This window comes from Asterias amurensis, chromosome 17 (genome assembly GCF_032118995.1).
Source record: "Asterias amurensis chromosome 17, ASM3211899v1".
Lineage (NCBI taxonomy): Eukaryota > Metazoa > Echinodermata > Asteroidea > Forcipulatida > Asteriidae > Asterias > Asterias amurensis.
The window spans coordinates 10,170,790-10,242,878 of record NC_092664.1 but is presented as its reverse complement, the minus strand read 5'-3'; the positions used below and the strand labels follow the sequence as shown (position 1 = coordinate 10,242,878).

Genomic DNA, 72,089 nt, shown 5'->3' with positions numbered 1-72,089 from the left:
CTTAAATAAGCACAAGGCTATAGCCTTGTGAACTTATCAAATTTTGTCCTAAAACGCAACAAATTTGCTCTAAAATAAGCACAAGGCTATGGCCTTGTGAACTTATCCAATTTTGTCCTAAAGCGCAACAAATTTGCTCTAAAATAAGCACAAGGCTATGGCCTTGTGAACTTATCCAATTTTGTCCTAAAGCGCTACAAATTTGCTCTAAAATAAGTACAAGGCTATATATAGCCTTGTGAACTTATCCAATTTTGTCCTAAAACGCAACAAATTTGCTCTAAAATAAGCACAAGGCTATAGCCTTGTGAACCTATCCAATTTTGTCCTAAAACGCAACAAATGTGCTCTAAAATAAGCACAAGGCTATAGCCTTGTGAACTTATCCAATTTTGCCCTAAAACGCAACAAATTTGCTCTAAAATAAGCACAAGGCTATAGCCTTGTGAACTTATCCAATTTTGTCCTAAAACGCAACAAATTTGCTCTAAAATAAGCACAAGGCTATAGCCTTGTGAACTTATCAAATTTTGCCTTAAAACGCAACAAATTTGCTCTAAAATAAGCACAAGGCTATAGCCTTGTGAACTTATCCAATTTGTCCCTAAAACACAACAAATTTGCTCTAAAATAAGCACAAGGCTATAGCCTTGTGAACTTATCCAATTTTGCCCTAAAACGCAACAAATTTGCTCTAAAACAAGCACAAGGCTATAGCCTCTATAGCCTTGTGAACTTATCAAATGTTGTCCTAAAACGCAACAAATTTGCTCTAAAATAAGCACAAGGCTATAGCCTTGTGAACTTATCAAATTTTGTCCTAAAAAGCAACAAATTTGCTCTAAAATAAGCACAAGGCTATAGCCTTGTGAACTTATCCAATTTGTCCCTAAAACACAACAAATTTGCTCTAAAATAAGCACAAGGCTATAGCCTTGTGAACTTATCCAATTTTGCCCTAAAACGCAACAAATTTGCTCTAAAATAAGCACAAGGCTATAGCCTTGTGAACTTATCCAATTTTGTCCTAAAACGCAACAAATTTGCTCTAAAATAAGCACAAGGCTATACCCCTTGTGAACTTATCCAATTTTGTCCTAAAACGCAACAAATGTGCTCTAAAATAAGCACAAGGCTATAGCCTTGTGAACCTATCCAATTTTGCCCTAAAACGCAACAAATTTGCTCTAAAATAAGCACAAGGCTATAGCCTTGTGAACTTATCAAATTTTGCCCTAAAACGCAACGAATTTGCTCTAAAATAAGCACAAGGCTATAGCCTTGTGAACTTATCCAATTTGTCCCTAAAACGCAACAAATTTGCTCTAAAATAAGCACAAGGCTATAGCCTTGTGAACTTATCAAATTTTGTCCTAAAATGCAACAAATTTGCTCTAAAATAAGCACAAGGCTATAGCCTTGTGAACCTATCCAATTTTGTCCTAAAAGGCAACAAATTTGCTCTAAAATAAGCACAAGCCTTGTGAACCTATCCAATTTTGTCCTAAAACGCAACAAATGTGCTCTAAAATAAGCACAAGGCTATAGCCTTGTGAACCTATCCAATTTTGCCCTAAAACGCAACAAATTTGCTCTAAAATAAGCACAAGGCTATAGCCTTGTGAACCTATCAAATTTTGTCCTAAAACGCAACAAATTTGCTCTAAAATAAGCACAAGGCTATAGCCTTGTGAACTTATCAAATTTTGCCCTAAAACGCAACAAATTTGCTCTAAAATAAGCACAAGGCTATAGCCTTGTGAACTTATCCAATTTTGTCCTAAAACGCAACAAATTTGCTCTAAAATAAGCACAAGGCTATAGCCTTGTGAACTTATCAAATTTTGTCCTAAAACGCAACAAATTTGCTCTAAAATAAGCACAAGGCTATAGCCTTGTGAACCTATCCAATTTTGTCCTAAAACGCAACAAATGTGCTCTAAAATAAGCACAAGGCTATAGCCTTGTGAACTTATCAAATTTTGTCCTAAAACGCAACAAATTTGCTCTAAAATAAGCACAAGGCTATAGCCTTGTGAACTTATCCAATTTTGTCCTAAAACGCAACAAATTTGCTCTAAAATAAGCACAAGGCTATAGCCTTGTGAACTTATCAAATTTTGCCCTAAAACGCAACAAATTTGCTCTAAAATAAGCACAAGGCCTTGTGAACTTATCAAATTTTGTCCTAAAACGCAACAAATTTGCTCTAAAATAAGCACAAGGCTATAGCCTTGTGAACCTATCCAATTTCGTCCTAAAAGGCAACAAATTTGCTCTAAAATAAGCACAAGGCTATAGCCTTGTGAACCTATCCAATTTTGTCCTAAAACGCAACAAATGTGCTCTTAAATAAGCACAAGGCTATAGCCTTGTGAACCTATCCAATTTTGCCCTAAAACGCAACAAATTTGCTCTAAAATAAGCACAAGGCTATAGCCTTGTGAACTTATCAAATTTTGCCCTAAAACGCAACAAATTTGCTCTAAAATAAGCACAAGGCTATAGCCTTGTGAACTTATCAAATTTTGTCCTAAAACGCAACAAATTTGCTCTAAAATAAGCACAAGGCTATAGCCTTGTGAACTTATCCAATTTTGCCCTAAAACGCAACAAATTTGCTCTAAAATAAGCACAAGGCTATAGCCTTGTGAACTTATCCAATTTTGTCCTAAAACGCAACAAATTTGCTCTAAAATAAGCACAAGGCTATAGCCTTGTGAACTTATCCAATTTGTCCCTAAAACACAACAAATTTGCTCTAAAATAAGCACAAGGCTATAGCCTTGTGAACTTATCCAATTTTGCCCTAAAACGCAACAAATTTGCTCTAAAACAAGCACAAGGCTATAGCCTCTATAGCCTTGTGAACTTATCAAATGTTGTCCTAAAACGCAACAAATTTGCTCTAAAATAAGCACAAGGCTATAGCCTTGTGAACTTATCAAATTTTGTCCTAAAAAGCAACAAATTTGCTCTAAAATAAGCACAAGGCTATAGCCTTGTGAACTTATCCAATTTGTCCCTAAAACACAACAAATTTGCTCTAAAATAAGCACAAGGCTATAGCCTTGTGAACTTATCCAATTTTGCCCTAAAACGCAACATATTTGCTCTAAAATAAGCACAAGGCTATAGCCTTGTGAACTTATCCAATTTTGTCCTAAAACGCAACAAATTTGCTCTAAAATAAGCACAAGGCTATACCCCTTGTGAACTTATCCAATTTTGTCCTAAAACGCAACAAATGTGCTCTAAAATAAGCACAAGGCTATAGCCTTGTGAACCTATCCAATTTTGCCCTAAAACGCAACAAATTTGCTCTAAAATAAGCACAAGGCTATAGCCTTGTGAACTTATCAAATTTTGCCCTAAAACGCAACGAATTTGCTCTAAAATAAGCACAAGGCTATAGCCTTGTGAACTTATCCAATTTGTCCCTAAAACGCAACAAATTTGCTCTAAAATAAGCACAAGGCTATAGCCTTGTGAACTTATCAAATTTTGTCCTAAAATGCAACAAATTTGCTCTAAAATAAGCACAAGGCTATAGCCTTGTGAACCTATCCAATTTTGTCCTAAAAGGCAACAAATTTGCTCTAAAATAAGCACAAGCCTTGTGAACCTATCCAATTTTGTCCTAAAACGCAACAAATGTGCTCTAAAATAAGCACAAGGCTATAGCCTTGTGAACCTATCCAATTTTGCCCTAAAACGCAACAAATTTGCTCTAAAATAAGCACAAGGCTATAGCCTTGTGAACCTATCAAATTTTGTCCTAAAACGCAACAAATTTGCTCTAAAATAAGCACAAGGCTATAGCCTTGTGAACTTATCAAATTTTGCCCTAAAACGCAACAAATTTGCTCTAAAATAAGCACAAGGCTATAGCCTTGTGAACTTATCCAATTTTGTCCTAAAACGCAACAAATTTGCTCTAAAATAAGCACAAGGCTATAGCCTTGTGAACTTATCAAATTTTGTCCTAAAACGCAACAAATTTGCTCTAAAATAAGCACAAGGCTATAGCCTTGTGAACCTATCCAATTTTGTCCTAAAACGCAACAAATGTGCTCTAAAATAAGCACAAGGCTATAGCCTTGTGAACTTATCAAATTTTGTCCTAAAACGCAACAAATTTGCTCTAAAATAAGCACAAGGCTATAGCCTTGTGAACTTATCCAATTTTGTCCTAAAACGCAACAAATTTGCTCTAAAATAAGCACAAGGCTATAGCCTTGTGAACTTATCAAATTTTGCCCTAAAACGCAACAAATTTGCTCTAAAATAAGCACAAGGCCTTGTGAACTTATCAAATTTTGTCCTAAAACGCAACAAATTTGCTCTAAAATAAGCACAAGGCTATAGCCTTGTGAACCTATCCAATTTCGTCCTAAAAGGCAACAAATTTGCTCTAAAATAAGCACAAGGCTATAGCCTTGTGAACCTATCCAATTTTGTCCTAAAACGCAACAAATGTGCTCTTAAATAAGCACAAGGCTATAGCCTTGTGAACCTATCCAATTTTGCCCTAAAACGCAACAAATTTGCTCTAAAATAAGCACAAGGCTATAGCCTTGTGAACTTATCAAATTTTGCCCTAAAACGCAACAAATTTGCTCTAAAATAAGCACAAGGCTATAGCCTTGTGAACTTATCAAATTTTGTCCTAAAACGCAACAAATTTGCTCTAAAATAAGCACAAGGCTATAGCCTTGTGAACTTATCCAATTTTGCCCTAAAACGCAACAAATTTGCTCTAAAATAAGCACAAGGCTATAGCCTTGTGAACTTATCCAATTTTGTCCTAAAACGCAACAAATTTGCTCTAAAATAAGCACAAGGCTATAGCCTTGTGAACTTATCAAATTTTGTCCTAAAATGCAACAAATTTGCTCTAAAATAAGCACAAGGCTATAGCCTTGTGAACTTATCCAATTTTGCCCTAAAACGCAACAAATTTGCTCTAAAAAACTTATCAAATTTTGTCCTAAAACGCAACAAATTTGCATTAAAATAAGCACAAGGCTATAGCCTTGTGAACTTATCAAATTTTGCCCTAAAACACAACAAATTTGCTCTAAAATAAGCACAAGGCTATAGCCTTGTGAACTTATCCAATTTTGCCCTAAAATGCAACAAATTTGCTCTAAAATAAGCACAATAGCCTTGTAAACTTATCCAATTTTGTCCTAAAACGCAACATATTTGCTCTAAAACAAGCACAAGGCTATTATAGCACAAATTTTCTCTAACATTTTCTCTAAAATAAGCACAAGGCTATAGCCTTGTCAATTTATCAAATTTTGCCCTAAAATGCAACAAATTTGCTCTAAAATAAACACAAGGCTATAGCCTTGTGAACTTATCAAATTTTGTCCTAAAACGTAACAAATTTGGTCTAAAATAAGCTAGCCTCGTGAACTTATCCAATTTTGTCCTAAAATGCAACAAAATTGCTCTAAAATAAGCACAAGGCTATAGCCTTGTGAACTTATCAAATTTTGCCCTAAAATGCAACAAATTTGCTCTAAATGCAACAAATTTGTTCTGAAATAAGCACAAGGTCATACCCTTGTGAACTTATCAAATTTTGCCATAAAAGGCAACAAATTTGCTCTAAATGCAACACATTTGCTCTAAAATAAGCACAAGGCCATAGCCTTGTAAACTTACCAAGGTTTGCCCTAAAATGCATCAAATTTGCTCTAAAATAAGCACAAGGCTATAGCTTTGTAAACTTACCAAGGTTTGCCCTAAAATGCAACAAATTTGCTCTAAAATAAGCACAAGGCTAGAGTCTTGTGAACTTATAAATTTTTCCCTAAAACGCAACCAATTTGCTCTTAAATAAGCACAAGGCTATAGCCTTGTGCACATTTTAGAGCAAGTTCATTGCATATCACAAGCAAGGGGTCCAGCATTTTCATCAAAACTTTGAAACAAACAAACACAAATACACAATGTAATTTTAAAACAGACACAGGTAAATAGCCATTTATAATTGCCTGTTTATTACGTAAAGAGTATCATCAAGTTTTAGATCCAGTACTAAAGGGACATAAAAGTTTGGACTAATGGCTGACCAGCAACACTTGTAACCAAGTTTTGTAACACAGCACAACATTTTTGAAATGCAAACTGTTTTTGGAAATGCTAAGCAAGAAATTTCTTGCTTAGCAAATGTTTGTGCTTAGCAGCTCTATGAAATTGGGCCCAGGGCAACAGAGTCCATGACCTCCGTGAAGTTCCACTCCTGTGAGAAATGTTGATGTTATCCAATGATCTCGGCACATTTTTAACATTGGGCCTATTTAAGTGGTTTTTTTTTCTTTTGGCTCATAGAAACTCCAATCAGGTTTCTGAAAGGTTCAAAGGAACTGGAATTTTCAACAAGACTTTTACAGCCAATTACAAGTATGTCAACTATACTATGATTAATTAATTACACACAGCTACATGTAAATAGCATTAAACTCCTAACATGTGTTGTTTTTGTTGACATCCTACCAAATATTTTTTTTGTAGAAAATGAAGGAAGAACACTTATTTTTACACGTTACAAAACCAGACTAGCTTCAAGAGTTTTTTTTCAGAATTTACATTCATTATTTACATTACAGTTTGTAAAACTGGTAATATTGTGCACTCAGTGCTTCATATAGGTTTGACGGCACTGGACACTAGTGGTAATTACTCAAAATAATTGTTAGCACACAAAAAAACTTACTTGGTATCGAGCAATGGAAAGCAGTTGATAGTTTAAAACATGGTGAAAAATGGCTCCCTCTATTAAAGTAACGTAGTTTTTGAGAAAGAAGTATTTTCTCACTCAGATAATGACATACTTCAGTTGAAGCCTTTTATTATGTATCTGAAATCACACAAAGTAATTTTTGTTATTTTATGCATATATGTTGGGATACACCAAGTGAGAACACTGGTCTTTGACAATTACCAATTGTGTCCAGTGCATTTAATATGCATACACAACTTTTTTGTACAATACATACTCACCCTTTAAAAGCAGTGGACACTATTGGTAGTTACTCAAAATAATTATTAGCACAAAACCTTTCTTGGTGACGAGTAATTGGGAGAGGTTGATGGTATAACACATTGTGAGAAACGGCTCCCTCTGAAGTGCCATAGTTTTCGAGAAAGAAGTAATTATCCACAAATTTGATTTCGAGACCTCAAGTTTAGAACTTAAAGTCTCGAAATCACCCATCTAAACGCACACAACTTTGTGTGACAAGGGTGTTTTCTTCTTTCATTATTATCTCGCAACTTTGATGACCGATTGAGCTCAAATTCTCACAGGTTAGTTATTTTATGCACATGTTGAAATACACCAACTGTTGTAGGCTAGTCTTTGAAAATTACCAATAGTGTCCACTGCCTTTAAGGTACAAATTTTCTCATCTATGTAAATGTATACATGAATTACAGCTATTTATTTTACATCAGTGCTCTGTACAGGACAACACGTCTATCGCGGTGTCTCACACAGCTATGTTTTCGAACTACACGTTTCTGCTCAAGTCTCACACAGTTTAATAATAATTTGGGGGGCTAATCGTTCTTACTCACAGCTAAGAGCTGAATTGCGAAGGACGCGGCTACAACGTGTTCGAGAAGCAGGCATGCAAGGGCGCATTCAGCTGCCAGCCACATCAACCCATTATGACCACGGAGCACAGCCAAGATCGAAAGTGTTTGATTTTTTCCTGAGGGAGGAAAACCGGATAGTCTGGAAAACCCTCGTGGCACAGCAGAGAACCAACGCACAACTCAACTCACATATGGCCCCGACCGGGAATTGAGCCGGGGTCACCTTGGTGAGAGGCGAGCGCTTTACGCACAAGCCAACTGTACATACTTGGGTAACACTGGGCTCCAAAAAGGATGCGGAAACTACCAAAGTGTTGTAAGTGTTTTCCCACCGCAAAAAGAATTAAACTCAGACTCCCGCTCTTAGAGGGAAGACAAAGTCAAATTCAAAGGAACAATATACAGAACTTTTTGCTAACAAAACAGTTGATGGCAGTGTATAAACACTTCATGTAATCCACCTTATGGGTAATTCCAAGCAAACATGGAAATGAAACCAAAAAATAAAATTTGTGTCACAACTTTTTTTCCACTTAGAAGTTATAGCTAACGTATAAAATAAGATTATTTATTAAAGTTGTTGACAAGATATGAACCAGATTTTGCAATATAAGAAATCAGCTTTAGCTCCATGTACAAGCACATATGTAGGCTTGGCTAAATCGACTGGAAAAAATGTAATGCGACCGACCATAATGCGACTGACCATGGTTTTGCCATGTATACCAGTTTACCTTAAATTTCAAGCTGCTGACCATTTATAAGTATCCTCTTGGAGACTCATGTATAAGAGTTGTGTGATACATGTAGTAAAACTTTCGCAAGATTTTTAGTTAGAGGAAACTTAGAATTGAGTATTGTGTATTTTTTACCGTGCGACTGAACGCTTTTTACAATAATTATAACATCCTAAGCACAAAGCCCACAACATTTTTATATAAAATACAAGTTAATTTACATTTGTTATATACATCATTCCAAATTGAAATGAACACAATACTTACAGTGGACAAAACTCAACCATTCTCAGGGACAGATACACCTATACATGGGCTGGTTATCGGTGCCTTCTATTAGCTTCCTTGTGTCAACCCCGTGGTGCTCATTCGGGTGAGCCCCTGACAAGAGCTAATCGAACGATCACTCACCCTCTCGTGGTGAAGTCATGCACCTCGGGCCAGCCCCAAGTGACCCGTTCCACAAGCAGGGCACTTGGGGCTGACCCGAGTGAGCCCCTAGAATGCATCAAAGCTATTAGAACGTACCGGGGGGGCAGACTTGGGTCGACACATCATACAATATAAATACAATATTGGATGCTTACGAGCAGTGTTGTAACTAGACCAACTCTAGTGGTGGGCTCTTAATCCAATTCAGTGCACCAAGGGGGAGCGGTTCAACAAAATTATCTGTGTTTAGATATGAGGCCATCTTTGCTGAAGTGCAATCTGGGAGAAATCTGTGCTTAGTAGCACAGTGTATTTTGCTCAGAGTGCTGGTTGAGATTTTGTTAGTTCTGGGCAGACTAGCCTGGCCCCACCCACTGTGCTGCTACAACAGTGCTTATGACGCAAGCCTTGTGAAAGGGAACAGTCCAGATTTCCAGGAGTGATTATATTCTGCTATTATGTATGAGTGAAGTGCATCGTATAGTACTTATTTTGTTTATACCTCACAAATAGGTCCTTGTTGTCATTTGTTAATTGTGATTTTAAAATAAAGCATGACAAGGATATGTAAGTGCGGTTATAAAACAGTTTATATACATTTTGAGTTAGTCTCCAAGTATTAGTGCAATATACTTAGCCTTGTGCCTGCTTTACTGTACAATTATTTATAAAGTTAGTCACACAGAAAAAAATATCTTCATGGCTACAGTTTGTTGGACCATTTCATTGTTGTTATAAAGTACACTTTTCTGTATGGAGCAACTTGTAATCTTCATCGGTTGGTGGTGGGGGTGGGGGGGGGTGGCAAGCAGGACAAAAACGCACTATGCCGACTCTCATCATTTGTTCTCCGGTGGTACATTTAATAAAATGCAAAATATGTTTAAATTTGGGTGAGCAAAATAAAAAAATTGGTCTAAACAGATTGAAAGAGACCCACTAGAGCCCAGGAAACATATTCAGTAAAAAAAAAAAAAGGGTGGACATAGAATGTGCCACTTATTAGTGTGTTTTTATTCTTATTTGGTGGGAAGAGAAGAGGGGGTAGGGTTGGGGAGCAATGTTTTGAGGTCCTTGTTCATCTGGGACCAAAACATTGCCTATGCAAAAAGGGCACTTAAAAAAAAAAAAAAAAAAAAAAAAACAGACCTCTCCGAAACCAAGCAACAATCTGTTTGTGCGTTCAAAGTGCAGAGATGAGATCAAGAACTTATCTCTCTGTTTGTCTGCTACTGGAAAGTTGAGCTCAAGGTGTCTTGGATAGCCAGGTTGATGAATTCAATGAAATCGTGTCGTCATCGTCAAATGAGCCAAAATCTGCACTACACAATCCTGCCATCCTGGTGGGGAGACACAGTCCTAATGATCCACATGGGATATGATCTGGAACACAGGCTAGGGGGAAAATACATTTATACAGAAATAGTTAATTTATTTATTGATTTCCTTTATTTACCCAGGTTGAGCCAAATCAGTAAAAAACTGGTTTCCATTTGGGCCCTGCGCACAAACTAACATGTTAAAAGTAAACATAAAACTACATGATAAAATTATGATACAAACATTTCTTAAATATTTAAGAATGTTACGGAAAATTAAAAGCAATATAAGCCGTTGGTCCCATGTGTTGTGTAAACGCATGTAAAAGAACCCAGTGCACTTATCGAAAAGAGAAGGGGTTCGCCCCGGTGTTTCTGGCAGAATTGGCAGCATATTGCGCCACAGCACCTTGTAAACCATTACATGGTGCTTAAGTATTAGGTCTTATATATCTCAAAATTCGCCCCACTCCTTGCAGTTATAACAATACCTGGCGCTTTGTATCCTTTGGCAAAAGGCGCAATATAAATACAGTTATTATTATTATTATTATTATTATTTGATATCAAAACATCAAGCAGAACTTACTGCAGTTTGCCTCATCTTTGAAGTTTCCACAGTCATCCATAGTATCACATAAGAGATTTTTAGGAACGCAGCGTGAGTTTCCACAATCGATCTGATCAGTTGTACACGCTACAATTAAAAAACAGGAAATGTTCCTTCAAAATAAAAACACCAGAAAATTCTCTCATTATACTCTCACAGTTAAGACTGGAGTCCTGTGACTCGTGGCGGGTATACTTTGGTCAAGTTCGCCCAAGAGTGTTAGCATAAAAACTTACTTGGTAACAAGTGATGGAGAGCTGTTGATAGTATAAAAAAGTTGTGAGAAAAGGCTCCCTCTGAAGTATACGTAAAATGTAGTTTCCAAGAAAGAATTAATTTTCCACGAAATTTGATTTTGAGACCAAGCATCCGAAATCAAGCATCTAAAAGCACACAACTTTGTGTGACACAGTGTGTTTTTTCTTTAATTTTTATTTGCAACTTTGACGACCAAGTTTAAATTTTCACAGGTTTGTTATTTTGTGAACATATTGAGATACAGGTTGTGGTTACCCTCCTCTGATGGCCCATTGTTATTGTTTTTAAATGGTGTTATTGTTATTGTTTGATTAGCATTTACTGGATATGTACATGTATTGTTTTGTTACTTGTGTCTGCTGCGCCTTGAACATCTGTAAAGATTGATTTGGCGCATTACAAATACCTACTATCATTTTTTATTATTGTACACCAAGTGAGAAGACTGGTGTATCCAGTGTCTTTAACTAGTAGTTGTTCAGTGTCATACATAGGGAGTGCGTACAGAGGTTGAAGTACACCAAGTGAGAAGACTGGTGTATCCAGTGTCTTTAACTAGTAGTTGTTCAGTGTCGTACATAGGGAGTGCGTACAGAGGTTGAAGTACACCAAGTGAGAAGACTGGTGTATCCAGTGTCTTTAACTAGTAGTTGTTCAGTGTCGTACATAGGGAGTGCGTACAGAGGTTGAAGTACACCAAGTGAGAAGACTGGTGTATCCAGTGTCTTTAACTAGTAGTTGTTCAGTGTCGTACATAGGGAGTGCGTACAGAGGTTGAAGTACACCAAGTGAGAAGACTGGTGTATCCAGTGTCTTTAACTAGTAGTTGTTCAGTGTCGTACATAGGGAGTGCGTACAGAGGTTGAAGTACATCAAGTGAGAAGACTGGTGTATCCAGTGTCTTTAACTAGTAGTTGTTCAGTGTCGTACATAGGGAGTGCGTACAGAGGTTGAAGTACACCAAGTGAGAAGACTGGTGTATCCAGTGTCTTTAACTAGTAGTTGTTCAGTGTCGTACATAGGGAGTGCGTACAGAGGTTGAAGTACACCAAGTGAGAAGACTGGTGTATCCAGTGTCTTTAACTAGTAGTTGTTCAGTGTCGTACAAAGGGAGTGCGTACAGAGGTTGAAGTGCAAACATAAAACATATTTTTCCCTTGTTTAATTACAGAAGTACAAAAAAAGTGTAAAGAGGTGAGCATCTTGAAAAGGGGTCTTCCTAAATTTGATGAAATTTTAAAACAATTTAGGGTTGTATAAAAAAATACAAAGAAAAATTAATGGGTGGGATAGCTGATTCCCCAAACAAAGTTGTTTCATACCTGTAGTATGCCATATAAATTTGTTTATGATTACTAAATAAAAATTGGTCTTAGAAAAGAGATTTTTGTTACTTACGAGTGCAGTTGATTTCATCACTAGCGTCTAAGCAGTCGTCTATTCCATTACATCTCCAGAAACCCGGCATACAGAGAGAGTTTGCACAAAGGAACTGTGTTGAGCTGCAATCTGCACATCAAATAACAAAAAAGTAGCATTCAAAAATGTTCATTCTCATGAGGTTCCTGAAACTAAAAGATTCGTCTTCTCCAGAAACGTCGAGTTGAAACCTACGGTTCTCTTTAGAACCACCCCAACTCAATTAGAGATTATCATTACATGGTGTTACCGCAAACTTTACTTTATCGTCTTTCCACCATGCAAAGTTTCAAATCCTACTTAAAAGAAATAGAAATGTTAGAGTTTGTTTTTTGGATGAGCCAGTTACACAAATATCATCAAACCTCGATTATCTTTACTGTCTTAGAAGTTCACAAGACCACACACTTCTCCAGATATAAATGTTAGCATTTGATATTCAATGAGCAGTCATAAAAAAACCAAATATCATTACTTCAAATGCTCTTACTCTCTTGAAAGTATGCAAGATACACCTCTGCAAAATACAAGTGTTAGAGTTTTTTTATTTGGGATGAGCCAGGTACACAGAGCCCACATTTCTTAAAGGAGCACGTTGCCTTGGATCGGTCGAGTTGGTCTTTGAAAAGTGTTTTGTAACCGTTTGTTATAAACTGCATATGGGTGGAAAGATGTTGTAAAAGTAGAATCTAATAATCCACACAAGTATCAGTCAATTTCTACTTTTAAAACATCTTTCTAACCATATGCATTTTCTAAAACAATCTAACCTTACTTAGGAGTTAAGTCAATACACTTCTCCAAATAACTTGTTTTTGGGTATTTTTTTTTTCCATTATGAGCCAGTTCTCAAACCTCAAACATCTGTGGAAAATGACACTTAATGTGTTTTTCTCTGTGGATTTTGTATGGGTGGATAAAAGTAATTTGTGTATTGTGATTACTGAATTTTTACTTTCTTAATTGAAAATGTTCTTTCCAGTAGAACATTTTTGGTGTTGAACTTTATTGCAAATCAACCCCAATCAATTGCTAGCATTACCTTCAAACAAGGGAAATAAATTTCTAAGATATTAAGAGATAAGAGTTTGGTGTTTACCACATCCGATTTCATCTCTCATGTCTAAACAGTCGATCTCTCTGTCACACACCATCTGAAGGGAGATTTTCTTGCCATCACCACAATCAAAATAACCTAGAAGCGGCAAGAAAACGGTTTGATAAACTCATAAAGCATAATTATATCTATATACCTCATATATAGAATCCTCTAAACTGATTGGTTAAAAATGGAGTCATGGAAATACCTACGGTTTTGACATCACCTTGGGCCTACAATTGTAACTGTGCCTACAATTGTAACTGTGCCCCGCATAGCAGTCAATATTTCCATACTGTACATTTGTTTTGTGTTTGCTTGGTTACTTTTCCATAATTAATCTTTTTACTGTAGTCTGTTTTTGTATTTCCACTTCTTTTTGCTGTTTTATTTCTGAAAGACTCCAAGTTACTTGCTTTTTGGGGGTCTACCTTATGAATATTTGGTGCAGCTTTTCTTTCTTGTGTTCTACTTTTTTTTTTTTTTTTTTTTTTACTTCACACCAATTTACATCCAATCAGGAGGACAACACAAAATTGTTAAGTGTCCGCTCAAGGAACAAGTACGTGTGAATCCATTGTAAAATGCGAATACAAGTTTTGTTTCACTGAGACAAAAACTATTTATGTGACATTGCTTTACTCATTTATCAAAAACTACAGCACCTCAGCAAATTATATTTAAAGGGGTACTTTCTACCATCATTATCTTCAAACCGTGCAAGTTCAATGTAAAACTCTTAACTGAAAGCTTACTGTTACTTTAAGACACTGGCATTATTGGTAATTGTCAAAGACCAGTTTTCTCACTGGCTGTATCTATGAACAATATGTATAAAATAACAAACCTGTGAAAATTTGAGCTCAATCAGTCGTCGAAGTTGTGAGATAATAATGAAAAAAAAAACACCCTTGTCACACGAAGTTACTTCTTTCTCGAAAACTACTTCACTTCGGGGGAGCCGTTTCTCACAATGTTTTATACTATCAACCTCTCCCCATTACTCATTACCAAGTAAGGTTTTGTGCTAATAATTATTTTGAGTAATTACCAGTGTCCACTGCCTTTAAGGTTATTTTTGCTTTACTCCATAGTAGCTAGGCCTACTTGTAGTTGTCAGTATTTTTTGTAAAAGTATTGAAACAAAAGTGTATTTGAATTGAAAAGTTGAAAACTTACTGCAGTTTCTTTCATCGCTCCCGTCCCCACAATCATCATTGCCATCACATCGATAGTAAAAGTCCATCTTACAAAGTCCATTGTCACATCGAAACTGCCTCTCGGAACATTCTGTAACCAATCAAATCATTGCGTGTCTTACAATAATAAACGGTTGTATGGCTTCTGACTGGCACCCCGAACAAAGATATTGACAAAATAGGGACACTGCCAACATAGGGCAAGATAGCTCAGTTGGTAGAGCACCGGCACGTTAATCCGGAGGTCGTTGGTTCAAATCCCACTCCAGTCAGTTCTTTGTTCAACCCCAAAAATCATTTCAAACTTTACCCAGTCAGTTTCTCTTGTGGTTTATATTGATTACAATCAATAAAAACAGACATAATCATTTGATACCATTCACTGGTGTTCAAGAAACATGAACATTTCCATTTTGATCATTGTACATTTGAAAGTTATTGTTTGGTAATGGTAAAAAAAAACATGATTTTCACTTGGTGACTCCCAACATATGCATGAAATAAAAAACCTGTAAAAAACATGGGCTCAATTGGTCGCTGAAGTTGCTAGAAATGATGAAAGAAGACACTCTCTTGTTGCCCAACTAATTTGCGTGTTTTCGGGTGCCTGAGAAAGACTTCTCAAATATTTTAGTGAGAAGTTACTTCTTTCTCAGGCATTGTTTCTGAATAAGTCATTTCTCACAATGGTTTATACTATCAACAGTTGCTCTTTACCAAGTAAGTTTTTCAGGATAAAAATATTTTAAGTAAATACTAATATTGTCCAGTGCCTTTGAGAGAGCACAACTATCAACTCATTTCGTAAGAATTGCGATTCTTATTTATAAGTAAATAGATGTCAGCATTGGTAAAATACAGATTCAGTCTGATTAATTAAATGAATTGCAGCATTTGGTGACACAATACCCCCTTTAAAGCCTAAATTAAAATATGATTTATATAAATGAAAGTTGAAGTCAATTTAAGCTTACCACAATTGTGTTCATCACTGCGATCAAAACAGTCAAACAGTCCGTCACAAACCTGGTTGGACCAAATTGTTGTCATCCCACCATCGCAGTCAAAATGTTCTGCAATCGAAAATGAGAAGAGAAATTTTCAATGTGTACGGTAAATTTATAGAGGTCAATTGTAAACTCAATAGTGCAATCATTTATTCTAATGTATTTTCTATGCTTACTAGTATTGCCTGATAAAATTTTTAAAAATAATTCGTCATTAAAAACTTTTACTCTCCGTGCATGAGATGCAATTCTTATTTCACAGAACTCGGGATAGTGCAGAGTACATGTAGTGCTTACACACCGCGATGTAAGGGTGGAACCAAAACTGATATCTTTTTCCCGATTTCCAAATCGGGAAAATTTCCATCTTCCATTTCCAAATTTCCATCTATTAATTCTTATTTGCTAAGTAAACTTGCCACTTAAAGGTACCTTCCAAGGTACACGTTTGGTAAATACTCAAAACAAATATTAACTTACAAACGTATTTGGTAACAAGCACTGAAGAGCTGTTGTAGTATAAAACATTGTGGGAAATGACTCCCTCTGAAGTAACGCAGTTTTTGAGAAAGAGGTAATTTCTCACTAAAATTAGAAGTCTTTTATTTCTATCTGAAAGCACACAAATTCGTCCAACAAGGGTGTTTTTTTCTTTCAGCATTTTCTTGCAACTTCGATGACCGATTGAGCCCAAATTTTTACAGACTTGTTATTTTATGCTTATGATGGGATACACCAAGTGGTCTTTGACAATTACCAAACGTGTACAGTGCCTTTAAATCTGAATCACTACTGGAAAAATTACTTGCTTAGCTACAAGCGACTGCTTTAGTTTAAATTATTCAGACTAGAGAAAGTTGCTGTGTCGAATGTTTCGGAGTAAACACCCAATTGATATGAATTGAAGCAACGATGAGAGGCCATGACATCACCAACAACTCTTTTCAGAGCTAAAACTCTTCCTCGAAAAAGATCTAAAGTGGTTGTGACTGAGTAACAATGGAAGAAAAATGTTAAATGAAGACAAGGAAGAAAGTTTCAGTTTTAGATTGACTATTCATAAGTACCTCAGACAGTTTCTCTACTCCTATTGGTGGAGAGCGCGTCCTGTGGGGGTGTTTTAACGGTTGATAATGACCAGCAGGAGCTGTTTATAACCGGCTGGCTTTCGCGTGTCGGGCGCGCAGATTATCGCGAGATGCAATTCATAGCTATTAGTAGCAGCGCGTAATCTATTTCTAAGCGCGCGCATACACACAACCCACGCGCATCAAACAGATTCTTCACAAAGTTTTTGAAAAAAATATTTCAAACCTGGAATTTTCATGTATTTTTTTTAAACGTTTTTCAACAAAAGGGCATTTATCAATAGGAATAAAAGAGTAGTGACCCATTCTTAAACGTCCGTTTAAAACATTGCAGGTTTGTTGCCGTGCAATAAAGGCCCTCGCCTTTATCCCACAGCAACGACCCTGCCGGTTTAAAACTGCCGTTTAAGAACTCGTCGCTACCCTTTTATTCCCTTATTCATAACTGTTACATAAAAGCAGATTGAGCATGGTATCTTACGTGGTGGTAGCTGACCCTTGAGGAGTGGTGTGATAAACTTCATCATGGTGGTCACATTGGTGTAGTAGTTTACTTCTCCGCAGTTCTTGCCTCCGCTGACCAACCCTACAGCAAACCACCTCCCCTGGGTGCCACCGGTAGCATCATTGCTCTGGCAAACTAGTCCACTTCCACTGTCACCCTGTAATCAAATGTATGATATGGATTCAAATAAACTAGTTATTTACTAAATCCTTTTTCTTTGAAACTTTTGAATTGGGTGCCATTTCTCAAAGTGTTCTAATACTATCAACAGCTCCCCATTGCTCAGTTTTGATGCTACAATTATTTTGAGTAATTACCAATAGTGTCCAGTGCCTTTAAGGAAATCAAAGCCATGAGAACATTCCTGAGTTCTGTGAAAAAAATCACAGGCATATTACTCGGGCATGTCGGGTGGGAATCAAACCCACAACCTTTGCAATTCTAGAGCAGTGTCTTACCTAGACCACCGAAACCGCCCTGTAGCTAGAGGCAGTTCAAATCCTATGTTTTAACACACCAATGACATATCATGTATGATTCGAACTGCCTCTAGCTACCGGCTAATCTCGGTGGTCTAGTTGGCATTGATACTGCTCTAGAATTGCAAAGATCATAGGGTTTGAATCCTATCCGAGTAATATGCAGATGATTTTGTTCACAAACTCAGGAATGTACTGAGTATACAGTGCACATATCGATGTACATTATGGGTAAAAACAAAATTAATATAACCCGATACAAATTTAACATCTACTAAGTTTTTATGCTAACATTTTTTTGGCAGCAATTACCAACAGTGTTCGGTGCCTTTAAGCAAAAAAAGTAGCCACCTAGCACAAAAACACTATGCTTACCAGATAAAGGTTACCAGCCAAAATATCAAGTCACATTTTTATTGGTATCATGCTCAGTTCTGCTAAGCAGAACCTTCTTAAGCAAAATCTTCAGCTTAAAGCACCTCTGTTGATTTTACAAAGAGTCATGACTAGTCTTATCTCGAGCTTAGACTTGTTACTCGTCCTATAACTAAGGACTAGCCTTAAGTTATTTATATCTCCTAGGACTAGTCCCACCTACATATGTAAGTTAGGTCTAGTCATAACTCTTTGTGAAATCGACCCCTGGACATGACAAAGATTCAAGGTATAATAAACCTACTGTACACGCTCCTTCCCTGCGTCCGCTGACTGTAGGCACTATACCAGCGCAGAACTTCTGCTCATTGACCTGTAGGATGTGTCTTGGGGAAATAGTAGAGGCAAACTCTAGACAAGCGTCTTGGGAGAGTAGAGGCATGGCGATGTACATCTGCTCTTTCTGGAGGGAAACTGAAAAAAAAACGGACAAGATTGTAACAATAAGTTTTTAGGAATTTGTCAATCGTATTGTAGTTTTTAAATTTTTTAAATTTAAAACTTAAAAGTTGTGTAGCAATTTAGCGCATGGGCTCTATCACAAGTACATCATTTTGGTAAAGAAATTTGTCAAGCATTTTTTTCTGAATTTTTGAGAATTTGGCAATCGTATTGTAAGTTTTTTAATTTTTTAAAATTTAAAACTTAAAAGTTGTGTAGCAATTTAGCCCATGGGCTCTATCACAAGTACATCATTTTGGTAAAGAAATTTGTCAAGCATTTTTTTCTGAATTTTTGAGAATTTGGCAATCGTATTGTAAGTTTTTTAATTTTTTAAAATTTAAAACTTAAAAGTTTTGTAGCAATTTAGCCCATGGGCTCTATCACAAGTACATCATTTTGGTAAAGAAATTTGTCAAGCATTTTTTTCTGCTTAAAGGCACTGGACACGTTTGGAAACTGTCAACGACCAGTATTGTAACTTTGGTGTATCCCAACATTATGCGTCTGTGAATTCTTTTTACTCTATTGGTCATTGAATTTGCAAGAAACACCCTTGTTGCATTACTTTGTGTGCTTTCAGATGCCTAATAAAAGGCTTCAGCCATTTTATTGATTGGGTGAGAAATTACCTCCTTGTCAAAAACTATGTTACTTTAGAGGGAGTCCTTTCTCACAATGTTTTATACTATAAACACCTCTCCATTGCTCATTACCAAAAAAGGTTTTTGGGCTTTGGCTTACAATTATTTTCAGTAATTACCAAAATTTTACAAAAAATACTATCAACAGCTCTCCATTGCTCGTTACCAAAAAGGTTTTTTGGCCAACAATTATTTTGAGTAATGACCAAAATTTGTTATACTATCAACAGCTCTCCATTGCTTGTTACCAAGTAAGTTCTTATGCTAACAATTATTTTGAGTAAAGACCAATAGTGTCCAGGGCCTTCATCAGCTTTATAAAATTGGGCCTTTATAGATGAATTCATCCAAACTCACATCTTGGCTTGACGCTTCCCCAGCTCGCCAAGAAGCAATTATCTCCCGGTCCAAACACCATTCCTTCTTCTGGCAGACAAGCCGGCATGACAAACCCATTCCACTCCAACGGCTGGGACAATCTCAACAGAGCAATGTCAAAATTATAGATCCGTCTCTCGGACAGGTATTTTGGGTGGATGTAGGACGTCTGGACTTGTATGAGCTGTACGTTGCTGTTGTCTGCTGTGGTGTGGTTTCTATCGGTGCTCCCTGCCCGGATCGTGTAATGGCTGATGTTGCGCCTTTTCCATTGCAGTTGCCTGCTGTACCTGCTCCCACAAGAGAAAGAAAACCCCTCAATTTAAAGACAATGGGAAGGATTTCACGAAGAGTTTACTAGTCTCATCTCAAATTAGGATCAGTCTTAAAGGCAGTGGACACTATTGGTAATTACCAAAATAATAATTAGCATAAAACCTTACTTGGTAAAGAGTAATGGGGGGAGGTTGATGGTATAAAACATTGTTAGAAATGGCTTCCTCTGAAGTGCCATAGTTTTTGAGAAAGAAGTAATTTTTCACGAATTTGATTTCGAGACCTCAGATTTAGAACTTGAGGTCTCGAAATCAACCATCTAAACGCACACAACTTCGTGTGACAAGGGTGTTTTTGTCTTTCATTATTATCTCGCAAGTTGGATGGCCGATTGAGCTCAAATTTTCAAAGGTTTGTTATTTTGTGCATATGTTGAGAATCTCAGAGATACACCAACTGTGAAGGCTAGTCTTTGACAATTACAAATAGTGTCCACTGCCTTTAACTTTTTAATATCTACAAGGACTAGTCCGAAGTTCTTTGTGAAGTCAACCCCTTGACACCTTTGGTAATCGTCAAAGACCAGTATTTTAGACTCGGTGTATCCCAACATTATGTATAAAATAACATGTCTGTGAAAATTTTGACACAATTGGTCATCGAAGTTGCGAGAAAACAAAGAAAGAAAAGCCTGTATTGCACAAATTTGTGTGCTTTCAGATGCCTGATGAGAAAGGCTTTAGACCTGAAGTCTTTGTCAGATTCAAAGTTTAAACATTTGAGTGAGAAATTACCCCTTTCTCAAGAACTGCGTTACTTCAGTGGGAGTTGTTTCTCAATGTTTTGTACTATCTATAGCTCTCCGTTGCTCGTTACCAAGTTTTTATGCTAATATATATTTTGATTAATTACCTAACTCATATTGCAAACAATAGTTAATGACCTGACATTTTTGCCCAAGAGTCTTTCATGAAGGCTGAGACTCTAAAACAAAAGGTTGTTTGAAAACAACCTTTTGAATATATAGTAGAATATGTGTCCCCCTCCCCTACCTTAAAACAAGAAAGAGCAGCGTATAGCTATAATATTGTCACTATGCTGTCAAAACCAAGTAAGCAACAGTTAAAGAGAACTCTTAGCTCGGTATTTATAACTGATTAGTTCTTATAATATAAAAAAACTGGAAGTGTCAATTTGTTCAAAGCTATTGGCAGCCATCTTTCAAAATGACTGTAGAGGCCATCTCATGCAGGGCAATTTTTACAAACAACTTGGAGGCAACCAAATGGTGCCAACTTGATGTCAAACTTACATACAATGTGCAGCCGTCATGACCCACTCTGAATCCACCACCAATCCTCCACAAATGTAGTGACCCTTGAACTCAACAGCGACCTGCCACGGCCACTGCCCATCCGTGGAGACCTTCCCGTTGACTATCCGCCGTCTCCGCGTTGGGAATACCGGTCTAGTGCCGCACGTTGCAAGAAGAGGACCATTCTCAAAGGTGAGTGGGGTTCGTTGATCTGAGCAAAGAAAAAGAGTACATCCTAACTTGTTGTTATTTTGTAGGGGCCTATTTCAAAAAATAGTTAATGGCTTGACGTTTCGACCCTAGCAAAGTATTTCTTGATGCTATGCCTAATAAAATAAATATTATTTTTCTAATTTATTTATAGTAAAAGCAGCACATTTATCATGATATTGTAATCTTTGAAAAAAATTAAGAATATTTTATCGCGTACGGGGGTTGACCTTTGTACACAAGGCGACGACTTTGATGAACCTTTCAGCCTATTTAATGGCAATTTTGTCTGATTTTTTGCTTATGACTAGTATTTAGCTGTTGTTTACTTAGCATAACAATTGAGTGGAGTCTTTTGGCTGGTAATCTGATTTTACTAAGCAATGAATTTTTTGCTTAAGCAAAATTTTGTGCTTAAGCAGCTCTATGAAATTGGGCCCAGTCTTCCCACTTGGTGTATCTCAACAATGCATCTATGTAATATATAGGCTAAAACAACAAATCTGTGAAAATATTCAAACATTTTGATTCGAATTAGTTATACAACTTGCGAGCGAATAAATAAGGAAACAACCATTATTGCTAGAACCAATTACTTGAGCGCTGTATATACTCCTTTTTCAAAATGTTTTCATTAGACATAATGGTCGTGGCCGATAATGACAAAAAATTCGAAAAAAATTTCAGCACCCCAGTTACTGGTTGTTGCAAAAATTTGGGTGCTTCCTATACTAAAAAGGCGTTGGCAGGCCCGAGTTCTTTTAATTGAGTGAACAAACCTGTTTCTCAAAAACTACATTACCTCAGAGGGAGCCGTTTCTCACATTGCTCGTTCAATTAATTTGAGTAATTTTACCAATAACGTCCAATGCTTTTCCATAAGAAACGGTGCTTCTGACACCTCCGCAGTAAATATCTATGGAGAGAGCGCCCTCTTGTTTGAAATGGAAATGCATGGTCTACTTCTAGACAACTTTTCACGTGCAAACAAATAAATTGGGAATTTAGAAGGTGCATGTTTAGATTGAACCACATGTTTAGATTGAACCACAACGCATCCAGCTCAGGGAAGGTATGGACCCTACGCCAAGAAATTGAAACTTTCAAGCCTCTTATTTATCAAATAAATGTAAGTTTTAATAAAATTAGAAACCGAATTAAGATAAACTTAAAATACTTCATAATAAATAATAACTTTAACAGTGCTCTTTCCGTATCAAAGGCATGGTGGACACTATTGGTAATTACTAAAAAAAATTATTAGCATAAAACCTTTCTTGGTGACAAGTTATAGGGAGAGGTTGATGGTATCAAACATTGTGAGAAACGGCACCCTCTGAAGTGCCATAGTTTCCGAGAAAGAAGTAATTTTCAACGAATTTAATTTCAAGACCTCAGATTTAGAACTTGAGGTCTCGAAATCAACCATCTAAACGCACACACCTTCGTGTGACAAGGGTGTTTTTTTCTTTCATTAATATCTCGCAAGTTCGATGACCGATTGAGCTCAAATTTTCATAGGTTTATTATCTTATGTATATGTTGGAATACACCAGTTATGAAGGCTAGTCTTTGACAATTACCAATAGTGTGCACTGCCTTTAAAGCCATTGGACCCTTTTGGTACAGAAAAAAAGAAAAAAGTTCACAGATTTACAAATAACTTACAGGGTTTACAGAAGGTAGTGGTGAAATACTTCTCTTGAAATATTATTCCATGAAATGCTTTACTTTATGAGAAAACAGTAAAACAATATCAATTCTCGTTAACGAGAATTCCGGATTTATATTAAACACATGTCACGACACGGCGAAACGCGCGGATACAAGAGTGGGTTTTCCCGTTATTATCTCCCGACTCAATTTAGATTCTTTAAAATCTTGCTCCATGGCTATTCTAACCCAAAACGATGCACAAAACTACACTTGAGTCTGAGTTCTCCGTGTTTGTATTCCTTCGCAGTGTAAAATATACGTGTGCCGTTTTTCAGGGCCCAACTCCTAATTGATGCTTAAAAACCTTAGCAAAAACAAGCAGGACAAGTAAAATATGTAGCAGGACAAGTAAATATTTTTTTGGCTATTGACCCGTTATTTCCATAAGAATTTTTGTATGCATAGCTACTCTTTTTCTGCACAGGACATTATTGGTAATTACTCAAAATAATTGTTTAGCATACTCGTTAACGAGTACAGGAGAGCTATTATTAGTATAAAACATTGTGAGAAACGGCTCCCTCTGAAGTGACGTAGTTTTCGAGAAAGAAGTAATCTTTCACGAATTTGATTTCGAGACCTCAAATTAAGAATTTGAGGTCTTGAAATCAAGCATCTGAAAGCACACAACTTAGTGTGACAAGGGTGTTTTTTCTTTCATATTTATCCGACGACCAATCGAGCTCAAATTTTCACAGGTTTGTTATTTTATGCATATCTTGAGATACACCAAGTGAGAAGACTGGTCAGAAACGGCTCCCTCTGAAGAAACGTAGCTTCGAATTTGATTTCGTGAACTCAGAATTAGATTTTGGTGTCTCAAAATCTAAGCAGATCTATGAAATTGGACCATATCAGGTGGTATCAACCAGTTGCTATAGAAACAAAAACTTCCTAGTCAATATAGGCCGAAAATACTCAAAAATAATATTGTATCATCCAGTCAATGAAGCTCAATTGCATAATCTAAATATCTCCTAAAACACCGTACTCTATTTTAGCCTAGCATGCTCTTCGAAAATCTTAAATATACTTATTATGTATTTCAGTATTGCGTAAACATTTATTTTATAAACATTTATTTTATAAACATTTATTATATAAATATGTTAACAAAACAAAACAGCTATGCACTGCGACCCAGTGGTGTTTTGCAAGGCCAGTGCACGTTGTAAAATAACAATACATCTCGTACACTACAAATAATACACATCACAAATTGATTTTGCACTCGCAGCAACCCTGCTGTCATGTTTACAAAAATTTTACCGGCATCGTCTATGTACGAATACAGTCTTGAAATCAAGTCGGTAATTGTTGAGCGGTCTTATTCGCCGCCCGCCCGCCGCTCTGTGTATCCCCACTGTCGTTTCAGGGACGGTACACATATCATCGATCCTAGCATGTGTTTCAGGACGGACCTTGCCCTTTTCGAATGCACGGCTTCGGCTTTGGATTCGGCTTCAGGCCGTGTCCGAAACGGTGGCTTCGGCTACAGCTACGGCGGCTAGATCAGTGCGTCTGCCAGTGTTGAAGAATTTCTGACGGCCTCCGTTCACCCGTCTGAAGTCCTGTGAGCACTAACGCAAAGCATGCGTAATTGTCAAAACAACCGCGGGACCAGTCTAGCCTGGGCCGATTCTGGAGCCGGAGCCGTGTGTTCAAAAACGGTCACGTGCTACCTACGACCGTTGCATGAATGTATAATCGCACTGTGACTGTTGCATGAACGGTAGGATGTCTGTCAGTAACAGGCATGAGTGCTGGCTGGCACCAGACACTTTAGACACTGACTAACGACTTGTCATCAAGTCTAGAACGAAACCCGCTCAACTCTTTCAGTCGATTCTGATATACTCGGGTTTTTCAAGTATCATCGAGTGTCTTCGTTGACAAGGGGATGAAAAAAAAACCCACTCTCTCTAGGCCTTACTATATTCTGAAATCAACTGTTAAATTAGAATGCCCAGGGTACATGTGCCCTACGGTGTGTAAATTGTATTAATGGAAGGGGGACGTCCCCCAGGAAAACTTCTGAGTTGAAGATTTGTGAGTTTTTGAAAAGGTAGCTACCGGATAAAATGTAAAGGTGTTGAGTAAGTATAAAGGTACGTTGCACATGGGAAGCATTGATACTGCAAAGTGAATACAAGTATTTGAGCAACGTTTCAGCCTTTGGGAAAGACTATGGCTTGGCGCTAGCGTCGAAACGTCAGGTCATTAAACATTTGTTTCTGCAGGTTAATTTTTTACTCTTGTCTAATATCACTTTTATTTGAAGTTAGTTTTAAAATGCTAAATGCATGGTGTTTGGCGCGGGGTTCGGGGTTCGGGAGACTTTTCAGTTCCGAAGAGAACTGTCCTGCTTATTAACTATTACCAGGGCGGATGGTATAGAAAATAGACTGGGACTACTCCTTTAGCTTATAGGATCGTAATTAACTGCACTAGCCAGACAGTTATCTAAAGAACACAATCTACCTGGCAAGTAGATACACACATTGTGTTTCCACAAACCAAATATCTATTAAAAATATATAGTATTTACAATACAAGCAAAGAGTAAACATCGACAATGGTATAATGATACTGAACAGAATGTAATAAAAGAAGTTGTCAGAAAGGAGGCTGTCCAAACAAGCCAAAGCTTGTGTGGAACATCCACAGACAAAACACAAAAACACTAAGCAAAGACAACATGACAAAAAAAACAAAAAACGGACGGGATAATTGCAGAAAATATGTACCATTAATGAGCTAATTAAAGGCAGTGGACACTATTGGTAATTGTCAAAGACAAGCCTTCACAGTTGGTGTATCTCAACATATGCATAAAATATTAAACCTGTGAAAAATTGAGCTAAATCGGTCGTCGAACTTGCGAGATAATAATGAAAGAAAAAAAAAACACCCTTGTCACACGAAGTTGTGTGCGTTTAGATGGTTGATTTCGAGACCTCAAGTTCTAAATCTGAGGTCTCGAAATCAAATTCGTCGAAAACTACTTATTTCTCGAAAACTATGGCACTTCAGAGGGAGCCGTTTCTCTCAATGTTTTATACCATCAACCTCTCCCCATTACTCGTCACCAAGAAAGGTTTTAGGCTAATAATTATTTTGAGTAATTACCAATAGTGTCCACTGCCTTTAAACAGATAATGCCCATAAATAATGACGCCATTAGGACCAGCTGGAAGCACAGTGTTGTTCTGGTCATAGTAATTACAAACAAAAGGAGGGCTGATGAAGACGAGCAGTGACGTCAGTGAAGTCAGGAGAGAAAGCTATAAGTTATAATGACACAGAGTAACGCTCTTCGGGGCTTTACAATTTTAAACTGTTAATTTGAAAAATAACAAAAAGTTAAAAACAGTAAGCCTTTTTGAGGTATGGCAGACGTGAAAGGGGTGTACTGTTTGGTTTGGGTGTATACACCCAGATACACCCAGATTTACATGTGTCCTCCAAATATCAAAAAGGCTTATTGCATTTAAAGTAAAATTAAAGTTATGTTATGACTTACCCTGAAACTGTCCATCTGTGTTCTGGCTTCTGTTTTGGTGCCAAAATAGGACTGGAAGAAAACATGGAGGTTGTGTTAGCATAACAACTACCATGGTAACGAGCAATGGAGAGTTGATGATAGTATAAAACATTGTGAGAAACGGTACCCTCTGAATTTTAACGTAGTTTTTGAGAAAAAGGTATTTCTTACTTAAGTATTAAAAGACTTTAGACCTAAAGCCTTTTATCGGCCATCTGAAAACACGCAATTTGTTCAATAAGGAAGTGTTTTTCGGTTATTTTTCTCTTTCTAGACTGCGATGACCAAAAGGAGAATTTGGGGACGCTAGGTGGCAGCAGACTTACCAGGTAAATTTCCATTGTTTACGTAGTTCTGAGCGTGCGCACATGACCGAGAACAATAGATTTTACCTGGTAAGTCTTCTGCCACCAAACGTCCCAAAAGTCTCCCATTGAGTAAATTTTCACAGATTTTTGGGATACACCAATTGACAATACAGAACTTTGACAATAAGGTGTCCATTGCCTTTAAGGTGAACCCGGTTCACATCCCATTCCAGTTGGTTTTATGTCCCCTTTTGATTTCGTATAGTATTTCTTTCCAACGTGCAAATACCCCACACATCTTGTCTTCACAAACAGATATATTCATACCTATAGGATACATCGCAAGGCATGGGGGGTGGGGGTAGTGGTTGTATTGTGTGCATAATTACCATAAAACAAAAGAAAAGTAACACAAGGTATTGATATGTTATGCGGACGATCGACTTAATAGATATTGTTAAAGAAAACCGTTAAATAAAACCCTTCGATGACACAGAGTAAACTGGATGAGTTATGTCAGCAACAAACCCTAAAGCCTGACCCCATTTGCACTGAGGATCGATCCCGTTCGCTGTAGGCCTATTACTTGGCGAATATATTTTTTTTCTGGGGAAACTGCCAGCAAGATGCCACTGTAATATCAGGGAAACCTACCCCAACACCCGCCCACGTCCCAGGATCTCTCACTGAAGATGATAGATTGCTATTGTATCCTAGGCAAAAAATAAATCAATAAAATACTTGGTCGAGTTGGTACTTCTCGAGGTCACATTTTTAAAAGTTCTCTTGAGAATGACACGGTAACGGTGGCAATAAATGCTCAAAATAGTTGTGTATATCATTAATGATTCGGCGCATCTGAGGGTTAAAGGCAGTGTAAACTTTTGGTAGTTGTCAAAGAAGATTTGCATTGTTACGTCTTTCATTTTAATACAGTAAAGCACCGGAAGGTTGCATGACTTTACGTATATACGGTTAGCAGCGCTATGAAAAAGAAACTCGTACCTACAGTAAGCACAAAATCGGCCGTTAAGCAGCTCTGAGTTTGGGCCCTGGAATGAAGGTTTATGTTTGGGTTTTGCATCCTGTTCTCTATACGTGTATTTCCCCCATGACTTAGAAAGTACATATCTGAATATGGCAAAGTTATTTGGAGTATTTCTTTTTAAAGTGGAAGTGTCGTGGCCGAGCGGTTTAGCACCGAATTCAAACTCCGGTGTTTCTGATCAGCAGAGTGTGGGTTCGAATCCCCAGCCGTGACACTTGTGTCCTTTAAGCAAAAAACTGAACCATTGCTTTTTCTTTCGGATGGGACGTACGTAAAGCCGTTGGTCCCATGTGTTATGTAACGCATGTAAAAGAACCCAGTGCACTTATCGACAAGAGAAGGGGGTTCGCCCGGTGTTCCTGGACGTGGCTGCTGTATGCGCCGTAGCACCTTGTAAACCCTCAAGGTGTTACATAATTGGGTCTCATAATTCAAAACTTCAATAACTAATCTTTCTGTATAAATGTATTTACTAAGCGCATTGAGGACCTTAGACTACGTTGTTTTTATTATAACGCTATGCTTATTCAAGAGCCTTTGGATGATTTTGCAGGTGTGTTTTAATGGAATTGAAGCCCAAGAGTTATGTTTAACATTGGACTTTAAAGGTATGGACACTATTGGTAATTGTCAAAGACCAGTTTTCTCACTTGGCGTATCTCAACATAATGCATAAAATAACAACTCTGTGAAAATTTGGTCATCAAAGTTGCTAGAAAATAATTAAAGGAAAAAAAACACCCTTATTATTGCACAGCTTTGTGTGCTTTCAAAATGTACAACATAATGCTTCAGCTAAAGTCTTTTATATGTGAGTGAGAAATTACCTCTTAAAAAAATACGTTACTTCAGAGGGAGCCGTTTCTCACAATGTTTTATACTATCAACAGCTCTCCATTGCTCGTTGAAGTTTTTATACTAACAATTGTTTGAGCAATAGTTACCAAAAGTGCCCAGTGCCTTTTAAAGGATAAATGTTTCTGATTTACGTACTTTTTGAACATGTTTCCGTATCCTAACATTCTTCTTTCATTCGTTATGAAATAAAATAGTATAAATAATAATAAAATTTACCTGAAATGAGATATTTTTTTTTGGTAAAAAACAGTGAAAAGGTGGTGAAAAAAAAGGTTTTCTTACTTACCGTTGAACATCAAAACCACCGCGACCACAGCTAGGACAACCAGGAATCCAGCACATAATACCACGGGTTTGGTGTTACTGTGATTCCGTAAGGATACCACGAGGGTCTTATGTCCCCCTGGCAGCCAGGGCGACCCATTAGCTAACGGGCTCTGCTGTGCGTAAATCACCTCCTCCCCATCGATGCTGGGTTTAGGGGGAGGGACGGGTACGAGGTAGTTATTGTACAGCTCCGTCTGCGGCATCCTCCCAAGACTGCTCTCCCAAATAATAATCCTTGATGCAGTTCGTTCTTCAGGAAAAAAGAGAGGAAACAAGCCGAAAATCAATTTGACACAGATACTCTCTCAAAACATTTCAGAAAAGTAGGTCTTGATAAATTTTCTCTGGACGGATTGAAAGTGACAGTGAGACAACATGAGTTTTTGCTTCGCACGGGTGGGCGCTCGGCGCCTTTCTCGCCACAAATGCTAATTGGGTTGTTACCCCGAATTGGTCATGCACCATATGTATATATCAAATATCACCATGGCAACTGATTCACCGAGACTAGTTTGGAGCCCAGCTTGAAGTTGTGCGCTGTCGGTGCTAATGAGTAACGGGGTGATGCTTCTTCTTGTCATGTTTGACGCGTTACTTTATTGAAAGCTGGCGTATGTAGCTGACTTAAATTTGCATAGCCTCCGGATTTTCCGCATGCCAAGTCTGTGTGTTTTTGCGATTGGTAATTAAATAATCTTTGAGGCGAATCAGTCTGAAGGCCGTGTTGGACAATAGTTTTTTTTTAATACCCACATGGGAGCTGGGCTTTTTGATAATGTTTGCAATATTATGTCTCGAATTGTATTGAATAGTTTGGGCATAGTTTTTCATAGAGCTTCTTCTAAGTAGCTAAGCACAACAAATTGATGCTGACCAGGTTTAGGTTACCAGCCAATTAACCTTGTTTCATGTACAATATTAATTATGTGTGGGTTCCTGCTCATTTAAGCTAAGCAGAAAATCAGCACTACGACATATGGCTCAGAACTTCAATATGAACATGGAAATATTAACTAATTTTGTAACTGGCAATAAAGTAAATGTACAATTTCCACATCAAAATATCCCACACTAATAAAGCATCTAACCTTTTCTATGTTGGATTGTCATTCAATAAAAAAAAAATAAAATAAAAAAAGTAAAAATAAAAAATCTTCATTTTTTAATTTTTGCCTCATTCGGCCTGGCTCCTCTCTCATTTACATGACTAACACAACGGAAGCTAGTACTTGTCTGAATCATAGATTCAGTATTCATCGATTAACATAGAATGCGCATGCCAATATTGGTCATTATGACATGATTCATCGGTATACTAGACTATGCCAATGTTGAACTGGTATCTTTTGTGGTGAATCTACCGTTGTGTGCACAAAACATTGAAGGTACATGATTTCTTTTGTGCCGGAAGAGCACATTCATCCGAACAATCCGGTTTCTGAGAAACTTTAATCTTCAAACTGATCCGCCTGGGGCAAATTTCATAAAGCTGTCAAGAGGGAAAGAAAATGCTAAGCACAAAGTTTTGCTGAGCCAAAAGCGAGCTGTGCACCAGTCGCAACAGTGTGTACCTTATGAAACTTAAGCTGATAACCTGTTTCAATCTGCTAATCGTCTGTGTTTAGCGAGCTTTGTGTACTTATACAGGCTTTATGAAAGTGGGTCCTGCTGACAAGTTTGAACTGTGGGACGGCACATTGTTGAATCCCAACCTTGATCAAGTTTATATTGTGATAAATAGGAGATATCTCGTGTGTGACCCCCATACATAAAGCAAGCTTTAAGATTATAAAACCTTTTCCAACCAACCACAAAGTATAATCCTTAATCTTTGACATACTAAGCACACCATTGAACAAACAAGGACGTGTTTCGCTTTGTTATTCATTGTCACAATATTCGACAGCTTTCGACTTTCAACCAGGAGGTTGTCTACCTGTTTCAGATGTAAATCCAACTTCAAAATGTAGAATTTGTTACTTTTTGTTTAGTTGTTTTGGGTTTTAGTTTAACCCCGCACGCGCAAAGAGAGCCCCCGTTACCTGTATACACAATACCAAGTTTGTTTCATAAAATAGGTATAGGGTCAAATTTCATTGAGCTGCTTAAGCAAACAAACATTGCATAACAAATCTCTGCTAAGCAGAAATGAACAGGATACCAGTCACAAATTGTCACATTGTGACTAATAGTTGGCTGGTACACTTATTCTGCTAAGTGTAAGTTTGTTACGTTTTCACAAAGAGTAGTTAGGACTTGGGACTCGTCACATGAGATATTTAAAACTTAAGGCAAGTCCTAAGTTATGACTAGTCCTAACTTAGAACTATGCCTAGTGCTATGAGACATTAAAAACTTAATGCTAGTCCTAAGTTATGACTAGTCCTAACTTAGAACTATGCCTAGTCCTATGAGACATTAAAAACTTAATGCTAGTCCTAAAGTTAGGATACTCGTCCCAACTCGATATACGACCAGTCCTAACTCTTTGTGAAACCTACCCCTGGATGGTCTAAAGGCATAATTCACATAAACAAAAGAAACTCTTACATAGCAATTAAAAACACAGTAAAAGTTGTACGTGACAGATTAGCACGCACTGAACTGTGCATAAATGAATAACACGACACTGAAGCCCCCTTACCTTGAGCCCGTAGCCTTGCAATCGAAGTGAAGATTGTTCACCAAACACTCATAATCCGAACTTCAGATGATGAATTTTGCCGCTTGAAATCTACGTCCGATTGTCACATGCTATGGATTTCCCGTCCGTATCTCACCCGTGCATTACATCAAGCTTCGCCAGCGGTGCTGTGTGAAGGTGTCGTCTACGACCGGCCGTTGGTTCCAAGTGTTTTGGGCGCTAGACAACCTTGTAATTCACGCATTTAAAAAAAACATACAACTTTAAAGGCACTGGACCTTATTCTTTTTAATAAAAAAAAATTGTTAGCCATAAAAAAACCTTAATTGGTATAATAAGCAACTGAGAGCTGTTGGTTGTCTAAAACATTGTGAGAAACCGACTCCCTCTGAAATAACGTAGTTTTTGAGAAAGAGGTTATTTCTCACTCAAATACAAAAATACTTCAGCTGACAGAAATATTTTATTATGCATCTGAAGCACACAAAGTAATGCAATAAGAGTGTTCTTTCCCTCATTATTCCACTGCAACTTCGACGACCCACTAAACCCAAATTATCACAGAGTTGTTATTCTGTTAATATGTTGGGATACACCAAGTGAGAATTTATACTCAGCCCAATTTCATAGAGCTGCACTCATTGCTTAAAAATGTTCTGCTAAGCAGACATGGGCAGGATACCAGTCACAAATTGTACATGTTACATGGTAGTTTAACAGGTAACCTTATTATGATAGGCACAATTTTGTTGCGCTTAGCTGCTTTTAGTGGTTAAGCATCTCCATGATAGAGCTGTTCAGCACAAACATTTGCTTAGCATGAAATATCTTGAAATAAAAACAGGATTACCGACCAAATTTTCATTTCATTTTCAGGATAAGCAAACACGCAGCTAAATACGTAAGCCTACAGCGGTATGCAACAAATGGACATTTGGTTGGTAATCCTGTTTTTTTTTTCAAGGAATAAATTTCATGCTGAGCAAATTTTCGTGCTTAGCAGCTCTATGAAATTTGGCCTTGCGCTTTGACAACTACCGAACGTGCCCAGTGCCTTTAATTGCGAATCAAGTCGAACGATTATGCTTAGAGAGAGTTCATTTCCGGACGGAGATCGTGTATACCTCAGCAGAAGCGCTTTCCGGTACTTCCATTCATGTCCTTTACTACACAGTGATTTATCATTACCATTAAAATAATATCACAACCATTAAAATAGCCGAGTCACCAAGAAAGGCTTTCTCAGTTTTGGATGCTGTTTTTTTTTGTTTTGTTATTATCAAGGTGACTTGATGGACGTTAAGTCACGCAATGCCAAATGCAAGTTTTTGACAAAATAGTCAAAAACTCCTCACAGTTAAAGGTACTGATGGACACGTTTTTGGTAATTGTCAAAGACCAGTATTCTCACTTGGTGTATGCACGAAATAACAAATCTGGTTGGTCATCAAATTTGCGAGAGAATAGTGCAAGGAAAAACACCCTTGTTGCACAAATTTGTGCGACTTCAGATGCCTAAAAATGCTTCAGGCCTGAAGTCTTTCAATATTTGAGTGAGAAATTACCTTTTTCCTCAAAAACTATACGTTACTTCATCACAGGGAACCGTTTCTCACAATGTGTTATACCATCAACAGCTCTCCATTGCTTGTTACCAAGTAAGTTTTTTATGCTAACAGTTATTTTGAGTAATTACCAAGAGCGTCCATGGCCCAATTTCACGAGTCACTTAAGCTGAAAATATTGCTTAACAATAATATTGTCTGCTAAGCAGAAATGAGCAGGATACCAGTCACATATTGTACATGTGACATGATAGTTTGGTTGATAGCCTTACTCTGGTAAGCGTAATTTTGTTGTGCTAAGCTACTTTTTGTGTTTAAGCAGCTATATGAAACTGGGCCCAGTACCTTTTAAGATCAGTCATCTGGTGTGCAATTTCCATGAACTGAAGTGTATGGTCGTCCAACTTGTGCTGTATTCATTAATTAATAAAAGTGGACACCAATGATACATCGCGTGTGAACAGTCCCACTGTGAAACAAAAAATCACCTGTAGAATCGATGCTTGTAAGAGTAAGAGTTTCCTTGTCTCATGTGAATACCACCTGTCAACGGTTGTCAATAAAACGATCCGGGTGTTGAAGAAGCTACGATTTCCAGTAGCCTTTTCGAAGTATGGTGGACACTATAATAGAGTCATGGAGGTAGAAATGCACTGTTTGGTTTGGTTGTGTACAGACAAATTTACCCAAACCTAACAGTGTTTATGCATTGTGTCCGCATAGCTGCATCCTCTGTGAATTTGTTTTCTCTCGATGATGTCGTGGCTTTATCCTAGCACAATTCTTCAAGTAATGCTGCTTTTTTTTTTTTTTTAATTGCGAAATGGTGTACAGTCCTCTAATACAAAAAATGCAAGCAGGTATTTTGTTTGACAATATTGTATGAAAGTATACCGTGCAACCGCGTACCGGCGGATATACCAAACCGGTAGTTCATTACACAGGCATAGCTTATTTTATGGGTCACCTAAAAATTGATTTTCCAATCTCGCCCAATGGATAACGATCAGGCGGTCCTGCCCCCCCCCCCCTCCCCACATGTCGACTTTCATTGCCAAGTGGTTTCAGAGACCCGCGTCGCAAAGTAGACTGTGGACTTCTGTAGAGGCTAGGTTTTTCCCAGTCAATATCCAAGTCATTAACTGTCTATGTCTGACACATTAGTAGGGCGGCCGTTTGTCATTATTTCTCAAGATCGAATATATAATGGAGCCTCCGGATTGAATATAAAAGTCATTAAAATTCCCACTGGCTATACAATTCCGCACTTGACGGGTAACATATTAAGCGCCAGAGTGTATTTATGTTAAAAGATCAGATTTGGAAGGGGGTTGATAACCCGTCAACCCACATTACAAGCGGTGCAATGTTCAAAAAGCACGATCTACGTATACAAAGCAATGGAGATAATAATACATGCCTCACTTAAATACGCTGGCATAACTGGGCCTTCAGAATTTTCAATACCTATTTTTTTTAAGAGTCACATTTTGTTAAGAGTCAGATGAGAGTTTCACAAGCACGTGTGAACAAAGACAATTGGAACAAGTAGGCCTAAACAATAATCTCGGTGTTATTAATGAAATTACCATACATATGAAATAATAGCAATAGTTATTTTAGGTAATTTGTTTCCTGTATGTTGTATGCTATCGCAATTTAAAGGAGAGGTACACGTTTTGTAATTACTCAAAACAAAAATAAAAACTGAATTTGGTAACGAGCATTAAGCTATTGATAGTATAAAACATTGTGGGAAACGGCTCCCTCTGAAGTAGCATCGATTTTGAGAAAGAGATAATTTCTTCCTAAAACAATTAAAGGCTTCTAGTCTTTTATTCCTTTCCAAAAGCACACAAATTCGTCCAACAAGGGTGTTTTTCCCCATATATTTCCCGCAACTTCGATGACCAATTTTGCTAAAATGTCCACAAGTTCGTTATTTTATGCTTATGTTGGGATACACCAAGTGAGAAGACTGGTCTTAGACAATTACCAAACGTGTACCTTCCTCTAGTATCAAGCTAAAACGGTGGTAAGTAGGCCTACTCTAATTTATTAAAGGCAATGGACACCTTTGGTAATGGTTAAAGACATAGTCTTCTCATGCACAAAATAACAAACCTGTGAAAATTTGAACTTAATTGGTCGTCGAAGTTGCGAGAAAATAATGGAAGAAAAAACACCCTTGTTACACGAAGTTGTGTGGTTTAAGATACTTGATTTCCGGACCTCAAAATATCATTCCTGAGGTCTCGAAATCAAATATTTTAGTGGAAAATTACTTCTTTCTCGAAAACTACGATACTTCGAGGGAGCCATTTCTCACTCTTTTTTTGTCAGACAAACAGCTTTCCATTGATCATTACCAAGTAAGTTTTTATGCTAACAATTATTTTGAGTAATTACCAATAGTGTCCAGTGCCATTAAAGCAAAGTGTCACAGTCTGTTTTAAAGGGAAGGTACACGTTTGGTAATTAACTACGTCTTTAAACATCTTTGATAAAATTGTATTATATGTGTATCCGTCATGTCTCTATAGCATTGAGTTGGATACACCGATACAACATTTATATCGCCCATTTTGTCCTTCGGGCCACACTTCCAGACAGCAAAAAATGCAAATCCCCCATTCTCTTTAGCAGTCACGAAATGGTGAGCCAGTATATCTATCAAGGCGGAAGCAAGTCAAAAGTTAAGCATTCTGGATTACAGACACTGGGTACCATATTGGTAATTGTCAAAGACCAGTCTTCTCACTTGGTGTATCTCAACATATGCATAAAATAACAAACCTTGTGAAAATGTGAGCTCAATTGGTCGTCAAAGTTGCGAGATAATAATGGAAATAAAAACCACAATATAGGTTGTGTGCTTTCAGATGCTTGATTTTGGGACCTCAAATTCTAAATCCGAGGTCTCGAAATCAAATTAGTGAAAAATTCTTTTTTTCTTCTCGAAAACTACTTTATGATAATAATTATTTTGAGTGATTACCAATTGTGTCCACTGCCTTTAAAAGGGAATGTACAAGAGGGAAAACACCCAAATATTTTGTGTGCAAATAAATTAACCTTGGAAGATAAGGTCACCTTCTTTTCTCGACTTAATAATCTGTTTTATATGTTTATGATCATATTCGTTCGACAATGGTCTATATTAAAAATGTTGAAATTGGTAAAACAAATAATTGTTCTGTCTGTCTTAACAGCTTTATGGTGTTTACCGATAATCTCTATATCTAGCTAGCTAGATTCTATGTTTTAAGTTACATCACTTTGAAGCCACTAAGTTCACATAGAGTATATTCTGTCTTAGTTACCTCGACTCTCTCACTATACTTAAAGACACTGGACACTATTGGTAATTGTCAAAGACCAGTCTTCTCATTTAATGTATCTCAACATACGCATACAATGACAAACCTGTGAAAATTTGAGCTCAATCGGTTGTCGAAGTTGTCGTTGCCAGACAATAATTGAAAGAAAAAACAGCATTGTCACGCGGGTGTGTGTGCTTTCAGATGCTTGATTTCCAGACCTCAAATTCTAAGTCTGAGGTCTCGAAATCAAATTCGTGGAAAATAACTTCCTGTTCGAAAACTACTCCACTTCAGAGGGAGCCGTTTCTCACAATGTTTTATACTATCAACCTCTCCCCATTACTCGTTACCAAGTAAGGTTTTATGCTAATAATTATTTTGAGTAATTACTAATAGTGTCCACGGCCTATGATTATGTTAGTCCATTGTGTTTGTCTGGCTGGGCATGCCTACCACACAAACCTTTGCTTTTCTGGCTATGCCCCCGCTAAGTCCTAAATTAATTACTGAAGGAAAGTATGCGACTTGTGTTACATTTAGAAACTGTTTTGCCGAATACAGTCCCTTCCTATTAATTGTTGCTTATAAAAAAAAAAAAACTTTTTGCAGTGCTTTAGTTAGTGTTCAGCTTACTGTTAAAACGACTCAATTCCTCAGCAATTGAACTGTGTTTGTTTACGGGGATACCTGGATCGTCCAGCAGGAAGATGAAGAGGAAAAAAAGAAAGAAAAAAAAAAGACGAGTGTTTCAGAAAAAAAACCTCTCGCCTGCAGATAGAATTGGCAAGTACCAGGTGACACTACTTGAGATCTACAACAAGATGACGGCTACAGTGTGTAATAAAGTCCGGGAAACGTGTATGGAGTCCCACAGAATGAGTGAAGCCTTCGTGGGGCCGGCGTGGCTTGACGTCGGGGTACCATAGGTTCGTTGCGCTGCCGGGCAACCCATAATTTACTCTCGAGTGTTAGACATCATTCAAAGATGTATCAGGAAAGACAGAACTTAGGTACAGGTTGACCGGGGTCATATCCCAGGTTTACCAAATTATTTAACTTCCTAGATGTACTGTAATGTTTAACAGGTGAAAACTTCAGAGTGCATGGTGTTGTACGTCTTGTACTCTAGTATGGGCTCGTACTGACTGCAGTCAATATAAACAAGATTACGTTCTTGCTCATATGGGATCTTGGTCAAGGCAAGTTCAAACCGGAGCAAAGTTTTTTAGAGTAAGCACAAAAAGTAGCTAAGCACAACATAATTATGCTTAACAGAATAAAAAGGTCACCAGCCAAAAAAACATGTCACACGTACAATATGTCACTGGTATCCTGTTCATTTTTGCTTAGCTGGAAATTGTTAAGCTATATTTCAATTTCATATGAGCTACTTATAAGCATAAAAATAAGCTAAGCAAAAAAATAAATAAAAAATGCTGACTAAGAACAAGGGTACCAGCCACAATACAATTTCACATTGTACAATTGTGACTGGTATCCTGCTCATTATTGCTACGCAGGGATTTTGGGTGTGTGGAATTCTGATTGATAAGTTTACAATTTATCTGTTTGACACAGAATATTTTAACATCAGTTTACAAAATATGCCTTGATTTCCTGTGTCCTTACTATGTTATTGAAAATGGTCCCTGGGCCGAATTCACAAAGCAATACAATTATTCGCCAGACAAATTGTCAGTATTACCATAGTGATATGTATTGTGACATCATACTTTACTTAGAAACTTCGATCGATTTGCAGGTAAAATCAATCTGAGCCCTTTGTATCGGCCCCTGGTCAGCGGATTTATTGTTGGGGGCAACATTGACAGCGCATGCGTGACATGATGTGATACTAACTAATTTTGTATAGCATTTATGACGTTAACAATGTCTGATTTTATAGTTAAATATTACATATCTAATCAATATATTAACTTTTTAGTCTATTTCGGTATTAACATTATTTGTTCGCATCACACAAAATGTATATCAAAAATGTAAAATGCCTTTATAAAAAAAGGTCAAATTTTATCGAGCTTCTATAAAAAAGTTGTGCTTACCAGCATAAGGTCAGAAGCAAAAGTACCATGTCACGTGTACAATTTTTAATTGGTATCCTCGGCCCAATTTCATAGAGCTGCTAAGCACAAAAATTTGCTTAGCATGGAATTTTTAGCCTTGATAAAAACAGGATTACCAACCAAATTTCCACGTGATTTACAGGTCAAGCAAACAACATCTGAATACCAGTTAAGAAGCAATATGCAACAAATGGAAATTTGGTTGGTAATCCTGTTTTTATCAAGGAAGAAATTTCATGCTTAGCAAATTTTCGTGCTTAGCAGCTCTATGAAATTGGGCCCTGCTCCTTTTTGCTAAGCAGAAAACTGTTAAGCAACATTTCCTGCTTTATGGAATTGCACACGCCAGTTGAGCATGCGCCATTCGTTACTGCCATGCACCGAAACTCATAACCCATCCCAGTAGACATTTTGCTAAATCGAATGGACTCACCTCTAAATGAAAAACTGTGAGAAATCGTTTCTGGGGTACTTCAAAGCAGGAATTGTATTTATTGACATTTCCCGTACACAAGAAGCAGTTCAACAAACATGTCAATTATTGCAAAATTGTAAAAACTGAAACACATCAAAATCGGAAACCCCCGGAAAGGGGAAAACTACTTTCCTGTGATATTTCACAGGGTCGTTGAAATGTCAGAATGTAAACACATTAATAACGTCCCACAGGATTTATATCAATAACTCTCTGCCCTTGTGAAAATATAAAACCGGGAGTATACAGCGGAGAAGATGAAAAATGGAGTTGGCCTAACTCAAAACGTGCCTCTCCATCGGAAATATGCGTGCAGAGAGAACAAGGTACATAAATATAAAGCATGGCCTTCGGTGTAGAAGAGATGAATAAATATAAACAGCGACGCAGCGAAACTGAACAAAATATTACAAGTACACAATTATCACAGTTTGATGCAAATGCTAACGGTACAGAGTGAATATATTTACATGTTAATTGTAAAAACAGCCAAATGCAATTTGCTTTTCGGCGTACACCCCCTAGTGGGTTAATAACAACAGGCATTTGTACGCCTTTTTATCAAAGTGGACGAGGTTGTGCTATGCTGGATCATTATAGTTTGATATGAAGTCAATATTTACCAAAATGTTCTCTAAAGTGAAATCAACATTAACCTTTAAAGGCACTGAACACTTTTGGTAGTTACTCATAATAATTTTAAGCATAAAAACTTACTTGGTAACGAGCAATGGAGGGATGTTGATATTATAAACAATGTGAAAAGCGGCTCCCTCTTAAACGTAATTTTTGAGAAAGAGGCAATTTCTCAGTCAAAAAATAAGACTTCTGGGGCCGATTTCATGAAGAGTAAGGACTAGTCCTAACTAAGGACTAGTCGGACGGGATATACAAAACATGTGGCTAGTCCTAAGTTGGTACGAGTAACTCGTCCTACTCGAGATAAGACTAGTCCTAACTCTTTGTGAAATCCACCCCAGGTCTGCCCCTTTTATAAGGCATCTGAGAGCACTCAAACTTATGTACAACAAGTATGTTTTTTATTTCATTTGTTTTCCTTACAACTTCGATCACTAATTGAGCCAAACTTTTCACAGATATGCATTAAAGGAACACGTTGCCTTGGATCGGTCGAGTTGGTCTTTGAAAAGCGTTTGTAACCGTTTTTTATAAAATGCATATGGGTAGAAAGATGTTGTAAAAGTAGAATACAATGATCCACACAAACATGCCTCGAAATTGCGTGGTTTTCCTTTTACCTCGTCGACTAACACGTCGGCCATTTATGGGGGTCAAAATTTTGACTCCCATAAATGGCCGACCATGTTAGTTCGCACAGTAGAAGGAAAACCTCGCAATTTCGAGGCAAACTTGTGTGGATCATTGTATTCTACTTTTAAAACATCTTTCCAACCATATGCATTTTATAAAAAAACGGTTACAAACGCTTTTGTTTTGACCAACTCGTCCGATCCAAGGCAACGTGTTCCTTTAAGTTGGGATTTGACAATTACCAAAGGTGTCCAGCCGTGGAGTTCACCAAATTCATCCTAACTTAGGATTAATCCTAGGACTTAGGACGTCTTAAGTTCCGTATCCTTATACGTTAGGACACAATGTGCCCGTCCTAAGTTAAGACGGGTTACCCGTCCTAACTCGAGATAGGATTAATCCTATGTGTTTCGTAAAATCGGCTGCGCCTTTAAGCTAAAACCATTAAGAATCAATTTGATGGGTTTACACAGTGACAACTCCTCCAACACTTGTCAAACGGACATAGCGAGAAGTACATGCAATATTCAATCGCTTTCAATCAATCATCAATGATAATTAAAACTGATGGGCTCTGTTGAAGGAGTATGAACGTGATGTGGTTCGGCAATTAGGCTTTCTCAGGGAAACAAAAATGAAGGTCCAAAATACTAACTAACTCCTTTAGATTAATTTTAAACGTTAATGTTTGATCAAGAAACTGGATCAGTAAATTTATGTAACTGCAATAACGCACTGGTAAATGGATGAACAATGTATAACGCTAAAAATATTAATCTTTAAAGCCATTATACACTTTCGGAACAGAAAAAAAAAAAAAAAATTCACAGATTTACAAATAACTTACAGGGTTTACAGAAGGTAATGATGAAAGACTTCTCTTGAAATACTATTCAATGATATGCTTTACTTTTCGAGAAAAACATTAAAACAATATCAATTCTATCGTGAATTACGGGTTTATTTTAAACACATGTCATGACACGGGAAACGTGCGGAAACAAGGGTGGGTTTTCCCGTTATTTTCTCCCGACTCCGATGACCGATTGAGCCTAAATTTTCACAGGTTTGTTATTTGATATATATGTTGTGATACACGAAGTGTGGGCCTTGGACAATACTGTTTACCGAAAGTGCTTGTTGTAATTTGTTCATGCTTACACTTACACCAATGTTCGTTAGCACTGTATACTCAGCACTTTATCGAAAACAAATAAAAATCACAGGGCTATTACTGCAGTTGGATTCGAACCCACGACCTTTACAAATTTACAGCTGATGATGTCTTACCAATCGGATCACCAATATTGCCAGTAGTTCAAATCCTGTACTTAGCATTGGGTAAGTTGCTTGTTTAGGCCAGGAATAAAAGCTAATGAAAACTACTGATTTTAGAGACATTTAGTCTAAAGCACTTGGCATTACTTTTTTTTTTGAAAGTGTAAATATTTTTGGGTAGTTGGGTGGGTCGGTCAAACATTTTTTTTTTAACACTAACTGTACTGAATGGCTCCTTATGACATATATATACACATGCCTAACTTAAAGGCAGTGGACACTATTGGTAATTGTCAAAGACTAGCCTTCACATTTGATGTATCTCAACATATGCATAAAATAACAAACCTGTGAAAATTTGAGCTCAATCGGTCGTCAAAGTTGCGAGATACCTACGAAAGAAAAAAACACCCTTGCAACACAAAGTTGTGTGCTTTCAGATGCTTGGTTTCGAGACCTCAAATTCTAAACTTGAGGTCTCGAAATAAAATTCGTGGATAATTACTTCTTTCTCGAAAACTTCTCCACTTCAGATGGAGCCGTTTCTCACAATGTTTTATACTACCAACCTCTCCCCATTACCCGTTACCAAGTGAGGTTTTATGCTGATAATTATTTTGAGTAATTACCAATAGTGTCCACTGCCTTTAAAGGAACATTACAGAATTGGTTTTTGCTAACAAAACACTTGCTGGCAGTGTGAGCACTTTATGTAATCCACCATATACATAAACTGACAAACCTGTAGAAGTTTGAGACCGATCGGCCATCTGGGTCACGAGAGAATAATGACGAACCGATTACAAATTTTGCATTGCATCGATGCCAAAATAAAAACGAATAAAATGCTCACTGAGCTATAAACTCCAAACGCGAAGCTAGATTATTTATTCCAGACAGAAATATTTGAAGGGATGTTTTCAACTATCATCATCATTAGACCGTGTAAGTTTTATGTAAATCTGTGATCTTCACGATTTTTGTTTCTTACCAATTATGTACTGTCCTTAAAGGTTCTTTAAGGACTACACATTTCAAATGATTTGAAATGTGCATTTATAGTTTAATGTTTTGTCCTGTGATAACTCTGTCATTTTTTGTTGTGGTTTAATTCCTCTCATTTTTTGTGAGAAGAAACGTACCTTTTCTGCAGCTTGTACTTCACTTGCTTTATAAGGACAAGTTCGCTAAATCGAATATCAACTCTATAACTTCGCCTGAATTAAACTTTCACCAAAGATAAACTTAGGATGAATTAGATATGCGTCCGGACTTGGTCTGTGTTGTATTTAGTGTTCTGCTAAGGCAAATCTGATTAAAAGGTAGTTTGTTTGTTGCTTTAAAAACGTTTTGATCAGCAAAACATTTTTTTCTTTACATTTGCAGTTAGCATGAATTACATAACTCTCTTTTAGAAAATTTGAAATTTGTTATTTTGATTTGTTTGTTTGTTGTGTAAGCTTTCTGCTTGTTTTTGACAGTCACTCCCTTGCAAAACAAAAAAGTACCTGAACTCTCCTGCATACCATAGGCTGCTCAATGATCAGCCAAGTCAATGATCAGCTCAGAAGATTACTTTCTGCTAAGATGTTGTTAAATTGATCTAATGTATATAGTAGCTTCTTATGTAGCTTCTAATTTATATTCCTTGTGTGTAATTATACTTTGTGTAATGCATGCACTATGCAATAAACTGAACATGCCATTTTTAGAAAAAACAAACACCATACTAAGACACTAAGGTTTGGGTAAATTTGTCTGTATACACCCAAATCAGTGCACTCCTTTAGTGCCCACCATACCTGAAAGGCTAATTGAATTAAATTGAACACTAAAACTGATTTTGGACAGACGGAAAATGCAGAATATAAACCACTGCTACTACGTGTAGAATTAAACAACTGGTTCCTTAGACGATGAGCTTCTCTTCGGCCGTTTCAGACGATCATTCCTCAAAAATCTCTGTATTCGATTAATTTGACTAGCAATGTCTAATGTCATGTTCTCACTCACATCGTCGTCGTCATCTGAGAAGAGAAGTGGCTCAACACGATCCTCTGCGGGTCGTTTCGATCCAATTTCCGGCAACTTTGTGTTCAGTGACTGGGTTGGATACAGTTGAGTTGTCTCCGGGTCGTCAATACTCTGCAGTTAAAAATGAAAACAAGTTAGTGGATGAATCTCGAGGCAAGAATTAATTACATATGTACAAGTACTCTAACAAAAACAGCCCAAATATTTCAATCAATCGTTCAGTTTGAAACATTGGGGTAATTGTCTCATAAACCTTTTCATTCATACTTAATTCTTATGTTTTTTGGGGTTGAACAAAGAATTCTTATGTGTCTTTAGAGGCACTGGACACTATTGGTAATTACTCACAACAATCATTAGCATAAAATCTTACTTGGTAACAAGCAATGGAGAGTATAAATAGTATTTATAGTATAAAACATTGTGAGAAACGGCTCCCTCTTAAATAACATAGTTTTTGAGAAAGCGGAAATTTCTCACTCATTTAATAAAAACTTCAGCTGAAGCCTTTTACTATGCATCTGAAAGCACACAAAACATCGCAACAACAGTGTTTTTTTCTTTCATTATTCTCTTGCAACTTCGAATTGAGTCGACATTTTCACACTTTCATTATTTTATGCAAATGTTGGGATGCATTGTTGGGATACACCAAGTGAAGATACTGGTCTTTGACAATAACCAAAGGTATCCAGTGCCTTGAATAAATCTGAGCTCATTTAGAAGACAAATTGGCCAACATGAGTGAGACAAAATAAAACAAAAAGTCAAAGCAGTAATCTTGTTATCTTTTCTGAATCGGGGAAACTATTCAATTTAAAATGCACGCCTCAAGGGCCAGAGTCAAGAAAATGGGGCATTGCGTAGGTTTCAGAAGCGCTTTCCACTGCATGCATTTACATGTTGAGTAAAGTGGGTATCGTCAGAACCCGTGTCATCTTCACACCTCCGCATTGACTGCAAATTGCTACTTAAGGGTTGAGTCACCACCCCCCCCCCCCCCCACCTACCCCAGGTAATGTTAAAGGTGGCTCCGAGACTGAAACCTTATCCCAAAGACTCCAGGGATTGCTCCTCAACCTTTTTCTCTTATCCCAAGGCTATTATCTACTGGTTCAATAATTTTGACTTAATATGTAGTAACTTTGGCTGGAAGTACCCAGGAGATGCTTAACAAGATCCCATGATGAGCCTACTTGACCAAAAGAACAAGGGCTTTGACATTAAGATGAACCTGCCCACACACACACACACAGACACTTACATGTACGCCTGAAAGCAGTTTCAAAGGTGCACCATTAGTAATCTAGTCATTTATGGAGTACAGGGTGCACATTCCTATGGTGGAAACAGTGACCACAGTGCCCCATGTCTTATTTAGTCCTGGGGTCGATTTCACAAAGGTAGTCCTAACATTAGGACTAGTCCTAGGCAATGCTAAGAGATAGGACCAGTCCTAAGTTAGGACCAGTAACTCATCCTAACTTAGGACTGGTCCTATCTCTTAGCATCGCCTAGGACTAGTCCTAAGTTAGGACTACCTTTGTGAAATCCACCCCTGGGGTCGATTTCACAAAGAGTTAGGACTAGTCCCAACTTTGGACCAGTCCTATAGGAGATATTAAACATGTATGGCTAGTCCTAAGTTAGGACGAGTAACTCGTCCCAAGTCGATATAAGACTAGTCTTAACTCTGTGTGAAATCCACCCCAGCTCATTTCTTTAAAGGCACTGGGGTCACTTTCACAAGGAGTTAGGACTAGTCCTTACTTAGGACTACATGTATTCCTGGGGGATATTAAGGCTAGTCTAAAGTTGGGACGAGTTAGGATGAGTACCTCGCCCAACTCGAGATTTGGCTAGTCTTCGTAAAATCTACCCCTGGACACATTTGGTAATATTGCCAAAGACCAGTATTCTCACTTTGTGTATCCCAAGATTTGCATAAACTGTGCAAATTTGGGCTCAACTGGTCATTGAAGTTGTCCCAAAAATTACTGAAAGAAAAAAAACCCTTGTTGCTAAAATTTGTGCTGTGCTTTCAGAAGCCTAAGAAAAGGTTCCTGAAGTCTTTCTCAGATTAAAATATTATAGTGAGAAATTACCTCTTTCTCAAAAACTACATTACTTCAGAGGGGTTCGTTTCTCACAGCTCTCTGTTGCTCATTACCACGTAAGTTTTTATGCTAAAATATCTTTTGAGTAATTATCAATTTAAGTGGGAGAATTTGTTTATATATAAAAATAAACTTAATTGTCAGTGGTGGTAAAAGAATAGCAAATAGTTGAATAGCTTTACCTAAAATTGGAGTGGGAATTCCAACCCCACGATAAAATTAGTAAGTGGTTTACAAGAAGTGGATTGTGAGAATGCAGTGCAAAATGCTCTATTAATTTTGCCTTTTATGTGTAGTTCAGGGACTTGACTTGAAACAGCAAAGCTTTCAATGTTTTTTTTTGTTCTTATGTCAACAAATCTATTTTTATGAGATATGAATATAAAGCATCTTTTTAGATAAGGTCTATTGATGGTGGATCTAAAAGTCGTTCTAAATATGGGACTGAGGGGTTAAAAAAAACAAAGAAAGTTGTAGTCAATCTTCTCTCCAATTAGCCCCCTTATTTGGCTTTAAAAACAATTTTAAAGGCACTGCAGCCGATTTCATGAAACGCTAAAATTAATCCTATCTCGAGTTAGGACGAGTAATTAGTCCTAACTTAGGATTAATCTTAAGGTCTGCATGCTACAGTGCAGGGTTGGGACTCGTCCTTAGTCCTAAGATTAGTTTTAAGTTAGGAAGAGTTTGGTGAAATCGACGGCTGGACACTTTTGGTGATTACTCAATACAATGTTGGTAGTATAAAACATTGTGAGAGATGTCTCCCTCTGAAGTAAAGTAGTTTTTGAGAAGGAGTTATTTTCCCACTGAATAATCTTGAAAGCACACACCTTTTGTGCAACAAGGGTGCTTTGTTCTTTCATTGTTCACTTGCAATTTTGATGGCCAATTGAGCCCAAATTTTCACAGGTGTGTTATTTTTTATGATATGTGGGGGAATACCAAGAGAGAATACTGGTCTTTGAAAATTTAATTACCAAAGGTGTCCAGTGCCTTTAAAGATTATACAAAATGCTCCTTGACTCACCTCTTGCTCGGTGTTTGGTTCAGATTCAAACGCTTCTGCAAAGTTTGGCCACTCTTGGCTGTTCTGTTTGGCTTTAGTAGGCGGAAGCTTCTGAGGAACACCTTGGCTGTCTCGCTCATTCCTTAGAGAGGGTGTTTCTTTGGCTTGTTCAACTGGAAGATTCCCAGGCCTGTTCCCCACCAAGCCTATCCCGTGAGGAGAAGGTGGTAGGTTCAGGCAAGAATCAGCCTTGACAGTGACTCCATGTCTGGGCCTGGTCAGTAGTGAGAATTCAGGCAATGCATACGTTGACCTTGTTGCAATCCTAGCAGGAGTACACAGTGTGGAGGAGACCCTTGCATTAGCTGATGATACCAGAGTCTGGGGAGCATCACCGACTTTCCTTATCAAACCAAGACCGTAAACACCTGATGAGAGACCCTGTCGTTGAGCTGATTTCTTGCTATCTACAGCTGGTGTATTTCTTGTGGATGTTTCAGGTCTGGCAGGCAACCAGTTGCTCATTTTGATGTTTTCACTTAACGATTCTTGGTCAGTATTGTTATTCTTGGTAACGGGACTACTTCCGAACTGCATTGAAGACAGCAGCATACCATCAAAGTCAAGTTCATTGGAGTTAACCTGATACATATTTGGAGTTGGAAGACAACTTTTCTCATGAGGTGCAAGAAGATTGGCTTGAGGGTATGCCTCAACGCAATCAGTTTTCAGACTCGTCTCAGTAGAGGTATTCTGTGTATCTTTTAGGCATCCTTTATTGACTGAAGTCTCCTCTTCAACTTTACTGTTGCTGTCTTTTGGTGGAATACTTTCAGGAGAAACTGCTTTGGCAATGGTCTCTGTGCTTAATTGGTCACCAGTCCCTTCTGATGCAACTTGCATGATCAACTTCTCTGAGACATCAGCAACGTTGAAACATTGTTCGGCACTTTTGGTGATGCTTCCCAGTTTGGTTAGAGTCTCATCGAGAGCCTTCTGGTCTGCAACTTCGATGAGCTTCTCTTCGTCAGTGTGCTGTATGACCTCCTTAGAATCTAATGATAAAATGCTCTGCGTCTGTGATGCTTCCAGATCGGCTGATAATTGCTTCACAGGCTGCATAGTGACTTCCTCCTTTGGCTTTTGAACCACAGTATCAGCTTTACTTGGAACCTCCTCGTCCTGTATCGGGACTTCCGTTTCACTAGCAACTTCCGATGTGCCACCCATGGCATTTGTCACAGTAATCGTTGTTGATGATGTTGGCTTTGCATTCATCTCACCTTTGATACTAGAATTAACCATTTCTCCAGCTTGACAAACCATCAAAGATTCCAGCTGTTCAGCTCCACTTTGCTTCTCTGCATTCTCACCCTGATTTGCGGTACTTTCAATTTGGTCAGGGCAACCTTGGACTTGGCAGAGGCTCTCAACAGTTGCCTTAGATACAACTTGCTTCCTGTCTTCAATGCAAGTTAAATCTTCCGTGGCAATGATGTTCCGCTCCTCAGTTATTTGTTCGTCTGTTGTGTTATCCCCAATATCTCGCCTTGGATTATCCATATCATTCTTACAGTCATTGGCTTCTGAGGAGACAGAGTTTTTCAGTTCTGTAGATGTCGAAACTTGGACAAGTTTTTTGTGTGATGCAAACTCTGTATTGGTGCTTTTGGTCAACTTCTGGGGCATGTTCCGCTCTCTTTCCTCATTTGCAACCAATTGTTTCTGGAATTGATAAAAAGGTTATGTTTATTATACTTTTATCAAAAGTAACTATTTAAATATAAGTCTCTATTATATTGATTAAAGGCAGTGGACACTATTGGTAATTACTCAAAATAATTATTGGCATAAAACCTTTCTTGGTGACGAGTAATGGGGAGAGGTTGATGGTATAACACATTGTGAGAAACGGCTCCCTCTGAAGTGCCATAGTTTTCAAGAAAGAAGTAATTTTCCACGAATTTGATTCCGAGACCTCAGATTGAGAATTTGAGATCTCGAAATCAACCATCTAAACGCACACAACTTAGTGTGACAAGGGTGTTTTTTCTTCCATTATTATCTCGCAACTTGGACGACCAATTGAGCTCAAATTTTCACAGGTTTGTTATTTTATGCATATGTTGAGATACACCAAGTGAGAAGACTGGTCTTTGATAATTACCAATAGTGCCCAGTGTCTTTAATAAAAAGTAACTACAATCAGATAACCGGCTAAGACTCCACTCTACTGTTATGCTAATTAAACAACAGCTAAACACCAGTCACAAGCAATATATTTGGCATGAAATTTTTGCCAGTACATGTGTAAAATAAGCAAGCTATTTTCGTGCTTAAGCAATTTTTTTGCAGCTCTATGAAATTTGGTTCAGGGCCGATTTCATGAAGCATTTTATTTCAAAGCATAACAACTTGCTAAGCACAGACAAATCTTGCTTAACAGAAACTGGTTACCAGCCAATAATCCATAAAATTTGCATTCTTGCAACTGGTGCCTCCCTTCATTTTGTGCCTTAACAAAGAAATGCTTTACAGCATTGGGCCCAGTTCACTGCAAGTAAACACTTGGCATCTAAATATATTAGGATTGTGTAATTTTTACCTAGCAGTGCTATAGCATTTTCAATATTCTTTGTCAAAAACTAATAACTAGAGGTATCACTGCCTGTCCTATCTTTTGTACACACTCTATTTTTCAGTATCAGGTTGGCACAGAGTTTTCCTTCCTTCCTTTCACCTCTGTGATGAACCCCAGTTCGAGTCCCACCTCAGACCGGAGCCTTGCATGTGGATTGGGTTCTCAGTCCCTACCAGGCTGCGATGGGTTTCCCCATTTGGGGTTTTCCTCCCACATCTAAAACCGAACATACATTCACTTCTTGTTTGAGTCCATCTTGTTGTTAGTGCTAATTGTGCTGTTGGGTTTCAGAACTGCCGTTGATTTCACAAAACTCTTCATAACTTAATCTTAGGACTTAGGACGAGCCCCAAATCTGCACTGTAGCATACAGACCTTAAGATTAATCCTAAGTTAAGAAGAGTAACTCGTCCTAACTTGAGACAAGACGAGTCCTAACTCTTTATGAAATCAACGGCAGGAATTTTATTTTTGTAAATATTTTAAGGGAAGGAAGTTTTAATTTTGCAAAGGCCAAACCATTGGAAATTTTTTGAAGGGGCACCAAGGCCAAGACAAGGGGCAATGAAGGCCAGGGCCTCAAGGGCCTGCGTGTAATTTCAGGCCTGGTGGTTTAATAAAATATAAATGAATAAATTGAATACCTTGAGGTCTTGTATTTCATGAATCAAGTCATTATTTTTCTTGGACCAACTGCTGTTCAGCTCCTCAAGGTGTTCCCGGTCCTTGATAAGTCCCTGGTTCTCATCTTCCTTAGCTCTTAACTTGGTCTTTAAAGACTCCTCCTGGGACAGTAACAAAATAGGGATATGTGAAGACTTGGTTCAGTTTTTAGGATTAGGTGGATATTTCTTTAATCTAAAAGATTCCTGGGAGCATTAAGTTTGAAAAGATACTGAATCACAAAGAGACAGTATTTTGTTTAGATGGATGGTTTTTGGTGTAAACCATGCACAAATGCTGAAATGTTTTGTGAGCAAAGAGTTTCAACAAACGAGAGGACTAACACTGAAATTATGTCAAAGAAAAGTTTAAAATCAAATACACTACTAAACAAGCCTTTTTTGTAAAAAGAAAACAGGTTTGCAAAACTAAATAAGAAAGGAATATTTATAATGCTAGGACGTGGATATTTGTGATGCTAGGACGTGGAATGAAACAAATACAGAAAACAATTTACTTGTATTTTTATATATTCCAATGTAGCCAGTGGCATTGGACTTAACGGCAGTACACACTATTGGTAATTACTCAAAATAATTATCAGCATAAAACCTTACTTGGTAACGAGTAATGGGGAGAGGTTGATAGTATAAAACATTGTGAGAAACGGCTTCCTCTGAAGTAACGTAGTTTTCGAAAAAGAAGTAATTTTCCACGAATTTGATTTCGAAACCTCAGATTTAGAATTTGAGGTCTCAAAATCAAGGAGCTGAAAGCACACAACTTCGTGTGACAAGGGTGTTTTTTATTTCATTCATATCTCGCAACTTTGACGACCAACGAGCTCAAATTTTCACAGGTCGGTTATTTTATGCATATGTTGTGTTCGATCTTGGCTGTGCTCCGTGGTCATAATGGGTTGATGTGGCTGGCAGCTGAATGCGCCCTTGCATGCCTGCTTCTCGAACACGTTGTAGCCGCGTCCTTTGCAATTCAGCTCTTAGCTGCGAGTAAGGATGATTAGCCCCCCCAATTATTATTATTATTATTATTATATATGTTGAGCTACACCAAGTGGGAAAACTGGTCTTTAACATTTACCAATAGTGTCCAGTGTCCTTAAAAGAAGCTTCCGAGTCACAGTTATTTAGTTATCCAGGCATGTGCCATTGGCTTATTGTCCTTGGTGTTTTTTTTATTCCTGTAGTTTGTATTGCTCTTTTTGTTTTACCAAACAAATAAATAAAAATAAGTAACAACGTAGTCTCTAACCTGAATTTGGCACTCGTTCACAGTCTCCACTTTCTTTTGTTTTTCCAAGCGTAACTCTTCCTCCACTCTGCGCAGACCTTCATTGAGTTGAATGATTTCCTTCTTAAGATTCCCAACGGTCATTGACAACGACGAGGCAAGCTCAGCGTTCTTATCACTGCTTACAAGGTGCCTCTCCGCTAGCTGTTGAGATCTAGCGAGGGCTTCCAGCGAGGTCTAGCCGTTTGGGAAAACACAATGATACTTACACCGAGTACACTAAGCCTGTATATATCCAAATTGGTGGCTCCGTCTAAAGTTTTTAAAGCTAGTGCTTAGTGCCAGGGTACAGTTCTGTAATACACCTCTAAGCTCTGTCTTGGTTATTTTACTATATACTACTTCCTGCTGCTCATCACTCCACGGAACAAAAATTATTCTAAATGAGCGTAAGATTTTCCAAATGATGAAGAATAACTTGTTGGTTATTTTAACATATTACTTTCTCGAAAAGCTGCTCAAGTTTTGGTAATCTTAACCATGGGGGAAGAAATTTGTATTGTCTTCCTCTGTGTCTTAACATTATATTTCCTTACATTGCTACTCACTGGGTGGAACAGTCATTATTCTAAACTAGCGCTAGATTTTCCAATCGGTAAATAATCCATTTTAGACATCAGTTTTTGGTGACTGATTTGTTAAAAAAAAATCAAGAAAAGTTTTTAAAGGCTAATAGATATTAACATAGATATTAACATATTATGTTAATATCTAATAGTAGGAACAATTAACAAGAATAAACTGTTACTAACCACAATTGATAACCTTTCATTTTTTTCATACATTAATAAACACCTCAACAAAAATTAATATTAGTTTTAATAATTTTCAATTCAGTTTCTTATTTAAAAACTAATTTTTTTTCTCTTTCAAGCGACAACATTTTGAAACAATTTCAGTCTGCCAGCTGAAAGTGTTTTTACTCACTCACTCAGTTTTGAATCACTATAATTATAAAGACTGGTAGTTTTGAATCACTATAATTATAAAGACTGGTAGTTTTAAATCACTATAATTATAAAGACTGGTAGTTTTGCATTTATAAAGAAGGGGTAAGAATATAACTTGTTATAACCCAACACATCATTGTAAGGTAAAAACAAATTATACTAAAACAATATTTAGCATAATTACGGCCATATTTTAGGGAGACCCACCTTGTTTGTTCTTCTTGCTGCCTCAAGCTGTTCCAACAGGTGCCTACAATGAGTTTCTTTCTGAAAGACAAAAAAAAATTAAAAAACTACAAAACCATTGATAATTAGAAGAAAAAAGGGGGAAAAAAACACAGGAAAAGGATGGGTTGGAGTGTTGTGGGTAATGATAAAGATTTAAACGAGATTTAAACAGGAAATTATCTCTTTCTAAAAAACTACGTTACTTCAGAGGGAGCCGTTTCTCACATTGATTTTTACAACTCTCCATTGCCGGTTATAACAAGCCAATTTTTATGCTAACGATTATTTTGAGTAATTACCAGTAATGTCCAGTGCCTTTTAACTGTATTGAAAGACAATATTTTAACAAACTATTCCATACAAAATTGTAACTTTCAAAATGCCTTCTCAAAACCGAGATATTTGAATGATTATACTATCATTCCAAATACTTCTTGTATGAATTTACCTGTTTAACTTGCTGCTGCGACTGCTTCAGTTTACTCTGCACCCTCTTCATTTCAACTCCTTCAAGGTTTGGTCTCCCCTCAAGAAGAGCTTTGAGGCGGATAAGTTCATCAGTCTTAGTTTTCAAGTCCTCCTTGTAGAATTGACTGGAGCAAGACTGGTGTTCATTGATGAACGTAAGTCTGGAGTTGAGTTCCTGGGCTTCTTTGACTGCAGGTCAAGAAAAAGACAGGTAGTTATTATGTCATTGTACTGAAGATGATGCCCACGGGGTGCACCTCAACAAAAAAAGGAGATAAAAGAGAACGTCAAGCTTACAAGCCATTTTGATGTATGGGCGACACTCTATAACACTAAATATTATGCTGTGGGAACTCTGATATATACATGTACAGAAAAACCAAACGACGTAATGCTATAGTGTCCACCATATTTCAAAAAGGCTAATTATTTTTTTGTAGGGCCTCAAAATGCACTATATTAGACAGATTTGAGAGCCCCCCCAAAAGGGTTTCGATCGGTGGCGATAACAGTTTAAATAGATTCTGGCTGGCACTCCAAGCAAAGATATTGGAAAAATAGAGAGACTGCCAACATTAGTGATAAGCTTACACAGGTAAGCTTGGGCGATATTGATTTATTTATTCACGATATATCGCCGACAATATATCGCGATATTCAAAATAATCGCGATTAATGAAATTTGACATCATCAGTCTTAAAACTCCAAGTGAAAGTTGTAGAAGAGACAGTCCTAGCTAAAGAGAGGTGTTTTAATGACCTGTTCTTCTGGTTTTACTCCAAACCTATGGGGTGCAAGATGTCTCAGCTAGCAAATACATCGCGATATTAAATCGATGTATCGATATATCGCGATTAAAACCAATTCGATCCGATATCGAAATCGTGTCCACATTAATATCGTGATATTCGATAATATCGTGATATCACCAAAGCTTATGGCAAAACTTAATTACAAGACTGTAAGCACAAAAACTTGCTTAGCACTAAAAAGTATAGCCTAACAGAAACAGGTTACCGGCCAAAATAACAGTAAGTTTACATTGCTGTGACTGTGTCCCAGCCGATTTTTGCCTAGCAAAGAAATAATATGTCAAGTAGTATTTGCTGCTTAACAGTAACAGCTTTATGAAATTAAGTGCCGGAAAGTTAATTCAACTTGATCGCTAGCTAGACCAGCATGCACCTCATTCAAAGCGCTTGTGGGTATTTGCCAACAGCTCCGTACATGATGTCATTTCAGTAGGGCGCCCTCACATAAGAGTTCAACAGTAAGTTTTTACGGTCATTAATTGTTGGAGTAATTGCCAAAGGTATACGTACCCTCCCTAAAAAGCTTTTTCAATTATATTTTTGATTTGATTTACCTAAAGACACTGGACACTATTGGTAAATTGTCAAAGACCAGTCTTCTCACTTGCTGTATCTCAACATAATGTACAAAATAACACACCTGTGAAAATTTGAGCTCATATGGTCGTCCAAGTTGCGAGATAATAATGAAAGAAAAAACACCCTTGTCACACAAAGTTGTGTGCTTTCAGATGCTTGATTTCAAGACCTCAAAATCTAATATTGAGGTCTCATAATCAAATTCGAGGAAAATTACTTCTTTCTTGAAAACTACGTTACTTCACAATATTTTATACCATCAACCTCTCCCCATTACTTGTTACCAAGTAAGGTTTTATGCTAATAATTATTTTGAGTAATAACAATAGTGTCCACTGCCTTGAACAGAACAATACACCATTCTAATGCAAGCTCCGACCTACCATTGACCTCCAACCTCTTTAGTTGCTCTGCCACTGAGTTATACTGCTTCATGATGTCTCTACCCAAGATCTCCAGCTCGGTCATCTTGGAGAGATGGGTCGAGCGAACAGACCCTTGCATCTGGAGTCTCTGGTCTTGGTCTTTGATTGTTTTATCAAGGGAATATTTAGTCAGCTGAAAATAAAAGAAGATTTTATTTTATTTTCGGATTTAAAGGTACTGATAATTACTCAACATAATTGTTAGCATAAAAACTTACTTATAGGAACAAGCAATGGAGAGATGTTGCTACACGTGTGTAGTATAAAACATGTGTGACAAGGGTGTTTCCTCTTCTATTATTATCTCGCAACTTCAATGAACAATTGAGTTCAAATTTTTACAGGTTTGTTATTTTGTGCATATGTTGAGATATATACCAAGTGAGAAGACTGGTCTTAGACAATTACCAAAAGGTGTCCAGTGTCTTTAATGAGTTTCTCTAATAAGGTTCATTCCCTGCCAACTCACCTAATAGGTTGGCAGGCTCCGTCTCAGATTTTGCAAACGAATTTTTTTAACATTTCTCTATGGATGCCATAGAACGTATAGCTGCTTATCACATCAAGTCCATTATTTGCAGATAAACAAAACAAAATTCACTAGAGGAGGATTTGAACCAACAACCTCTGGATTAATGCATCAGACAGACCTCTTCACGGTTATGTTACAGGGCCTTGAGGGATTGTAGCTGAAAAATCTTACTGGACCAGAATCTAATATACAAGACCTCAATTAAAATGAGTTCAACAAACACCTCGAAAATATGTCTCATTATCTCAATGTATGTACAGTGTACTTCAACACTTAACAGGATTGAAAGATACTTATAAGTACTTTTGTACATAATAGATGTTAAATTTGCATCGGGGATAAAGAATATTAATTTTGGTTTTTACCCATACACCGATGTGTGTTAGCACTGTATACTCAGTACTTTCCCGAGTCCTGTGAAAAAATTATCACAGGCATGTTACTCGGGTGGGATTCGAACCCACGACCCTTGCAATTCTATAGGATTCGAACTGCCTCTAGCTGCCGGGCAACCTCGGTAGTCTAGTTGGTAAGACACTGCTCTAGAATTACAAGGGTCGTGGGTTCGAATCCCACCCGAGTAACATGCCTGTAATATTTTTTCACAGGACTCGGGAAAGTACTGAGTATACAGTGCTAACACACATCGGTGTATGGGTAAAAACCAAAATTAATATACTTTTGTACAGTAAAAAAAATATTCACAAAGATTTAATAATAATAATAATATGTCGAAGTCTTAGGCCCATATAGTTAATTTCAAGACCTGTGTTAAATAATTGTTAGCATAAAAATGTACTTGGTAACAAGCAATGGAGACGTGTTGATAGTATAAAACATTGTGAGAAACGGCTCCCTTTGATGAAGTAACAACATTTTTAAGAAAGACAAAATTTTTCACAAATTTGATTTTGAGACCTCATAATTAGACTTGGAGGTTCTAAAATCAAGCATCTGAAAGCACATAACTTCGTGTGACAAAGGTGTTTTTTCTTTCATTATTATCTCGCAACTTCGACGACCAATTGAGTTCAAATTTTACATAATTTTTGTTTATGCATACGTTGAGATACACCAACTATGAAGGATGGTCTTTGACAATTACCAATAGTGTCAAGTGTCTTCAAGTAAATCTTGTAATTAAACATTACCTGCAAAGTTTTGATGTCATTTTTCAATTCTTTCATCTCTTTCACCATAGACTCAGATGCCAGGGATAGTTTATTCTACATAAAAGAAATGAGAATTAATTGCACTTATATCAATTAAAAATACCCATACAGAATTATGATGCATGTGCTCATATTGGTGTTTTTTTTGCTCGCGGTTGAGTGGTCTAGTTTCAAACCCAAGCTCTGGGGCCAATTTCATAGAGCTGCTTAAGCAAAAAATTTGGATAAGCACGAAAATAGCTTGCTAATTTTACACAGGTTACTGGCCAAAATGTCATGCCATATACATTGCTTGTGACTGGTATTGAGCTATTGTTTACATTGAGTGGAGTCTTGGCCGGTATTCTGATTTTACTAAGCATGGATTATTTTGCTTAAGCAAAATTTTTTGCTTAAGCAGCTCTATGAACTTGGGCTCTGGTGTTGTCAGCAGCAGAATGTGGGTTCGTTTCCCGGTCATGACACTTGTAGTACCCAATGAAGACACTTATAACCATAGTTGCTTTGTAAAATGTTGGGTATGTACAATGAAGTGCATTCTGCTCTACCAGCCGGGCTCCAAGTGGATCCTACTTACTGCCTGTGAATGGGGTTACCTATTTTAGCCCCAGGATCCGAGTAGGTTTACTGTTTGTGCCCCTGTGACAAATGATTTGTGTAGGAACCCCTTGCCCAGTCAGAACGCTTGCCCACCCCCTCCTCTCTGAAAAAAAAAAATGAGACCAAGAAGTTGAATAAATTGAATGGTTCTATACATTGATCCCCTGCCCCCCCCCCAAAAAAAAAAAATGAAATAGAAAAATGAATAGTTGGACCTAAAATTTACTCACTCCATTAGATTATTGAGCAATGTACCAATCATTTCATTCATTATTTCACTGTGCAAAAAGGGACCAACAATGGGATGGCACATTTGTTTAGTAGCTCATAAGTCACTAATCAAAAGAACATTTTAAATACCACACAAAGGTTTGCCTGGTGGAATACAAGAACCAACACATTTGTAGTGACACCTTCTTTGGGTGATTGGTGAAGGTTCTGAAAAGAACTGATGTATTCCATGTTTCAGACGCTATACTGTCCATCGTCACATGACTACTGGTCTCCTGACATTAGACAGAGTTTACTCTGTCTGAATCATTGATTCCATTAGTTCTTCTCAGAGCCACATATTTCTCAAAAAAGATTCAACTACATGGGCCCAATTACATAGAGCTGCTGAGCACAAAAAAATGCTCTGAATGAATGAATTTTCTTCCTTGATAAAAACAGGATTACCAACCAAATTTACATCTATATCGCTTGTTACTGGTATTCAGGGAAGAAATTTAATGCTAAGCAATAATGTTTGTGCTAATAGCAGCTCTATGAAATTGGGCCGAGGTGTCACAGCAAACTTCTTATATGCATAAGAGCACTGTTTACCTTCTCTGCTTCCAGTTGGTGTATGTTTTCCTCGTGTAGCCTTCTCTGTTCACAAAGCTCCTCAGAATGCTTCTCCAATAAAACACTCATCTTGGATTTCTGTTCATTCTATAGCAGAGGTAAAGAACAACATCGATAACGTCAGGCTCAAAATTCCCATTTCCTAATTTGGGTGTGGCCGCTGGCTACACAGCAGTTAATGACTGGCTTCTGACTGCCAACCCCAAACAAAGATATTGACATTAGTCTATATTTTTATAACACAAAATACACTGACTTCGCACCACCCCACCCCACCCTCCCTACAAATTAACGGACAGAAAGCTTAGACTGATGACTTACAATGGTTTGATGATAATCATGTTGTGCAGAAACCAACTGGTTGATCTTTACATCATTCTCAGCTTCTCTGGTCTGTTGTAAAATAAGAAGAACTTATTGTAATTAATTAGATCCAGAACTTCTTCTCTGAAGAGTTACACCTGGTTCATCAGACAGGCGCTCCAAGGTCGCGCCGAACCAAATAGATTAGGAGTGACACTGGGTGGACCCAATTAAATTTTGGTTTTAAACAGGCCAACTTAACACTACATTAACATTAGGTTCGGCTCAAGATCGACGTCTGAAACCAAGCAAGACACTCCAGAGTCATTCCGACCAACTGCAATAGTCGATTTTTCAACTTCTAGCTCAACCAGTTGCTCCTAACTGTTTCAGCTGTCAAACTTTTCATGTATTTGTAATTCAGAATTTGGTTCGGCGTGACTTTGGATCGCCTGTCTGAAACGGGTGTTACAATACTATAAAATGGATGTCATCCACAAACTACAATACTGCTAGTGGCATGTTCATCAGAACAAGCGGTCAAGTGCTGGGCTCAAGTTCAGATGTTTCTGACCAGCAGAGGGGGTTCGAGTCCAGGGCCCAACTTCATGAAGCCTGTAAGCCTGTAAAAACTTGCTAATCACAGAAAAGTAATGCTAGAAAAATAGTGGAAACCGCAGAAGCGGAACTGATAATGTCAGCTACGCAATAACTGCTGTGTGATCCCTGGCTACACGGCAGTTAACGGTTGTATGGCTTCTGACTGGCACCCCCGAACAAAGATATTGACAAAATAGGGACACCGCCAATATAGGGCTAGATAGCTCAGTTGATAGAGCGCCGGCACGTTAATCCGGAGGTCGTTGGTTCGAACCCCACTCTAGTCAATTCTTTGTCCAACCCCAAAAACCATTAAAAAAAAAGAAAACGCACACAATGTAAAACATTTACCTACCCTGCATATTTTCAATTCTTCTATACATTCAAAAAAGTTGTTCTGAAATTGTAGAAAATCAATCTGTGGAGATTTGTTCTCTTGATTGAGATTCTCTGATGACTGCTCCAGACTACAGGGGTCCTCTGAAATTAGAAAGTATCAATTACACAAAATACTAAGCAACATGAAATCTGTATTTGCTGTCAGGCTTGAACGTTGTTCTTGAAGGAAATTTTGCAATTTTCTTTTGGTATATGGGCACTTTTATGAGGACAAAGTAAAGTTTGCGAAAGGCAAAAAAATGGCAAAAGCACCACCCCAATTGCTGTGAGTGTCCTGTGGTATTTTGAGGCCTGAGCTGTGTGTTCAGTTTTATCAAAGGTGGGGCCGTAAAAGGGTCTTGGCTGTGTGTAGAACAAAAAACACAATGTCTACAGATTTACACTAAACTTACACAGTTTGAAGATAATGATAGTACAAAGCTTACCTTAAAATATTACCTGCTGAAGTGCTGTAGTTTTTGAGAAGTGAGTCAAACAATGTCATTAAAAAGATTTGTCTCAGTAATCATGAGACGCAATTTATTTTAGCATGTAAAAACGTATTTTCTTGACATTGTTTTACTCATTTCTCAAAAACTACAGCACCTCAGCAACTAATATTTTAATGTACGCTTTCTACTATCATTATCTTTAAACGGTGTAAGTTTAATGTAAATCTGTGGACATTGTGTAAAATTGTGTTACCAAAAGTATCTAAATCCTTTAAAACAATGGAATAATACTTCACATCAAGACTTTGACACTAGTCACACTAGAAGTCACCCAGTGACAAAATACTTAACAGGCCCAAAATTTCATCTCTGAGTTGTTGGTTACGATCCACCAAAACGCATGCAACTTGTTTCTCATGACAAGAAAGTACAGACTTTTATATGTGGCTCCTTGGACCAACTTCCCCCTCTCCCTTCCACTTATGGTTCCTCTACTCTTCCTCTGTATTTGCAGTGGCCATGACGGAAGTTTTAATCAGACAAATTTGTCAATTATTAGCCGTGGCTTTTTGTGCTCATCGGTATTCAATCTTTAAAGGCAGTGGCTGGACACTATTGGTAATTACTCAAAATAATTATTCGCGTAAAACCTTATGGTAACGAGTAGGCTAATGGGGAGAGGTGGATAGAATAGAAATGGTTCCCTCTGAAGTACCGTAGTTTTCCAGAAAGAAGTATTTTCAATGTCTATGTTTTCGGGACCTCAGAATTAGATTTTGAGGTCTTGAAATCAAGCATCTGAAAGCACACAACTTCGCGTGACAAGGTTTTTTCTTCTTTCATTATTATCTCGCAACTTCGACGACCAATTGAGCTCAAGTTTTCAGGTTTTTTGTACTGTGCAGTTGTTGACATACTCAAAGTGAGAAGACTGGTCTTTAACAGTGTACCAAAGGTATTCAATCTTTAACTGCTCAATGGTTCTGCCAAAAATAATCATCTATTTGTCAAGAATACACAGAGCGCCTATTTTGTATGGCCCAGTATACGTGTAAAAGTAGAGTGTACTCAAAGTGTTGTTATATGTTGTGAGCCATGAATATTCAACAAAAACAGACATTCATCCTTGTAGTCTTTTTGAATTGACGGATTGCCACTTTGTTCAAGTTGTTCAAATTAAGAATGACTCAGCTCTTCCAAACTGGATCGGACTTCAAGGAAATTAATTTACAGAATCAGTAGGAAAAAAACTTGTCTAAGATCACAGATTTGCATATATATAATACACGATCAAATGATGATGATGAAAGAAATTATCTTGAAATATTTCTGTCTGAAATGTCAGATTTAAGGAGAAAAATAAATAAAACAAATTTCTCGTTTATCACTCAGTGAGCATTTTATTCATTTTTTTCGTGCAAAATGGGTAATCTGTTTTCACGATTTTCTTGTGACCCAGATGGCCAGTTGATCTCAAACTGCTATGGTTTGTCATCAGTATATGCATGGTGAATTACATAAAGTGTACACTGGCAGCAACTGTTTTGAAGGCAAAAACCAATTATGTAATGTGCAATCTAAGTAATGTGTAATTTAGTATTTTATTTTAATTTGAACAAATTAAAAGTTGGGGTTTGGAACCTCAAAACCAAAACCATTAGAACCATCAGAGCTAAGACATGTTGATGGATCAATGTCAAAGAATTAGATCTGCCAACTGGTAGGCCTGACAGATAGAGATATTTACAACTTGACTAGTTGCCCAGGTTTGAATTCCCAAGGTGCATTGTGTCAAGTTTGCTGCAGGCGCAATAGTAAAGTTTGCGCTGTAGGATTGAAGGATTGTGTCACTGATGTCTGATTGTGTTTCGAAAGTAAATTTATGGTGTCTTGTGATAGAACTGATCAACTCAATAGACCGATCCATTACGCCCCGCCTCCTTACCAGTTGACCAATCACAGCCGCGAAACCCGATCACCGTTAGTGCAAAGATCACCTAACGGTTCAAATGGTGATCAGATTTCGCGGTTGTGATTGGTCAATGATAATTGGGCCTGGCTTAATGGATCGGTGTATTGGTTCATCAAACAGGTTGTGACTATTTTGAGTAGTAGTCCAGGCAGCAGGATTAACCGAAAAGTAAAATGGTAGTCGCAATTTGACCATAAAGCAATCCAGTTAAACTTAGTTAAAACTGTATTTTAAGTGGTTTTAACTGTACAGCGCTTTGTGATGTCTGTGACATGGAAAGTGTTTTTTAAATAATAATCATTCTTGTTATTATTATTATAGTGCAAGGGGCCAACTTTTATAAAAAATAAATATGAAAAACTGTGCAGTGTTCAAATCAATCAATTGTTGCAACAACTTTGTTGAAATATATGAAAGTTTTGGGGCCTAGCTTACCTGTTGCTTCATCTTGCTCTTTGTCTTTGTTGATCATCATGGCAGTTGAGAGAAGTCCTTGGCTCTCCTGAAGCTCAAAATCTGCCAATAACGTCCCACCGAGAGCTGCAAGAACAAGAAGTCATGTAACTGTATTACAATGCTCATCAATCAAGGTCAAATGTGTACCCTAAAATTATAAAGGGACTCAAAGGGACAAAGATGGGGTTTCTGTCAGCAGAGTGTAGATTCGAGAGTCATGAGTGAGATGACACTTGTGATCCCATCACACTGGACTGAACTTGTTCTCACTAACTTCTGAAAAATTAAGTCGTGTTGCAAGACGATATGTGTGCGGCAAGAGGGAGTGAGCGGTGAATCGTAATAATACAATACAAACTAACATTTTTGACAAATTATCATGCATCGACTTGGCCCCTTGCCCTTGGTTGGTTGGGTGATGAAGAACTGCACTGTGGTTCTGGACTGGAGTGGAATGTACAGTTTGTCAAAATGGAGGAACTACCAATATTAGGAATTCAATTACCAGAAAGACTTTAGTTGTGTGACAAGGGGAACAACCGAAAATTACAAAATAATGCTGTAATAGAGGTGCAGTTATCGAGTCATGAATAAACAAATACTGGTACAATACATGATAATAACATCAATCAATATCATAAATTACAAAGCAAAAGAACCCAATTTATCATTTTAATTGGGACGTTGGTAAAACGCGGAACGATTGCGGAACGACGGAATGGCGGAACGCTTTTATATACGATGTAACAGATTGTATTGCACGTATGTACATACGTACAACCATACCTACGTGATGGAGCATGGAGGTAGAAATATGGAGGTAGCTAGATGGCAAGACGACTGTAGAATTTGCTGCATATATTCCAGTGTATAGAAAGTCTTTGGAATGATACTTTGTACTAACCAGTGCGTTCTATCATTGGACAACTTGGTATTTCAAGATTATTTTTTAGAAAGGTTCTTCGTGCATGATGACATTATGCATTAACATGGAGCACTGCTGAAGTCCTTGGCTGAACTTCAACGAGTGTACAACTGTGTGTAATTTGCATGCATGACCCACACGCGCATACTGTGTATGCTTCATCCCCCTATACTATGGCTGATGATGGTGCATTGCGCGAACTAAATATAAAAGGGGGGCATGATAAATGAGCAAAAACACCATCAAGGACGGGGTGCTCCACCAATTCCAATAAACCAAAATATTCTTTGAGGACTCCTCTTTCATACTAGCTATCCAAAATAGTGGAGCACCCCGTCAATGAGGTCGAAAAAATTAGTTCTTTTGGCGGAACGTTTTTAAGCCACCATTAATACATACAGTGCATTGCGCGAACTGACACAAAATAAGGGGGTACATCGACGGACAAAAACACCATCAAGGACGGGGTGCTCCACCAATTCCAATATCCCAAAATAGTCTTTGAGGACTCCTAATTCATACTAGCTATCCAAAATAGTGGAGCACCCCGTCAATGAGGTCGAAAAAATTAGTTCTTTTGGCGGAACGTTTTTAATACACCATTAACACGTACAGTGCATAGCGCGAACTGAAACAAAATAAGGGGGGTACATGGATGAGCAAAAACACCATCAAGGACGGGGTGCTCCACCAATTCCAATATACCAAAATATTCTTTAAAGACTCCTCTTTCATACTAGCTATCCAAAATAGTGGAGCACCCCGTCAATGAGGTCGAAAAAATGAGTTATTTTGGCGGAACGTTTTAATGCCACCATTAACACGTACAGTGCATAGCGCGAACTGAAACAAAATAAGGGGGGTACATCGACGGGCAAAAACACCATCAAGGACGGGGTGCTCCCCCAATTCCAATTTACCAAAATATTCTTTGAGGACTCCTCTTTCATACTAGCTAACCAAAATAGTGGAGCACCCCGTCAATGAGGTCGAAAAAATTAGTTCTTTTGGCGGAACGTTTTTAATACACCATTAACACGTACAGTGCATAGCGCGAACTGAAACAAAATAAGGGGGGTATACGGATGAGCAAAAACACCATCAAGGACGGGGTGCTCCACCAATTCCAATATACCAAAATATTCTTTAAAGACTCCTCTTTCATACTAGCTATCCAAAATAGTGGAGCACCCCGTCAATGAGGTCGAAAAAATGAGTTATTTTGGCGGAACGTTTTAATGCCACCATTAACACGTACAGTGCATAGCGCGAACTGAAACAAAATAAGGGGGGTACATCGACGGGCAAAAACACCATCAAGGACGGGGTGCTCCACCAATTCCAATATACCAAAATATTCTTTAAGGACTCCTCTTTCATACTAGCTATCCAAAATAGTGGAGCACCCCGTCAATGAGGTCGAAAAAATTAGTTCTTTTGGCGGAACGTTTTTAAGCCGCCATTAATACATACAGTGCATTGCGCGAACTGACACAAAATAAGGGGGTACATCGACGGGCAAAAACACCATCAAGGACGGGGTGCTCCACCAATTCCAATATACCAAAATATTCTTTGAGGACTCCTCTTTCATACTAGCTAACCAAAATAGTGGAGCACCCCGTCAATGAGGTCGAAAAATTGAGTTCTTTTGGCGGAACGTTTTTAAGCCGCCATTAATACATACAGTGCATTGCGCGAACTGAAACAAAATAAGGGGGTACATCGACGGGCAAAAACACCATCAAGGACGGGGTGCTCCACCAATTCCAATATACCAAAATATTCTTTGAGGACTCCTCTTTCATACTAGCTAACCAAAATAGTGGAGCACCCCGTCAATGAGGTCGAAAAAATTAGTTCTTTTGGCGGAACGTTTTTAAGCCGCCATTAATACATACAGTGCATTGCGCGAACTGACACAAAATAAGGGGGTACATCGACGGGCAAAAACACCATCAAGGACGGGGTGCTCCACCAATTCCAATATACCAAAATATTCTTTAAGGACTCCTCTTTCATACTAGCTATCCAAAATAGTGGAGCAACCCGTCAATGGGGTCGAAAGAAGTTTTTTTTTAACCCGTTAGTTGGGTAAAAATCACTCCCTGAGTTCGATCTATAAATCAAACTCTTTATCCGCAGTGCTATAGTATAGCCGTTGTTGCAACAAAGGAATGCTTACACCAGCGAGAAACATGTGCGTCTCCCGCATCCAGTAGGCGTTTTTTCTATTAAAATAAAAGTATAACATTGTATATAATTCTTTTCGTGCCTTTCAATCTATAATTATTAAAAGATACACCATTGGCGAGCAACATTGGTGTAGCTAGCTTTCGTTGAGACCGCAGTGTTTAGTCGTTCAACACTCTTGCGTTGAGTTGGCTCTGTATTGCTGACGCCGGGTGGCAGTTAACACAATGTTTGGCACACTTTATGTAGATCCAAAGGTTTTTGTACTGACATAATCATTGGCTTTTGTTGTATACCACTATAGCATGACAGCAATAACAATCGTGTCTCAAGAAAGGATTAACATACTTGTGTAAATGAGTACATGTCTGTCGCAGGTTTTTACCTAGGTTGTTGTAAACAAGTTTGCTATAAAATAAAACGCAATGGACAGCAATTAATTTTGAAACGCTTCTCTCAGTGATGGTTACTATTATTATAATATTTCAATGAGGTCGTTCACACGCCGTACTAAAGTTGGTCTAAGTCCACTTAGACCGGTTCGGGTTCAACTTTTGTGCGTGTGAACGCAAATAAAGTTAGACCGGATCGGGTTTAAACCCCAAAACTTAAACCGTCCAGCGAGGCGGTCTAAGTCTAAACCGGTTCGGGTTTATCTTTTAACACTGCGTGTGGACAGAATGACATCCGGTTTTAACTCACAACGGACGACCCATTGTGTGGTTCAATGCACACGCCCGGGACCCGGAGTGCTTGTATACGGTTTCTGTTGCCTCTGATGCTGAAAAGCACCGAGTATTTATATTAGTTTCTTGCCGCTTACCGAGTTGGCGAAACTCTCTCGATCAGTGTATGCAGTTTAACACAGGCCCACGCCCATGATTTATTAAATTCTGAAACAAAATTATATTTTCCAAGCTTTTTTGTTGAGTGTCCTACAACAAATTGAAACTGTTTTTTATGCGTATACTACGAGCGCAGCGAAGAAGCATATTTTGTATTGCTTCTCACATGTAGAGCGCTGCCATCCCATAGTGATCACTCTCTGATATCCCATAGTTATCATCACCGATCCCGTGGATGTGCCTTTCTATTGCCGACACCGTTACTAGCGTGCTGTACTTTCAATCTAGGAGAATGAACTGCAGTGGGCGCGAGGCTGTGTGTAGGGGAAATTCCCTACGCCAGCAATATCACCACGTTGTTGGGAAGTTGGGAAAATACTGCAAAGTACATGTCGTAACTTGCACGTGTGTAGTTGTGTTTATGAACGAATTGGAATAAAAATCGCGGCACCAGCTTTTGAGAGATCGCAACTTCCAATCGATTGAAGTACAAACTAAAAGTATTTATTAAATCGGAAACAGTGGTATAAAACAAAACACAAAAATGAAACGTGTTCTGTTTCATGGAATATGGACAATATTTTGGTGAGTTTTCTCGGCGGTTTGTATCAATATTTTGTTTGTTTAAAAAAATAATTTCGAGTCGTGTTCATGTTTGTTTTAAGTGCCCATATCCTCCCAACGGTAAAACTGTTACCGCGTTCGATTGAGCCATTTGTATCCAATAATTATGCCCTGTCTGATCATCCAGGGCATGGAGCACTCGGTATATCGGCATACTCGGTGCGTGAATCTAATGAATAAAACCGGATGTTAGAGCAACGGGGTCGCGTCTACTTTGACCTCTTAAAACCGAAGATAAACCGGATCGGGTTTAACTCTGTGCTGTCTGAACGCAATGGGTTTTTATTTTTACGACCACCCCCGCTGCTCGTAAAAGTTAGACCGGTTCGGGTCTAAGTTAGTACGCTGTCTGAACATACCCAATATCACAACAGTTGGAATGAATTTAGGTACAAGGTTATCAAATATACACGTCAATGGGTTACTGTGAAAGAACAAGTGCAACAACTCACAAGAAGAGCAAAGTCACAAATCAGGTTTGTTCTGACTTTCTCCTTCAAAGAATAAAATCATACAGTACACTTTAAACCACTTATAAAGACACTGGACACTATTGGTTATTGTCAAAGACCAGTCTTCTCACTTGGTGTATCTCAGCATATCCATAAAATAATAAACCTGTGAAAATTTGAGCTCGATTGATCGTCGGAATTGCGAGATACTATGAAAGAGAAAAAACACCCTTGTCACACGAAGTTGTGTCCTTTCAGATGCTAACTTGATTTCGGGAGATTTTAAAAATTCTAAACTTGAGGTCCCGAAATCAAATTCGTGGAAAATTACTTCTTTCTCGAAAACTACTTAACTTCAGAGGGAGCCGTTTCTCCCAATGTTTGAAACTATCAACCTCTCCCCATTACTCGTTACCAAGTGAGGTTTCATGCTGATAATTATTTTGAGTAATTACTAATAGTGTCCACCCTTTAAATTTCAATAAACTGAAGTTGTACAGTACATTCAATTTAGCAAAATCAATAAAGGCAATAGTAAAATTCGTTCTAGCTACTTCAACAGTAATTACAACTCTGCAAAATGACACCTGATCAACGGCAATTAACCACTGCAACAAAAAGTTCGTAGTGGAGCAACGGCCACGATAGTGTTTTTACAAGTGTTTTTTTTTTGCTCATCCATACCCCCTTATTTTGTTTAATTTCGCGCAATGCATTCCGTGCTAATAATGGTGGCTGAAAAACGTTCCACCAAAAAACTTATTTTTTCAACCTCATTGACGGGGTGCTCCACTATTTTAGATAGCTAGTATGAGAAAGGAGTCCTCAAAGAATATTTTGGTATATTGGAATTGGTGGAGCACCCCGTCCTTGATGGTGTTTTTGCTCATCCATGTACCCCCCTTATTTTGTTTCAGTTCGCGCAATGCACTGTACGTGTTAATGGTGGCTTAAAAACGTTCCGCCAAAAGAACTAATTTTTTCGACCTCATTGACGGGGTGCTCCACTATTTTGGATAGCTAGTTTGAAAGAGGAGTCCTTAAAGAATATTTTGGTATATTGGAATTGGTGGAGCACCCCGTCCTTGATGGTGTTTTTGTCCGTCGATGTACCCCCCTTATTTTGTTTCAGTTCGCGCTATGCACTGTACGTGTTAATGGTGGCATTAAAACGTTCCGCCAAAAGAACTCAATTTTTCGACCTCATTGACGGGGTGCTCCACTATTTTGGATAGCTAGTATGAAAGAGGAGTCCTTAAAGAATATTTTGGTATATCGGAATTGGTGGAGCACCCCGTCCTTGATGGTGTTTTTGCTCATCCGTATACCCCCCTTATTTTGTTTCAGTTCGCGCTATGCACTGTACGTGTTAATGGTGTATTAAAAACGTTCCGCCAAAAGAACAAATTTTTTCGACCTCATTGACGGGGTGCTCCACTATTTTGGTTAGCTAGTATGAAAGAGGAGTCCTCAAAGAATATTTTGGTATATTGGAATTGGTGGAGCACCCCGTCCTTGATGGTGTTTTTGCCCGTCGATGTACCCCCCTTATTTTGTTTCAGTTCGCGCTATGCACTGTACGTGTTAATGGTGGCATTAAAACGTTCCGCCAAAAGAACTCATTTTTTCGACCTCATTGACGGGGTGCTCCACTATTTTGGTTAGCTAGTATGAAAGAGGAGTCCTCAAAGAATATTTTGGTATATTGGAATTGGTGGAGCACCCCGTCCTTGATGGTGTTTTTGCTCATCCGTATACCCCCCTTATTTCGTTCAGTTCGCGCTATGCACTGTACGTGTTAATGGTGTATTAAAAACGTTCCGCCAAAAGAACTAATTTTTTCGACCTCATTGACGGGGTGCTCCACTATTTTGGTTAGCTAGTATGAAAGAGGAGTCCTCAAAGAATATTTTGGTACATTGGAATTGGTGGAGCACCCCGTCCTTGATGGTGTTTTTGCTCATCCGTATACCCCCCTTATTTCGTTCAGTTCGCGCTATGCACTGTACGTGTTAATGGTGTATTAAAAACGTTCCGCCTAAAGAACTAATTTTTTCGACCTCATTGACGGGGTGCTCCACTATTTTGGTTAGCTAGTATGAAAGAGGAGTCCTCAAAGAATATTTTGGTATATTGGAATTGGTGGAGCACCCCGTCCTTGATGGTGTTTTTGCCCGTCGATGTACCCCCTTATTTTGTGTCAGTTCGCGCTATGCACTGTATGTATTAATGGCGGCTTAAAAACGTTCCGCCAAAAGAACTAATTTTTTCGACCTCATTGACGGGGTGCTCCACTATTTTGGATAGCTAGTATGAAAGAGGAGTCCTTAAAGAATATTTTGGTATATTGGAATTGGTGGAGCACCCCGTCCTTGATGGTGTTTTTGCCCGTCGATGTACCCCCTTATTTTGTGTCAGTTCGCGCAATGCACTGTATGTATTAATGGCGGCTTAAAAAAGTTCCGCCAAAAGAACTAATTTTTTCGACCTCATTGACGGGGTGCTCCACTATTTTGGATAGCTAGTATGAAAGAGGAGTCCTTAAAGAATATTTTGGTATATTGGAATTGGTGGAGCACCCCGTCCTTGATGGTGTTTTTGCCCGTCGATGTACCCCCTTATTTTGTGTCAGTTCGCGCAATGCACTGTATGTATTAATGGCGGCTTAAAAACGTTCCGCCAAAAGAACTAATTTTTTCGACCTCATTGACGGGGTGCTCCACTATTTTGGATAGCTAGTATGAAAGAGGAGTCCTTAAAGAATATTTTGGTATATTGGAATTGGTGGAGCACCCCGTCCTTGATGGTGTTTTTGCCCGTCGATGTACCCCCCTTATTTTGTTTCAGTTCGCGCTATGCACTGTACGTGTTAATGGTGGCATTAAAACGTTCCGCCAAAAGAACTCAATTTTTCGACCTCATTGACGGGGTGCTCCACTATTTTGGATAGCTAGTATGAAAGAGGAGTCCTTAAAGAATATTTTGGTATATTGGAATTGGTGGAGCACCCCGTCCTTGGTGGTGTTTTTGCTCATCCATGTACCCCCCTTATTTTGTTTCAGTTCGCGCTATGCACTGTACGTGTTAATGGTGGCTTAAAAACGTTCCGCCAAAAGAACTAATTTTTTCGACCTCATTGACGGGGTGCTCCACTATTTTGGATAGCTAGTATGAATTAGGAGTCCTCAAAGACTATTTTGGGATATTGCAATTGGTGGAGCACCCCGTCCTTGATGGTGTTTTTGTCCGTCGATGTACCCCCTTATTTTGTTTCAGTTCGCGCAATGCACTGTACGTGTTAATGGTGGCTTAAAAACGTTCCGCCAAAAGAACTAATTTTTTCGACCTCATTGACGGGGTGCTCCACTATTTTGGATAGCTATTATGAAAGAGGAGTCCTTAAAGAATATTTTGGTATATTGCAATTGGTGGAGCACCCCGTCCTTGATGGTGTTTTTGCTCATTTATCATGCCCCCCCCCCCTTTATATTTCGTTCGCGCAATGCACCATCAATCAGCCATAATAGGGGGATGAAGCCTATGTACATACACAGTATGCGCGTGTGGGTCATGCATACAAATTACACACAGTTGTACACTCGTTGTAGTTCAGCCATGGAGTTCAGCAGCGCTCCATGTTAATGCATAATGTCATCATGCACGAAGAACCTTTCTAAAAAATAATCTTGAAATGCCAAGTTGTCCAATGAAAGAACGCACTGGTAAGTACAAAGTATCATTCCAAAGACTTTCTATACACTGGAATATATGCAGCAAATTCTACAGTCGTCTTGCCATCTAGCTACCTCCATATTTCTACCTCCATGCTTCATGGATACACGTACGTATGTATGTACGTATGTACATACGTGCAATACAATCTGTTACATCGCATATAAAAGCGTTCCGCCATTCCGTCGTTCCGCAATCGTTCCGCGTTTTACCAACGTCCTTTTAATTGTGAATTTGGTTTGGCCGACGCAACGAAAGCTGCTTAAAATTAAACAAATAACAAATTCATTATATTCCCTACCTTCCATTTGCGAACTAATTACTCCAAGACTAAGATAAAGTGGTTCATGTTATAAACCGAAAACTTAATTCTTTCAGTAATTATATACAAAATGTTGTTTTTATTTACAAATAACACTACTGGCACTGCACTGCAGTCTGACATTGACACAGTGATTTTGCAGACGACTTTTAGTTGGTACTTTGTGACAATTCGAACGTACACAATGGACATCGGGCACCAGCAGAACTTTGTACTCGCACGCTTATTGGTGGGATATTTCAGAACAAGTGGTGGCGCTATACCCGCGAGGGACTGGCGGCGCGGGCGGGGCGCCATTGCTCTGCGGCCGGGGGCGTCAACAGCTAGCTACGGCCGGCTACAGGCGGTACGGCTAGATTTCCGCGTCATCATATCGCAACTCTCTTAGAAACAGCCGTAGCTGTAGCCGTACCAATTCGGATACGGCCTAACTTTGGCGGCTACGTACAGCTTCGGCTACGGCTAGTTCCGCGTCATCATGCGTTGCATTGGGACTGCATGAAACTTGACGTTTAAATTTATAGACACAGTTCTTCTTAA

At 38.1% G+C, this 72,089-nt stretch overlaps 2 protein-coding genes across 2 annotated transcripts; both read right to left on the bottom strand.

Moving 5' to 3' along the window:
* Nucleotides 1-9,656: 9,656 nt before the first annotated feature.
* LOC139949832 (uncharacterized) lies at nucleotides 9,657-32,058 on the bottom strand. Its single transcript, XM_071948374.1, has 13 exons — nucleotides 31,911-32,058; nucleotides 29,226-29,516; nucleotides 26,705-26,755; nucleotides 21,253-21,466; nucleotides 19,644-19,954; nucleotides 18,446-18,615; nucleotides 17,264-17,444; nucleotides 15,662-15,760; nucleotides 14,668-14,778; nucleotides 13,489-13,584; nucleotides 12,369-12,479; nucleotides 10,692-10,799; nucleotides 9,657-10,178 (listed from the first exon to the last, which is right to left on the bottom strand). Exons 2-13 carry the CDS (start codon nucleotides 29,467-29,469, stop codon nucleotides 10,030-10,032), a joined length of 1,845 nt encoding a protein of 614 aa, XP_071804475.1. The 5' UTR covers nucleotides 29,470-29,516; nucleotides 31,911-32,058; the 3' UTR covers nucleotides 9,657-10,029.
* An 8,734-nt stretch (nucleotides 32,059-40,792) lies between these two features.
* On the bottom strand, nucleotides 40,793-71,670 carry LOC139949488 (uncharacterized). The gene is made up of 13 exons (XM_071947854.1): nucleotides 71,529-71,670; nucleotides 62,436-62,540; nucleotides 59,554-59,678; nucleotides 58,617-58,688; nucleotides 58,275-58,382; nucleotides 56,829-56,903; nucleotides 55,104-55,278; nucleotides 53,309-53,517; nucleotides 52,840-52,899; nucleotides 51,644-51,859; nucleotides 50,353-50,493; nucleotides 47,089-48,792; nucleotides 40,793-44,052 (listed from the first exon to the last, which is right to left on the bottom strand). The coding sequence occupies exons 1-13, from the start codon at nucleotides 71,533-71,535 to the stop codon at nucleotides 43,801-43,803; spliced, it is 3,249 nt and encodes a 1,082-aa protein (XP_071803955.1). The 5' UTR covers nucleotides 71,536-71,670; the 3' UTR covers nucleotides 40,793-43,800.
* Nucleotides 71,671-72,089: the final 419 nt, after the last annotated feature.

Excerpts from the sequence above, each read along its gene's own strand:
- LOC139949832 (XM_071948374.1), bottom strand. The coding sequence starts at position 29,469 with ATGCCGCAGACGGAGCTGTACAATAACTACCTCGTACCCGTCCCTCCC. Across the intron at positions 14,779-15,661 it reads CAGTGATGAACACAATTGTG|AATGTTCCGAGAGGCAGTTT; the intron begins GTAAGCTTAAAT and ends GATTGGTTACAG. Across the intron at positions 12,480-13,488 it reads GAGAGATGAAATCGGATGTG|ATTGCAGCTCAACACAGTTC; the intron begins GTAAACACCAAA and ends TTTGATGTGCAG.
- LOC139949488 (XM_071947854.1), bottom strand. Across the intron at positions 53,518-55,103 it reads AAAGAGGTTGGAGGTCAATG|TCAAAGAAGCCCAGGAACTC; the intron begins GTAGGTCGGAGC and ends CTTGACCTGCAG. Across the intron at positions 48,793-50,352 it reads ATGAAATACAAGACCTCAAG|AAACAATTGGTTGCAAATGA; the intron begins GTATTCAATTTA and ends TATCAATTCCAG.